The sequence below is a fragment of the Sinohyriopsis cumingii genome, chromosome 5, assembly GCF_028554795.1.
Source record: "Sinohyriopsis cumingii isolate HCF-2022 chromosome 5, ASM2855479v2, whole genome shotgun sequence".
In the NCBI taxonomy this organism is placed as follows: Eukaryota; Metazoa; Mollusca; class Bivalvia; order Unionida; family Unionidae; genus Sinohyriopsis; species Sinohyriopsis cumingii.
In genome coordinates this window covers 7,650,708-7,722,796 of record NC_142965.1, presented here as the reverse complement: position 1 = coordinate 7,722,796, position 72,089 = coordinate 7,650,708, and the positions used below count along the sequence as shown (strand labels likewise).

At 36.3% G+C, this 72,089-nt stretch overlaps 2 protein-coding genes across 2 annotated transcripts; both read right to left on the bottom strand.

Moving 5' to 3' along the window:
• Nucleotides 1–17,695: 17,695 nt before the first annotated feature.
• On the bottom strand, nucleotides 17,696–28,493 carry LOC149798589 (NFX1-type zinc finger-containing protein 1-like). Its single transcript, XM_089957407.1, has 2 exons — nucleotides 23,489–28,493; nucleotides 17,696–22,671 (listed from the first exon to the last, which is right to left on the bottom strand). The coding sequence occupies exons 1-2, from the start codon at nucleotides 28,491–28,493 to the stop codon at nucleotides 22,610–22,612; spliced, it is 5,067 nt and encodes a 1,688-aa protein (XP_089813533.1). The 3' UTR covers nucleotides 17,696–22,609.
• A 5-nt stretch (nucleotides 28,494–28,498) lies between these two features.
• On the bottom strand, nucleotides 28,499–35,950 carry LOC149798588 (uncharacterized). The gene is made up of 3 exons (XM_089957408.1): nucleotides 35,862–35,950; nucleotides 30,124–30,193; nucleotides 28,499–29,804 (listed from the first exon to the last, which is right to left on the bottom strand). Exons 2-3 carry the CDS (start codon nucleotides 30,180–30,182, stop codon nucleotides 28,505–28,507), a joined length of 1,359 nt encoding a protein of 452 aa, XP_089813534.1. The 5' UTR covers nucleotides 30,183–30,193; nucleotides 35,862–35,950; the 3' UTR covers nucleotides 28,499–28,504.
• Between the last annotated feature and the right edge of the window lie 36,139 nt (nucleotides 35,951–72,089).

Here is a 72,089-nt window from a genome sequence, read left to right as displayed (position 1 = left end):
ACAGGTTTCAAGGCAGTTGTTACAGTAACTTCATTATTTAACGCAACTATTACACTTGGTAATATTGCAGCCCATTCACGAGATCTAATACCTTTCTGAATTAATTCCTTCGCATATTGATATCCAAATAACCGCTAAGCAAGTGTTCGATTAAATCGTTCAACAATTGCCTAATCACGATGAACTGCAGTATGTCCTCGTGTTGCTTCATCAACGACGATACTGCACCAAGAATTCCTTGCCAGGATCAACCTGTAATAGTTGTGGCCATCACAAGGTCCTCGTTGACAAATTCGTTCAAAAGCAGAAGAAACTTCAGTTGCTGTTTTATTTGATAGTGGTTCTGCTTCATTATATCCATTTGCAACGTCAACGACAGTTAACGCGTATTTGTATTCTAATTGACGTTTTCCAATTTTAATAGTATCATGCGGTAAAAATAAAATATCTTGATGAACTTCATTAGGAGTGCTGACATCAAAATGTGTATGCTGAATATTTTGAAGTGGTGGAAGTTAAATTTGTCATATTGCCTGACGTGCTAACCATTTAGCAGCAACAGAACGTGTAACATTTGCTGCATCGGTGAGTTTAATAATAGCTGCTCTCCCTTTCCAATATCCTCTTGGGCTATAATAAATCGATTAAATCATTTCAATAATCGGTTGATTAATTACCGGCTCCAAATAATAATTTACTTGTCATTGCAGATCTTACCAGCCAATTAGCTAATGATTCTCTGAAAGATTTATTTTTTATAGAATTTAATGCACGAATCAACTTCACATCTGCAATATGTCGTTGTTGCAGATCATTACTTTTATAAGCTACATCATGAACATGACATGCTTTATCAATCGCGTTTATTAGATAATCTCCAGGTCTTGGTGGATCTCGCTCGTAAAGTTGAATATCGTGTCGGGTTGCAGGAGAAGCTTTCTACGCTTAGTACCAGGCTCACGTCTCGGACTCATTGACTTTCAGGAAGAAATGTCAACGTATTTTCGTTCCGACATGGACAATTTACGGCGTTGCCGTATAAAATTTCGACAACTGTTCACGAAACACGGAGGGATAGGTATTTTGAAAGACTATTGCCAAAGCGTGTTCCTTAGTTTACCTCCAACGATTCATGGGCGATATCACCCTGGCTGTCATCAGCCCTCAAACGACCATCTTTGTCAAACGTCAATACTCGGTCAAAGTCCTACGCTGGCTACATTACTTGTTCAACAAGGAAGACAACTGGATCCAGTACACCCGCACCGAAGGATGCGAAAAGAATATCGGAATATATTCGGTGGACTTAGAAAACCCCAAGATCGTGTACGTGTTTAACGGTTACTTATTTCACGGATGTGTGTTATCCGGAACGTGACACTAAAAATCGGTTTTTAGAACGAACCATGGAAGTCTTGTACCAGGCCTCTTGTCAGCGACGATTGAAGTTAGAATAGCAAGGATACCAAGTGGTGGAAATGTGGGAACACGAGAACGATCACCGTTTGAAAACCGATCCCGAGTTTAAACGCATCGTCGAAAGTTACAAGATGGTGGACCCACTCAACCTACTCAGAATGGCATTTTCGCGAACTACGTGGATGCATTATTGAAACTGAAACAGGAAGCCAATGGCTTTTTTCCAGGTGTCAGACTCCCGAAGACCTAAGCAATTCAAAGAGAAATACTGGGACCACATCGAGAGAAACGAAGGAAAGCGATCGTTTGACAAAGTGATGCTAAATTGCTTGTGGGGCAAAATGGCACATCGACCGTGTTTATCCAAGAGGGACTATTTGACAAAACCTTCCCGCTACATCCAGATGACTCACGACAAAACCAAATACAAGAACAACGGACCCCGCATTGGCCTCCCAATCCGAATTTGACCGAGATGTCCCAGTTACAACAATTGCAATCGTTGATGAATCGCAATGATTTGTTCGAAACAGACAAATCGCAAAAGTGTGGTCAACTCTTGCAACAACTGAAACTCTTTCACCAGAAAGCATTAGACGAGACAGCTCTAACCACTCTAAAAGATTGTAAGACCTTGATGAAAAGTTCATCACTATCACCACCACCACAAAATAACCAGCGGTCAAGACAGACGCAGCCCCACAAATCGCTGAGGAAGAAGATGTGCGAGAAGACTTTCAAACACCATCAGCAGCTCCCATTCCTAGTAAGATTGCAGCGTCGTTGTAGGCCCCTTCCCCACCCCCCTCCAAACGAGAAGAACTTAAACCTTGGGTTAAAAACATGATGTCCACTCCTTCTTCGACAAAAGTGAAAAAGAAAGAAGGAATCCAGAAGTGAACAAAGAAAAGAAGACTAAAGCCATTCCATTACCACCTCCACCGCCACCAATACCTTCGACATCTACTCCCAAGGCACATCGGACATATAAAGCCGTTTCCAAATCACCATCTCGACCAGTCCAAAGTAGCATCAGCAAAGAGTGGGTGACTTATTAAAAAATTGAGAAGGTATTAGCCAGCATTTTCTACGATCCATCCAATCCTGCAGGTTATGGTAGAGTTCATAAATTGCATCGTGCTGCCAAAACCCATCTGAAAAGTCTCAGTTTACCTCAAGTGCAACGATGGTTACAAGAACAAGCTACCTACACTTTATACAAACCCATTCGACGAAAATTTTCCAGAAGTCGGCCCCGAGTGGAGGGAATCAATTATCAATGGCAAGCCGATTTAGCCGATGTCTCTCATTTGTTTTGTGTCATCGACGTCTTTTCTAAATTTGCCTTGGTCGTGCCATTTACTTCCAAATCGAGTTAGCGCGAGCCTTCAAACTGGTGTTGAAACAAAGCGGTCGTCACCCTCTTCGATGGCAAACCGACAAATGCACCGAGTTTCTGAACCAAGCTTTCCAAAACGAATTACAGAAACGTGACATTAATTTTTTCACCACCGAGAGTCCCGAAACCAAACCAGCATCGTGGAACGTTTTCAGCGCACCTTGAAAGAACGCATGTGGAAACATTGTACGCATCAACACACTCGCAAGTACATCGACACTTGGTTCAAACGTTCAACCAGTCTTACCATCGGAGCATCGGACGCGCACCCCCCCCCCCAACAAGAAGTTACTCCCAACAACGAAGTGATCGTTTTATAGTTTAGAACGTACCCGACGGTGGCTGTCCCCAAGAAAAGTGGAGTTTTGGCAGCAGGTGTTTTGGATGGGCATTGATTGGCATAACCAAACGCATTTTCGACAAAGGTTACTTAACCAACTAAACCACCGAATTGTTTTGTGTCACTTGACGAGTGCGTGGTCGTCATCCTGATATCTATAAATTGGAAGACATGAAAGGGGAAGTGTTAAAAGGAAAGTTTTACTTGCCTGAGTTACTGGAAGCCGTAGTTTAGAACTGAAGGATCGCTTGTATTTGGACATGTGGTTACAAGAGAAGTATTTGCTGAACGGCATGGATATCCGCCTGAGACTGAATTGTAGCAGTGTCGCTTTCCATTTGATGGCTAATGCGGCCGAGTACAAAACCGTTATCAAAGAAGCCAGACTTTAGTGAGACGTGTAGAAGTGTTACCTAAACTGGGAAACGACATAAGTCACACTTTGAGCAGAACGACCGCCGAGTATGCTATACGACGCGTGGAAGTGAAAACTTTTACCATTCCCAGAGTACAGAAATCCATGATCAAATATCATCTGTTCAAAGGACAGTTAACCAAAGTTAGCCTTCAACGCAACCCACGAACAAAATGCTTTCAACGTTCAACACTTTGGCGAGTCCAAGATCGAAGTCAGTCGCAATGGCAAGACCTTGTGTACCAGATCTTTTGAGCCTAACTTTGGCAGAAGAATTACTTGAGATCGTACTTGTCCCTGTACCAAGCCAACAGACAGTTAGGAACCAACACCAGTCACGGCATTACGTACGAAGATTACGCAGGAGGCTATGCTTTGTGGGCTTTTGATTTCACTCCCTATAACATCCGGTTGGATTAGTGTTGAAATTCAGTTTCCAAACCGAGATCCTGATGTAACGGTGAACGTCATCCTGCATGTTGAATTTGATAATACGATAGCAATCAACAGTTTGAGAGAAGTCGTTCTAGACTATTAGAAACTATGGAAGACGGTAATCCCTCCTTGAAAGGTGGAAAATCAATGGAAATGGAATGGGAGGATACCGTGGAAGAATAACCCCAAGACAAAGACAAAAAGGACATAGTGACGAAGTCCAGATGGCCAGAACAAGAGCAACATTTAGTGTCCTGTTTGGCTAAACACCTGGCAGAAAAACATTACGGGATTGATCAAGAAATATTGCTATGGATGTCAACATGATCATCCCAGTAAAATTCAACACGATAAATGTCTGATGCTGAGTCAAGAAGAAAAATTGGACAAGTATGTGAACGACTTGGAGTCGCATCTCGGAAGAAGCCGTGTTGCATCATTGGTATAAAGACTTGCGTGATCATTCCTCTCCTCCACTGATGACTCTAGAGATCCATCACATCTTGGCTCAGAGTGCGGAGACGAAACGAAGAAACGGTCACTTGTCAGACATTTTCATTACCTGTGAAGAAAAACAAGAAAAAGAAAAAAAAAACACAAAAATGGATACCTGGGAACTTTATTACCTTTTAAACTACTGCTTCTTGGAATCCTGTCGTGTGTGCTATAGATGTACTTCCTCATCGCAAACCTCAAGACCATCAAGCTTATGTCATCAAACCATACGATAGTCATCTCCCAGGAACCGCCTGGGCAGCCGTCCACTTTCGTATAAAGGGTTGTGTGGAGTATTTTCATTAGTATGGATTGCCACCTCTGGAAAACGACATCATCCATCGACTTTATGAGAAGAAATGCCCAGACCACACGATTTAATAATGTGAAATTACAAGGCACAGATTCAATGGTGTGAGGACAGTATTGTGTGTATTGTCTTCATCAACGCAGTCTTGGATATTCTTTAGTGACTTATTTTGATCGTCACTCGTCTAGAAACCATGACAAAGTAGATCGATGGTTTTGTGACCATTATGATTATATTTGGTCGTTAGCTAGGAAACGTAGTGTAAATCAATGGCCCAATGACTTCCATCAGTGGAAGTCTAGCTTGACTGCACAACGATGTCAACCTTGTCAAAAATAGTTTGTTATTTGAACAAAAAATGTTTGTTTTATTGTTGATTGTTAGTTATTTAAATAAAAATGTTGTGTTTTGATACATACTCTTTGACTTCTCACTGTCCCTGGCCCTCACATCAAACTATCATAGCGTTCCGACTCTAAACATTGTAGAGATATTTTCTTTCGCGTCCGCGCTTTAACCAGTCTGATCATCCATTGCTGACACGTCCTTCTATGAAGATGTGCTCAAGACTAGCCAAGCTGGACGAAGGTTACGTCCTGTCAGGAAAAACCTGATACCTAAACCTGAAGAGATAGAGAATGTCAGAATGTTGAAATTGACTGAAGAACTGATTGAAGAGCTCTTCAGAGAGGAAATCTAGAAGGATAAAGAAGAATGGACGGAGATGTACAGATTTCAGAAGCAGAGAAAGCAGCAGCAGCAGGAACCAGACAGCGGTTTTGTCGACTGTCATGTAGACACAAAAGAGTTATTCTTCTATTTCCGAAGAAGCAGACCATATCCTGTGGGAAATCCTGCCGCCAGACTGGGACGCAATCTTAGTCGATAAAAGATTGCCATAAGTCTCCGTGCACAAAAAACAGCCCTTTTCAGAAAAGAGATATTAATTCAATTGCCAATGGTATGTTAGTAAGTTTAAAAAATAGAAATGTGTATATAAGCACTTCGTTTGTTCGAGTTTGTTAGAAGCATGTATCTCAAAGCACTTAGTTTCCGTAGCTTGTTAAATAGCCAGTGAGTTTTTGTTAGTATTTAGCATTTGTAAGTTTAAAAAACGTGAGTGAATATTTATTTTACCTCCACGCGCTCCATGTTTATTTGGGTAATGATATGGGCAGTGTAAGTTTTGGTGACAGAAGATGTTTTCCTACGCGTCCGTACTTGACAAATATAAAGGGAATCGCTCGTCAGTCGGGCAACCGATCGTTGACAAATCAACTAAAGAAGATGAGCAACAGAATTGCTAAATTGCTTGAACCACAAATGCACCTGGAGTATGCCATGCGCATCCTGGAAGAACTGGCTATGGAGGCCAGAGAAGAAAGTGAACGAATAGAGAAAGAGGAAGAGGAGAAACCGAAAAAAGAAGAAGAGGAAAAGAAAAGAGGGATTCTGCTTCACCTGATGCTAAGACCTGTGTGTGAGGTGAAGCCAACGGTCAGTACACCTCCACATGCAATAGCAGCTCTACCACCTACCACATCAGCTACAGACACGGCCACAGCGACAACAGACAAAACAGCTACTATCGCCAATACCGAGAGCCGTTATCCTCCAGACGGAAAACGGGGAAAATGAAATAAGAAGGCCACACCATCGACGAGTGTGGCATAGGAGAAGGGAACGAGTCTTCACTATCGCTCAAACAGAGGAGAGGGATAGTGAAGCCACTCAAGGCCCCGTCTGCGCTCCCAACCACAACTGCGGATTGGAACAACGATTGGAGTCGACGTTGTGTTTGTGGTACTCGGCCTGGGTGGTTCCAGCATTAAGAAAGGTGTATTTGGAATTTTAAAAACCAGCCCTTCTCAGGGCTACTCAAATCTCTAGAAAAGAGACTATTCAAGTAGCCAATTGATATGAGTGTGGAGTGTGTGATTATAAAAAATCATTCCTCTACTGATGTGATAGTGTGTGTGTGTGTGTGTGTGTGTGTGTGTGTGTTTTGTGTGTGTGTATGTGTGAGTGTGTGAGCTCGCGTACGTTTGTGTCGATAGTAGAGTGTTATTTTCCCTTCTTTCTGTTTGGATAGTAGAGTGTGTGGTTTTATGCGTTCGCGTACGTTGGTGTGGAAAGTATTGTGGTTTGTTTTTCTCCCTCCTTGTGTGGATAGTATATTTGTGGTTTGCTTTTTCTCCTCTTCCCGTGTGTAGATAGTATATTTGTGGTTTGTTTTTCTCCTTCCCGTTTGTGGATAGTATATATTTGGTTAGTTATTTTCTCCTTCCCGTGTGTAGATACTAGATTTTGATTTTTTGATAATATATAATAGTTTTACCTTTCTTTCTCAATGGATAGTAGATAATATGTGAAGTGAGTATAAGGGACGTTTTCCTTCACGTCCGTACTTCACAAATATAAAGTCAAAGCGTTCGTCGTTCGCGCCATCATTCATTTAGTACCTGGACACCGAACAGTGCAGACGTGGATTTTGCCGCTCTCAAGAAGTGGCAGATCCAAACAAAAGGTACAAGTTTGTTAATCCGACGTGCATGACTGCAACCTCCAAACCTACAACTTCAATCACAACAACAATAACAACATCTACAGGAATTCGCAGCCCGCCAAGCAGTATTGACCTGCAGAAGTGGCCCAGCAGCCCGCTATCTTGCCCGCCAAGCTGTTTCGACCAGCTGCCCGCCAAGCTGTTTCGACCTGCAGAAGAGGCCTAGCTGCCCGCCAAGCTGTTTCGACCTGCAGAAGAGGCCTAGCTGCCCGCCCCGCCGTGTCGTCCAGCAGATGAGGACTAGCAGCCCGCCTAGCGGAATCCATTAATACGTTTCACGCCATCTTTTTCGTCAAAATTAAGTCAGGGATTTAAAGGTAAATTAATTATTGGTATTAAACCTTCGGGTATATATCTATTTGTGCTGTTTGAAAATCGCTATTCTCTCTATTTTCTCATTCTTATTCATCTAACAATCACGTCATTACAAATATCTGCAATTTTCAATTATTAGTATATATGTTGATAGTACTGACCCCCATATAACTCAGTATTATACGCTTGCTACCTTAAATTGTCGAGAGTTACCAGATCGCAAATTAAGATGAACACCAACAGGTACGCAACTAGGAAAATTAACAACATGCTAAAGGAAATTAGTAAACTTAGTAACTCTATTGGAAGCAACTCAGCAAGCCCAGACATTTCTGGCAAGATTGGTGAAAAACAGAGAAAGCAATGGCACCAGTAACAGGTCCATTCCAAATGTTAGACTGGACAGGTCTCTCAACTTTCAAACTATTTTTGGGCATTTTACTTCTAGCCCCACTGCATGTTTAGTCATAGAGCGCCCGTTTGATGTTGTCTCGCACATACCGGGCGACGTCCTTCAAGTGCCGAACATGGGAGCCGTATCTGGGGACAATAAACATTTATAACTGAACGAAATGAACGAACTGTCCCAAATGCCCTCACCCATTGCATGTAGCCCAATATTGACACATCGGGCAGCATTGAAATACGCAACATCACCGACGGCTCTGCCTTCCCCGACCGGCCTGGAGGTGCTAAGTGAAACCTCAAATAAGAAAAAATCCATAAAAATCGGATTTGAGTACAATCACATGGCTACACTAACAGGATCGCCTAGCATAACAGAAGAGATTTGTTGTTGGGTTTTTTACCACAACAAACCGAACCCCTGAACGCCCATCCTACGTAGTTGAACCTCCTACACTTACCCCCATTCCACAACTAACTCATAACTACCACAATTGCTGCAACTACCCTCACCCACCAACCCAACTCCAAAATATCCACCCAAATGTTTGTCGCCACTTCCACCCTCACCAACCCAAAGCCACCACCTCCATCCATAAATCTCAACAGGATAACCCAATGGCAAGTGTTCCGAAAGTCACCACCACCAACAAAAAGAGAAAGAACACCAAACAGGGCAAAGTGTTTCAGACAGCACCATCCAAGAACCCGAATCACCAAAAAGCAAGAGAAGTTCTACATTCTAGCCAAACCCCAGGTCCTTCCAAGGAAAATACCTCATCAGACCTAGCAGATCCCAACATCTACGATCTACTCCCACATGCTATCCCTAGAAAAGAAAAAAGCAAGAGCACCAGAGGAAATAATGAACTCCAAAAAGGGCAAAACACCAATAAATGGAATATCAAAGGCAAAAAAAAAACAATCAAAGAAACCAGTAAGTCAGCAACAACAACCAATAAATCAACCAAGACCATTACCAAAGCCACAAAGAAAGCTACGGTAACCACACAGCCAACAGGAGGTAATGCAAATGCAAATGAAGGGACAACCCATCAAACCAAAATGAAAACCCACATAACAAGGGGAGAAAAAAAGGTAAAAAGTCAATATCACAACATTGAACTTACCTTATTTTTTACCAATAACAGCTCCAAACAACTGAACGTAAGTACAACTAGTATAGCATGCTGGAGCCTTTGAAATCATCAGACCCAAAGCCAACTACATAATAGTCAGATGCAGCACCGCAAGACAAGTGGCCAAATATATGGAACTTCAACAAATAGGACCAACTAAAGTGAGTGTAACAAGACACAAAGCGCTCCCCAAAAATACTCTAAACATGATACCGCAGGTCTGCACAAAGAATGAGAAAAAGGAGGAAAAACCTAATGCCACCTCAGAAATCAATATTCCACAAAAAGCAACGATTGATCATAAGTCAAACACAACTTATAAAAAGGTCATTACATTACATCAAACATTTAACCTGTTCAGCAATAATGACATAGCATTGGAACTAATAAACCAGGGAGCCGACATATCAAGAGTCTCCAGGTTTAAATCAAGCCAAGGACACCCGACCAACATAATCCTACTCGACTTCATTTCAACCCCACCACTACTAGTCTACTTTGATGGCCACTCTTACCCGCTACTAGAATACAACATCAAACCTCGATTCTGTAGCCATTGCAAATCACGGGGACATCAAGCCAGCAGCTGCAAAAACAAACAAAAAAAGATATGACACCTGCGGCGGAAACGACAGCAGCAAATGCACATACACTGGACAAAAATGTGCTAACTGCAACGGACCACATCACCCTATCTCCAAAGACTGCAATCACACCAAAGAGAAGACGCCATCATAAAACTGATGAAAGAAAAGCATTTGCCATACGCAAATGCCAAATCTGCTCTGTTATCGAATCTCCCAAAGCAGGAAAAGGAAAAGGAACCTAAACCACAAACACCTGCTATAATGGAGCCAAATTCGAAACAAAACCCAAAACCTATCCATACCCAAGCCCACTTACACACGATAAATCAGCTGACAACAAAAACCACCCTCCTGCCTTCCAACACAAACAAAAAACAAGTGGAATCCAAACCAAAACAAGTGATTCTAGATAATATTACCAATACCAAACCAACCAAATCAGATATTTCGAACTTCGTTCAGGAGGCCCGAAACCAAGTAAAATCTGAAATCACAAATCCACAATTACCAAGTAATACAAGTAGCAGAGAAACAAGCAATGCCGGTAACAAAAGTTCGCCCCCACATGAGGAATTCACACCTGATATAATTATCCATTACTTAAAAGACCTCATAGTATGGATCACCATGTTTTAATAAACTGAGAAATAATGTCTCTTAAAATATTTTAAAATACATTGCCATGTGAGCATAATTCCAAAAATACTCCAGTCATTGGCAACAACAGTCATATTACCTATTTTCTTTAATTGTTTCAGAAACGTCGTTGAAAGGTTTTTCTGAAGTTAATAATGAATGCGCAAAAAGTACTTTGCCGGGAGTTTTCTTGTAAATATAATGACTTCCTATGGAGCAGATAGGAAGAATAAGTAATTTAAATATGTTTCTAATTTCTGACAAATTTAATAGCAGATCAGCAACACTTGTCCAAACCTTCCAGAACTTCTTCTGTCAAATTTTGATTAATTTCCCGGCAAAGTACTTTTTGCGCATTCATTATTAACTTCAGAAAAACCTTTCAACGACGTTTCTGAAACAATTAAAGAAAATAGGTAATATGACTGTTGTTGCCAATGACTGGAGTATTTTTGGAATTATGCTCACATGGCAATGTATTTTAAAATATTTTAAGAGACATTATTTCTCAGGTTGATGAGTATAAATCGTTTAATATTTTTCTACGTTTAGAGTTAAGAAACAACGGTCATATTTGATATCGGATCAGCATCGTGTATACAATTATGAAAGCCTTCTATGCCAATAAATTGACTACTAAATTTGGTGAAAAATAGACCGGTGATTTTTGAAAATAAGTTGAAAACTGCAACTGTTAACAGACATACGCAGGAGCATACGATCAGCTAACTTGGCTTTACAGCCCAGCCAGAGACAAGTGAGCTAAAAGAAACAATAACCTCTACAACTACTATTATTACCGCCTGTGTTATTTTGATGGCTTGGTTTTGTAAATGACCATGCTTTGCATGTACAGTTATAATTACAGCTTCGTCATTTTGATGGCTTGGTATTCTAAATGACCACACTTTTCATGTAGAGCCATATGTGTTGCCTGATTTGAAACAGGGTTATTTTACACCTTTTATTGTTCCACCTCCATGACATCTAGTGCCCTTCAACCCGATGCCCTACCTCAACCGCTTTAGAACCATGATCCACGAGTCATTCTCACGTGATATCTAACGCCTCTCAATCGCAAACCCTACTTCAGCCGCCTTTTGGACCATAGTCCGTGGGTCTCACGCTAGCATATATTTAATGATATGCTGTAATATATTGTGTATTACTGTTATTACTACGTCAATAGATTGGTCTGTTATTACTACGTCAATAGATTGGTCTGGAAGAACGATGAGCACTCTTGTATGTTGTATGAGACAAGGAGGAAACCGATTATCTGAGGCGAAGCAGTCTCATATTTTGTCGAATATATATGGCTGGGCTTATGATCGTATCTAAAGTTAAATTTGGACAAACTGAATAAAAGTTTATCATTAGATGAATATGATAGGCTATATTGTATCATACTACTTGAACAGATTCTTAGCAGAATGCCAAAACGAAAACGGTATGCCCGTCTGTCAGCGGCATCTGCATTTGAACTGTAGGAAACACGTGCCATCACCGTTAATTGTTTAATCTTAGTGCAGGATAATTCCGTTTCACATCCTGGAATTCAAAAAGACGTTAAATAACCAACAACGAGGCTTTCATATTGTGCTGTATGTTGAAATTGTAGTGGACGTATTTCGCAGGAGTACAAACATTTTCTTCCCTGGAACATAACCTGACAAACTGCACTGTACTCTCCGTTTATGTGTAGGTGGCTGCACAAATTTAACTTTTTTTTTGATGATTATGTTTTTGCTCTGTGTTCAAAAAGATGGACCTAACATAAATTTCTCCAATCATAAATAAATATTACTTTGTTCAAAAATGTCAATCAAATACAAGCTAACATGCGGGCTACATTTGGTTTAATCTGAGTCCCAGTGACAATTCATTTGCCCCTTTAGAGTCTTGTTTTTTTTCCATATGGGAACAAGTAATTTCAAATATATAATGTCTACTTCCCTGACTTTCATTGATCAAGAATTGTGGAATGTTGCATCGGAGTTATTATTTGATTATATTCTAGCTTCGAAGTCTACACATTAGAGCTATTTGTTTTTTATCAATAACAAACAAACTATTGTGTTGTAACTAGTACAGTTCCTCTTCAAAGTTACATTCATAAGGATGATTTCTAACCTTGTGAGGATAATCTCACTGACTTTATAACCATTTCAGTCTTTTCTTGAGATCAAACTGTAGTGGAGTAAGAGATTGTGTATGCATATATAATTTTGATATTTTGAATAGAACGTTCAATGCAAGCGTTTGCCTAATTAGATTGTGTGTGTGAGTAACTATGTAGGTAAACAAGAGAACCTTTTTACCTTGCTGCAGACACTAATATATCTTTAACGAGAGAAAATGCACTAATGTGGTCAAGGTTTTATAGCCACCACCACTTCCATGCATTATTCATCTGTCACTCCATCCATTAGTCCGATAAATCAATTTCTCAAATCTGTGTTGATACTAATGGATGATATGTGGGTCTGATGTCACCTATTCATTTAAATGTGCAAAGCTGTGTACAGTTTAGACACATACAGGGAATTAGTAACAGCCATATCTAGCACGAAATTCGAATGGACACACGACAGAAGATTGTGCTATTCCACATGGATTTACAAATCATCAAACACAGGCTTTGCACCGGAAATATAATGTATATGCCCCAAAAATAACCCTTCAGCCGACGATAGCTCCTCAGCCTCGAGAAATACCGGTAAGTGTACAAAATTTACACTGATGTGTGCAGCCAAAATGGGCTGCAGAAGTTCGCATGATTTAATGGAATAGGTGATATCAGCCCCTAAACAATCAATCAATATCATCCCGGGTGAGGGGCTGATTTCTCGGCCTATCCATATATCCCTCCATCAGGCTATCTTTATATTATATTATATATATATATATATATATATATATATATATATATATATATATATATATATATATATCAGCCATATATTTTAAATCAAATTTAAAATCTATACTTAATGTCACATTGTTCTAAAGCACAGAGAAATGCATTGTACTATATTGAATATATTGTATACTTATAGTATTGAGTGTATTGTAGACTTGTAGTTCTGTCTGTTTTTCTTTCAAGTCTGAAAGCACCTGTCAACAGGTGGTAAATGAAGGTTGATTATGACAGGTAAAAAACAGAGATAGGGAATAAAAATTGAAGGGAATGGGAGCAAATTTGTATTCCATTCTTTCCGCCCTATATTTTTACTTAAAAGTAACTCGAATTAAACAGACAGAAGTATTTATAAATTTTCTTCAATAGTCGCACAAGCAATTAAAATTAGATGGAGATGTTTTTTTCAACGAATAAATACCATTATAAAAAATTTTGAATTGCATGGTCCCGTATGCATATATAATGAGTACTCGCTATATATTTCAATTCTGAGACTAAACTTGTATACCGTTATCAACGACTAGTACAGATCAATATAAACCATTATATACTCTGGTAGAACATTGATCCAGCTAGAAATAGCATGCGTCAGCAGGTGTGTTTTGGCAACGTGTACAGATATGAAATCTCATGAGCTTCTAAATACCCAGGGCTGCTCACGATCAAGCCGTGCTCATGGAGTCTCGAATCTTATATATATATATATATATATATATATATATATATATATATATATATATATATATATATATATATATATATATATATATATATAATAAACTGATTCATAAATGAGTTCTTCAATAGCATAGTTCTTCATGTCAGATTGATTATCTAGAAACATTTACATTTGCCAAGTCCCACACTGTAGGATGCAACGTTTACCAAGTTCAATAAACGTGTGTTTAACCCCCCACCCCTCTTCTATTTTCGATACATTAATTTTACAACTGACAGCTACACACCAATGACAGTCTGCATGCCGTACCTCGCTCAATTTGCGACTGCAAAACAGATTTTATCTCTTACTATGACGAGATACAGGTTTTATCACGTCTTGGTTGGATATATCTGACAACGTAGGTAAAACATTATCATCACCGTTGTGATATTCTTTCGTAATGCTACTTGTAGACCTATACACATGATTACATAATCGATAATGCAACCGGATGTAATGTCTGGACATGCGCAAATGGTGATTTAGTTGGATCTACAGTGACTAAGAAAATGCAGCGGCTTACAAACTTGGACGATCTTTCTTTAAAATAAAATTTCGAAACTTTATCAAGTTGCCCAAGTATTTCGAGATAAAACTTTTTGTCTCTTTTTGCAACAGCCTATAACAGCTCACCACATTTGTTTTTGTTATATTTCTTGTTATCCGGATTGGGTGTATGAGCACAATGTAACATCTTTAAGTTTATATAAACGTAATAAAGTATATTGAACCAAGGTATTTTATGCAACGACCAAAATGCATACTTATTATATGCTCGTTGCTTTCTCCGTTAACTTTACATTGTCAGAATGGTGCAGTATTTTTCTTCTTTTTTTCATACTGCACGACAAGTGTGTCTAAGAATAGTATATTATATTAATAATAACCTTGTCAACAAACAATGTACGATCATTTAGCACACGCTTTTGCCTTTGCTTAATTGGATTTGTTTTGTGGATGAACTAAACAAGCTGTTTCATCCATTTGAAAATATAGATGATAAAGTCAACGGTCGAGTTAACTGAGTCACAAGTGAAACTTGAAAACAAGCAAATGAATGAACGTGATATTCGCAATGTCAACAACAAACTTGAGAGATGCAGTAATTGAAACTACCATTATGATCATTTCAACAGTTACTTAGGAGAAATATTCGTACTTTTCGCAATTAGAATGGTTCAGACTATGGCCAGTGCCCTCTAGGTTCTATAAAAATAGCAGAGAACAGCATACTGAGGCCAAGAGCTATCGCACATCTATCAGAGACGTACCATTTTAGAAGTGAGCCGAAACACTAAAAACAAGACAAAAAATGAAATTAAGGTTTTGGTAGGAAACTACGAGCCTCAGAGCCAATAAGCCAAGGCGACGAAGTTTTTTCTATTTCCGTTGGCTAAGAGGAGTGTCACAAACAGCTGCTTTGCAATTTTCCCAGTTTAACAGTTTGGTACCCTGTTAAACTAGCAATAGAAGACACACATTGTCTGATACAGGTCATAGCTGGGCTCCCTCCAACAGTGAACATGCAAGTGAGAGGGCATAAACAAATGTCTTTTTTAGCGGGTGATAAGCATGGTAATAAATGTATGTTTAAATGTATGCATCTTGAATTTCCTTAAATGTACCTTGTTAGTTAGTTCCGCAAATTTGAAAGACATGACGCATGTCATGGAAAATCTGATACATACCGAAATGGTACTGAAATTTTTATTACATTTCTAATTGAAATCACATTCTCCTCACTGCATTAAATAAATCCAGCCCATCATAAGCAGAAAAGTAGAATTAAGTTGGATCAACCGTAAAGCAAAATCCATCCATTTAAAGACGAACTGGAAAGTTTTTTAACAATGCGCAGTCTATCAAAATATGACTTTAAATTTCAAATTTTAAGTAGATCAAAACAAGAATTCTTTTTTAAATCGATGTCGAACTTGTGCCAAAGTTCAAAGTTCGCTAGATAGCGCTATGTGCGCATTAATATTGTTACTGTGTATTGATGAATATAGGCTTTTGTGTATTTATTTTGAAATATAGCATAAATTTAATTACTTTCTTTTTGGTAGATTATTCCTTTTTGGTTGGAAAACGAAATGAGTATATAATTTTAAAAAAAGTTTAAAGTTTTTGTATTCTCGGAATAATACAGTAATCTCAAGGTCGTGCAGAATTACTCAGAAACAAAACCTCGTTCAGATTTTTCCATACAAATGCAGTAACCTATACATACATGCATGCATGCATGCATGCACCCATCCATCCATCTGAATAAAACATGCATACATACATGTATGCATGCATGCATACATACATACATACATACATACATATCTATAATTTTAAATAAATGATTATTGACAAATTCATTAAATACTAACATGTCGAATTTACTCAGATTTTAATAGATTATATTTATGTGACCACCTTCATTAGTGTAATGACGTCATGCCATGAAATCATAACAATTTGGCATAAACTTAGCGACGCCAAGCAACAACGTCTAATATGGAGAATATCTACAAAGTGTAAATTTTTTCATTAACATGTTAAAATTACATATTAATTTCTTCGGTAAACATTTCTTCAAGAGAATTTCCGAAATTTGTTTAAAATTAATAAGGATTTAGCGAGTTTAAAATTATCGGCTGCATTACCTACCTGGACGAGGGCACAGTTTAGTGTTATGTGTGATATTTACGCAGAACTGCATACTTGTTTTGTTGTTAGTCAGCGGAAAGAACGAGTTTGATATGGCATAGGGATGTCCAGGCGTTCCCCGACCCAAAAAAAAAACAAACACAAATGCGGTTTTTTATTTATTTCATACCCCGTACTTTCTAAAAATGTTTAGCTTTACTGTTTGAACGCAATCCAAAATCGAATTGGGATTTATAAAAGTTCAGTTCACTCCGTGTATATATATATATATATATATATATATATATATATATATATATATATATATATATATATATATATATATATATATATATATATATAAAGAAGACATCTAAGAAGCTTAAATATGGCTGTGTAATACAGAGATACGGACTGAACAACTGCGTCGTACACCAGATCAAGCATTTATGATAGACTGGGTATGTATACAAATCTTAAATAAAGCGCGGACCAGCCAATAATGTAGAATGTTATTGATGGCACAGTCGGGTCATGTAAAAACGGGGGATTTTGTGTAGTAAATAGTCACATATTGCGATTACAGACAGAAGAAGATGATTGTTTCATTTACATGCACGTTTTAGACGACCCGAGACAAAGAAAAGCGATTTATGGATTATAATGTATCACGTTTTATGAATAGTTAGCTTCTGCTAGTCATTCTCATTGTTTTAAGCAAGTCTTACTGGTCATTCAAACTTTTCAAGCAAGTCTTAGTGGTCATTCAAACTTTTCAAGCAAGTCTTAGTGGTCATTCAAACTTTTCAAGCAAGTCTTAGTGGTCATTCTAATTTTTTCACGCAAATCTTACTGGTCATTCAAATTTTTTCAAGCAAGTCTTACTGGTTATTCAAATTTTTCAAACAAGTCTTAGTGGTCATTCGAATTTTTTCAAGCAAGTCTTAGTGGTCATTCTAATTTTTTCAAGCAAGTCTTAGTGGTCATTCTAATTTTTTCAAGCAAGTCTCACTGGTCATTCAAATTTTTTCAAGCAAGTCTTACTGGTTATTCTAATTTTTTCAAGCAAGTCTTAGTGGTCATTCTAATTTTTTTAAGCAAGACTTACTGGTCATTCAAATTTTTTCAAGCAAGTTTTACTGGTCATTCAAATTTTTTCAAGCAAGCCTTACTGGTCATTCTAATTCTTTCAAGCAAATCTTAGTGATCATTCAAATTTTTTCAAGCAAGTCATACTGGTCATTCTAATTTTTTCAAGCAACTTACTGGTCATTCAAATTTTTCAAGCAAGTCTTAGTGGTCATTCTAATTTTTTCAAGTAAGTCTTACTGGTAATTCAAATTTTTCAAGCAAGTCATACTAGTCATTCTTATTTTTTCAAGCAAGTCTTAGTGGTAATTCTAATTGTTTCAAGCAACTCATACTGGTCATTCTATTTTTTTCAAGGAAGTCTTACTGGTCATTCAAATTTTTCAAGGAAGTCTTACTGGTCATTCTAATTCTTTCAAGCATATTATAAGTGATCTAATTATTATAAATACTGCGGAGGTCTGCAAGAAGGATCTGGACATCTCATTTAGGCAATCCTATTATAAGGTACCGAAATTCGAACAGCACATTAAACCTTTGCTTTGTTGATTTCCGATGGAGAAATATGAACAGCTAAGATCAAGTAGAAAATGGCGAACTAATTCTAGGAGAGAGGGGATTATATGTAAGGGGGGAGCAGTATTTCAAAGAAAACACAATTTGTTTTCCAATATAGGTTTTTGATAATTGAGACGAAAAACATGGATCTGATAAATTGTACTCAATGTCTGTTTTATAATATATCATATTTAAATAAATACTCCAAGATCGATTTCAGCGTTTGAATGCACATTTTTTACTTAATTATTTTCAACAATTGTCAGAAAGTGTTTTCTTCTCTTTTCAGTCCATTGATCATGGACATATTGACTTTAGGTGTAACATTAGTCATTTGAATTTTTAAATCTATTGATGAAGGCCATATTGACTTTAGGTGTAACATCATTTATTTCTAAACTTTTTAAATTCCAACGGGATCAAACCTCATTCCACAAACAGCCGCACATTATCTGCACAATAATATTTATATGACAGAGTTATTTGTTCCAGTGAAACTTTATACCCGCAAACTTATATTGGGCAAGTAATAAGTACGCCAACATTCGCTATATTCACACTACTGAACGCAATTATTCGTAAACAATGCATAATAAATTTATGTTAACGAGTTTGAGCATACACTGCTGTAATTGTCCATCAAGTTAAACAAAGACCCCAATTTCGTGGAACAGACTAATACAATATAAGACCCCCGAATTTATGTAACATACTGGTATAAAACACTCCTGTCAACCTGATACGAAATTTAGGAAAATTGTCCAGCAATATGACAGGACTATACCACCAGCAACGCTTAGCATATAACATTGCTCAACTCATTTTATAAAATTTATTTAACAGGAATATTTGTAAAAAATAGTATATTTTTTCGAAAAATATACATTATAAGTTTTGGTGTTTTCTAAACAGAGTTGCAGTACCCGTGTAGGGTTCATGTTAGTAATTTCGGATTTAAAAAGAATGTATGACCGAGACTAACTGATTCATTAATACATCATTTATATATCCATTCGTCAATTTGTTTATTTGTGCAATAGGAACATACGAAGATCCATATGTAAACAAACCATCGCATTATTTCAGTTAACGATTTCAAAACAAAAACAAACAGAAACCTATTGATTTAGATTTTGTAATGATTTGTAATGCAGCCAAAACGCTTACCCAAATGGATTGTTTCATCGCTTACTCAGATGGATTGTTTCATCGCCATATGTATATTGCTTCCAACATATTACTATACAAATCTCCTTTATCATGTTCAATGTAATCGTTCAGCTTTTTGCCGTCTTTAGTTCTCTCCCTTTGCAAGATCGTACAACAACACAAGTTTCAACGGAATAGGGGACGCAAATCCTACAATCTCAGCCTTCAATTGTCTCCTATCAGAGTGTGGTCTCCATGAGAAGAGTAAAAGAATGTATTAATTACACCTAATTGCATATTTATCCCACCTAAATAAGTAAATTTCAAAACTATTTATTTATTTTGTTCATCCCAAAAATTGATGATGATAAGAGAACATTATATGACAAACAATCTTGCTTTCAAATCATTTAGCATACAACTAAACGTTTGAACTTAACATTATAAAGTTGAATCAACCCAGTTGAACTTACATGATAAAATCTGAATCAACCCAGTTGGTCTTACTAAATCCTTATTATATAAAACCTAATCAAACATTGTTACCATAGTAATATTAATTATGTGATTTAACCTCTCTTCTACCTTTCCAAGAAATCTCCATTGCATGCATTATTACGTTTGTTTATTGATGTTAGAAATGGCTGAACTACTAGGCACTACTCTGATGGAAATGCATACATGGAATCAGAGTTAATATCAACTACTCCGCACATGAATAACAAATAAACTTTAGTCAATACATTATATATTTCATATGTTGCAGTGTAAATATTCCATGTTTGTTATTGAATAAACATTATACGATCAGTATCCATAATCACAGAGTTACAACAGTACGACTCTTGCAGTTTTCATTTTACAGTCCTTATTCAGTATTATACACGAAAAATGCACCAACTTAAAGCAGAAAAAATGCATAATGCGCCTGAGGCAAACATATCAGTAACTAATCATGAATAAGTACGAATTTTAAGGGGAAAAAAACTCTCATAAAACTCTTAAGTAAATGACACGAATTCAAATGCTTATAATTTTAAATTTATAAAAATAGTTTTAATACATTTTATCTCGATATGAAAGGAATGAAAACATCTGCTGAAAAATATGTGTTGTATCGAACAAGGCCTTTTTAATGTTTGTGTTATATCGAATATGGCCTTTTAAATGTCTGTGGGGTATCGAATATTGATTTTTAAATGTCTGTGCCGTATCGAATATCACCTTTCGAATGTCTGTCTTTTATCGAATATGACCTTTCAAATGTCTGTGTTTATCGAATATGGCCTCTTAAATATATCTAATGTATTGAACATGGCCATTTAAATGTCTGTGTTGTATCGAATATGACCTTTTGAATGTCTGTCTTGTCTCGAATATGGCCTCTTAAATATCTATAAATGTATTGAACATGGCCATTTAAATATCTGTGTTGTATCGAATATGACCTTTTGAATGTCTGTCTTGTATCGAAGATGACCTTTTAAATGTCTGTCTTATATCGAGTATGACCTTGTAAATGTCTGTATTGTATCGAATATGGCCCCTTAAATATCTATATTGTATCGAACAAGTCCTTTTTAATGTCTGTATTGTATGGAATATGACCTTTAAAATGTTTGTTGTATCGAATATGACCTTTGTAAATGCCTGTCTTGTATCGAATATGACCTTTGAATGTCTGTGTTTTATCAAATATGACCTTTTAAATGTCTGTCTTGTATCGAATATGACCGTTTAAAAATATCTATATTGTATCAAATATGGCCTTTTAATTGTTTGTGATGTATCCTATATGACCTTTTAAATGTCTGTGTTATATAGAATATGGACTTTTAAATATCTGCATTATATAGAATATGGACTCTTAAATATCTGTATTATATAGAATAGGGCCTTTTAAACACATGTATTGTATCGAATGTGGACTTTAAAATGTATGTATTGTATCAAATATGGACGTTTAAATGTCTGTGTTCTATTGAATATGGTCTTTGAAAATATCTGTATTGTATTCAATATGGACTTTTAGATGTCTTTATCGTATTGAATATGGCCTATTAAACGTATGTATTGTATACAATATGTCCTTTGAATTAAATGTATTGTATCAAATACGGCTTTTAAGGAAATCATTATTAAAAGCTACACAAAATTTTGAAAGATCAGATCTCCGTGAAAATACATTATGACAAGTAAAGACAAATCACATGTAGTAAATGTGATAATATATATCATTCCTATATACACAATTTATAACCTATAACTCACTGCTTTTAATCAACACTCCTGCATTTAACACACGGTACGCAAAATAAGGAAGTACTTCATTTTTTCATTTCACTCTGAAACGTACTTCCAGTTTTACAATCAGAAATTATATTCATGAGGATTGTATAGAATATATTCGATAAAGCGTATGGCTATACTAACTTAAATCACAAAAATATTCTTGAAAATATAGTATATACAAAGTGAAAAATCTCTCGATTCAACAAGAAAGAAAAATACTATTAAAAACCCTCTAGAACATCACTACTAAAATAATAATATATTTCTTTCAAGATCTTTCAAAAATATAACAATAAAATGTATTAACTAACTATATCCCATACTCGCGCATGCCTACTAAGGATCATCTACATATAAAAACAATGTTATTGCTTGAAAACTATTAACCTCATATTCACTTCAATTAGCATGGAAATGGATGCGATTTTAAATATTTGATACTTTGGAAGAAAGATAAAATTATGATGACATGTACGGAATGTGTATTACACAACGGTACGCTCAAAACGTTCAGGCGAGGCTGTCTTTCGCTTACGTCACCCTTTTCATCATCGTTAAAAGAGTTTATTCAGCAGCAAGGTCATTATAATAAAGGTCATTATTATAAAGGTCATTATCATCCAAACCCACTCCTTATCGATGGTTTTTGAGTGGTAACTGCAAATATCCTTAACACATCACAACACGACTGCATATGACATTTAGAACTTTCGTATGTCATGACAAATTTCCATAGCATATGGTCCATTCGGTGGAAAGTAATCAGATGGCAGGTTCTCTTACTGTGTTATACAACACGGGCAGGAGCCATTGATCAGTTCAACTTTGCGAAGTACGTGTCCTGAAAAATTAAAACTCGTATATTACTACAGGTATTTCAAAGACGAGTAACAGTCAAGAAAAAGCGTTTCGTGTAAACTCTTCATTACAATGTCCAACAGTATCGAGTATCCAATTTAGTCGGGTCGAATGATACAAATACAAGTCTTGATACTAACGAAGCATAATGTGTAACTGCTGCTGGTTACAATGGCAATTCATTTATTAGCCTCTAAGACAATGTAACTACTTCAATTTAGATAAGGACTTTCATCATAAAATGTTGACTTCCCAGACATCCATCTATCAATCAATCATTTCATTATTAATTAACTAGTTTGTTCATGACCTGTAAATTGAATTATCTGGGACCAGTGCATACTATGAATATTTGACGAAATGATTGAACAATGTTAAGAACCATATAAAAGTCTTTGGCACTGAATTACATGTCATATCCTCTACCTTTTTTATTAGAATATATATTTATCGGTTTCTATGAAAAAACTTTTTCCAAATCAACCATTTGTTTACTAACATTCTTTCGTCTCGTCCACACAAACGTTATCCTGGTAGCAACTTTCTTTGCAGCAAGAAGTCTTTCAAGATTCAACAGATTTGACACTAACAAACTACTAACCAGACATGAAAACATCATTGTCAGTGCTCAAAAACCTTCATGCAATCAAGGGTGGTAGGAATATTCTGAAGTTCGAATACAGACAGAATCATACGTATAAGAGACAAACGAATGGAAGGAGACACATGTATCCATTCCTGTGTTATGATAAATTATGACAGGGATATGGATATCTAGATATATGTATTATTCCCTTTACCTGCCGCACACGTTATCCATGTTCCCCTTGACCATTCTTTTCTGACATCCAAGATGGTATTGTGTATAATCAGTGGTTCATCGAAGAAAGAAGACGTTGACAGTCTGGCAATATTTTCAAAGCAACTTTCGGCCGCCATGCCATTGTTCCCAAGCCTTTCTCCAGAAAGAAGTAAGGTGCGAACGGATTCAACCACTTCGTGTTGATCACGTGTCAGTTGGGTGTCACCTTTTAGGCTTTCATGACTAAGTATGATCAATTTCAGCATCAACTGAAGTCTCCTGAGTTCATCTCTTATGTCTAGTTCATGTTGTGGCGTTAAAAAACATTTTTGTCTTGATATCCATTTTTTGAATGCGTCGACACTTTTAATGAAGGCCTCGCTTATCTGCCTTTCAAGATTTATTTTGGATCTCATCTTGAATAAGGACTCAAGCATCTCGATCTTAGAAATCAGGTCATCCTTGACAAGCTGATCTCTCCTATTGGGATCACATAATTTTGATTTTACCTCTCTTATTGTTTTGCAGATCGTTTTAAGTTCTCTTTGATATCGGACATTATTTATAATTGTCGTTCGGCAACAGGGACAAATTGGAAACCGAATTTCTGATAAATCTCCCTGCTGAATCTGTTTTTGCATCCATCGATCCATCGATGTTACCTCCACTACATCGCCACAATCAGAAAGTTGCACAAACTTGGACTTAGGGTTAGTTTCTGTTCCAAATCGGCGCTTGGTCACTTGGTTTTTGTTACATATTCTACAAAGAGTAGGGCAAGGCTCTCCGCAGATTCCAATGCATGTATGTCCACATTTCAAAAGTTTCAGGCAAGGCTCGTTGCATGGAGGACGGTCACATACTTCACTGCAGGTTTTCGTGCACTGGAAGTGTGGACATGACCAGGTGCATGGTTCTCTACAGGGTTCACAATATTCTGAGCAACCTTTCATGCAGGTTTTATGAGGACACTTTTGATCACACTTATTCTCACATGGTGGACAGTAAGAACATTGTATCGTACAGACATGTCCACAGATGAGGACTTCAACGTTGGGAACGGAACATTTATCATGGAATTTACCTTTACAACATTCAGTACAATCGCCAGAGCATTGATGTCCGGAAACAAGGCGGGTGTCACATTTTTCTTGACAATGAATAATTCCTGCTCTGTGGCATGGAACATCAGATCTATGACCGCAATCAAATTTCTTTTCAATCATAAAGTTACATTTCTGAGAAGACTGTTGCCCACATCTTACTCTTGATGTATGTCCACAATTAAATTTAACTTCAATCATATTGTGGCATTTCAATTTAGCCTCTGGAATGTTACACATGGTTTGCATAGTATGTCCACAACCTGGAACATTTTTGGTTACCTTCTGTTTACAATCTTGATCGTGGTCATGCTTATCACCGCATATGTTGTGACACATGTGACCACATATTAACGGACGTGTGCACTTTTCTCTACATACTATTTCCGACTTTGACTTACAACACTGACGATGTACTTTGTGGCCACATTGCAGAATCTCTTCCACTATCTCAAGGCAGCTTGTCGTGTGTATTTCCCCACAGGTTCTTTGGCATAAGTGTCCACAACTCAAACGTTCTTCACATGCCATCGGACATTTCAGACCAACGGGATTCTTCCTACATTCTACAGTGACAGTATGTTGGCAAATTGGAAGAGTGAGTGACACAGGAAATTTGCATTTAAAGTCGGCTGGATTTAAGTAGCACGGAATATATTGCTCATGGTTGCACTCTGGCATTTCTTTAGCAACTGTAACCATGCACTTACAGTCCTGGTAGCATGGCTTCTTGCAGCTGTGGCCTCTTTCGCAAAATCGCTCACAAGGCTTTTGACACTGGTACTTTTCATGATCTCTATCGTCGATATGACAGAGTCTTTTGCAAACATGTCCGCATTTTAACCGGGTTTTGCACACTTTCTTGCAACCACCTTCAGGACAGAATCTTTCAAAATCATGCGCATCAGCTGCTTTAAAGCCGTCATTTGGATGATTCTGACAATAAAGAGTTAGAACGTCTCCTAATCTTTTCTCTTTTTCGAGCATTTCGACAATATTCTTCCATAACTCTGAATGTCTAGCTAGGAAACTAAAATTTCCAATGACATAAAAGCCCTTCTTTGCTCTCGAAAGAGAAACACATATTCTATTGGAAATCTTTAAAAATCCTATTTTTCCTTCACGATTACTCCTGACCAACGAAAGCAAGATAATATCGTTCTCTTCTCCTTGATAATTATCCACAACAGTCACCTTCACCCCATCGAAATCTGATTTAGGCATCATGTTTCTCAAGCAGAAGAGCTGACCGGAATAGGTTGTGAGGACAGTTATTTGATTCGGCGAGTAGCCCTGTCGCAGCAGATATTTGCACAATGCAACTATATATCTGGCTTCATACTCATTGAGATGGCTTTTCTGATCGGCGTCGTCTAATTCTTCTTGAGTATGGTCAATAAAGAAAATGTCAGATCCAACTCCTCTGATGTGTTCATACTTTGTAACAGATTTGTGATCGCGTAGATTACGATAGATATGTCGTAGAAGCATCGATATTTCTGGTCGCATTCGATGTTGCTCCTCCAAACAATCACAATGGATTCCATTATTCACCATCCTCTCAAACAAAGAGATATCAAGCTTGTAATCCTTTGCTAGAGCATAAGTTGTTGGATCTGGGCGAAGCTGTTCGTGATCTCCAATCAGAATCAGATGTTGACAGTGTTCGCTGAGGGTTGTGATGACGTGGCTCTCCAAAACCTCCGCAGCCTCCTCTACAATAATTATTCTTGGCCCTATATTCTGGAGAACTGACTGATACCTTGCCGCACAAGTTGTGGTCATGCCAATGATTTGAGCATGCTGTAGGACGAACCGATCTTCTCTCATCTTGGCTTCCTTGTACACTTTCATAACGTCTTCATACACTTTTGCTTGCCTGACAAAATCTTCCTCCAGTGCATTTAGATAAAGTTGTCTCCAATATCTGTATAGGCACCACCTATCCTTATAATCTAGTTTCCAAACATTGACAACATTAACAACTTGCTCCTGTTCCATTACACTTGCATTGTGTATCTGTCGTTTTAAGTCCTCGTTTCGTCTTTTTCTTTCTGCTTTAGATATTTGCCAAACACCATTTTGATTTTGTTTTCTGTCTGTCTCTACAATTTGATTTGCATCTTCACCGCTTCTGAACGGTGGCTTTGGTCGTACGGTGCCAGTTCTGACACTTTCTTCGGTTATTTCCGTGCTCGATACTAAGAAAAAGTCTATATCGTCCCTCATCATACGATCTGCTTCTATAGCGTCTGCCACGTCGACTATATTCACGTACTCAACCTCTGAAACACGATCAGTACTGTCTTCAGCATCTTTCCCTCCGACATTTGCATAATCGTCCAAGTTATTCATATTCTGAAGCAAAGCAAAATTTTCATCGTTTATTGGCAGCAGATATCCACAGCCAAGCCATTCTTCAATAATCGAAGATTTCATTCCGTGCTGTGCAACCTCTTCAACCATGTATACATCGTTCCAAAGCATTTCTTCAAAACCGAAAATCAGAGAGTCATAAAGGTTATACATGTAGGGATGGAGCTCTACTTCTGTAAGAAGTCTCTGTTTGACTTGCTCTAGAGATTTAGCCTTTGCTTCCAATTTCGTCATATACAAGTTCAGTAATGCTCTTGCTCCTATGCGGGTGTCTCTTATTTCTTTCGGAACAAGTCGGTTCCTTCTGAATCTCTCTCTAAATTTGTCAAGATGGTGCTCCTCTAAAGCTTCGCTGGAACTACGACCTCCAACGCGGACAATGTCTCCCTTGAAAAATTTAAAAATGCCTTCCAAAAACTGGTCAAGCGCATGATTTGTATAACACACTATCAGCATCGGAGATCTAACAGTGCTTAATAGAGCATTGGAATTCTCGTCCCAAACATGCCTGTTATGGAGGAGAACTCTGACAATCTGTAGACCAATATACGTTTTCCCAGTGCCAGGTGGACCTTGTGTGATGGAAAATCTGCGAGTGAGAGCTGTCTGAATAGCCTTATATTGTGATCGGTCAAGACCCATATCGTCTGCAGACGGCCATTCTGAAAGAGACAGTACGTGTACGTTTCGAGGTGCTTTGCTACCTAATACATGCTGTTTAGTGGGTTGGTACTTTAAAATGGCCATCGTACGATCAAGCAAAGGCTGAAGGTCATAGACTGGAAAGTCTATACTGGAAAGGTAAATTGGTGGGTCAACATCTTTCTCGCAGTTAACCAAGTGCTTCTGGAAGGGTAGCCTAATGATATTTTGCAAACCAAATAGCACGTGTTTGTATGCTTCAAAGAATGCTACGGTTTCTGCCATCACAAAGGTTCGGGACGACATCTCCATGACGTCTTTAAAATCTGTCTGAAAAGATACAGACACCTTTCCGCGCCTGAGTTCCCGTGGATCCCTATCAGCTACAGTTGCAAATAGCATCGTCTCAAAGTCATCTGAAGATAAACAAAGGAAGGATCCATATAGCAGCCTCTTGCTGTGAGCCCATTCTACATGCTTTAGATGCGAAACGTTGAATTTAAGTCGATGATATATGCCATCTCTTCCTGGTGCTAGTTGCAGTATTTTCACATCGTAATACAGACGCAAATCCTGAAGTTTCTTCTTCTTCATATGAATTTTCTGTTTGTATTCGCGAATACCTTCTCGCAAAGGGCAGATGAAGTCTTCACGCAACAGCCTGTATTGAACATCCAGATAATGTTCAAGATCATTGTATCCCCCGTTTTCTTTATTCATACGAAAATATGGTGGTTTATCTGCTTTGATTTCCTCAAGTTGTGGATACATTTGAATCTCTCTAAAATTATCAGGCGGTTGTTCATTTTCATGCAGAAACGCACGGGAAACTCTATGAGTCGCTGATTTTGTGTTTCTTTTGCTGACCTGACTTTCTTTCATGGATTGTATTTCTACAATACCTTCTTTGACTTCCTGTAACGCTGTTTCATTGTTGACAGTAACAGAAGAGTATCTGCTATTCTTTGCAGAACTTCTAAAAGACCAAATATCAGATACATTGACGTTGGCGTTCTAGAAAAGAAAATGCGTGCTAGTCTAATGATTCTGTTCAGTACTGGTAAATGTTGGGACCAATTTATGGACTCCTGTGCAAGATATGTAGACAAGAATGGCACTACAGCTGACTCAAAAAAGGATGCATCTTTTAGAACAATTATTAAAGTGTAACCTGAATGTTGCGCACAACGTGAAGAAAGAGCTTTTTCTAGCAAAACTACAACATTTATGAGAAGTTCTTCATCGTGGCAGCTGAACTTTATCATCTTTTTCAGCAATGTCTTTTCCTTAGATAACACATTGCAAATTTGACTCGGGTTTTCTTCTAAAAGTGATCTGACCTTTTCGTTTATTTTAGTCAAGACTTCTTCGTTAGCATCCTCGAAGGTAGCTTCTCTGGTTGTTTTACGGTTTTCTACCGTCCTTTTAGGAGTTTTTCCTCTACTTTTGGATGGTTTGGCAGATGCCCTAGAAGCTTCATGACAATGGTTACTGGTATGATCTCCTGTAGATGCAGTTTGGTGACACTCACTGTGATCAATCAACGTTCCATTCATTTCACTTTCTTCGGGTTTCTCGTCTACCGCAGAGTCGTTCATCACAACTCTGTCAGTCATTTGCCCAGAACGGCGTCCTCTTCCACCTCGCCTCCTCCTTCTGATTAGTCCATCCTCTTGCTTTCTTTCCTGTGCAGCTAAATTTGCTTCAGAATTTGATTTCATCATGAACAACCAATCGTCATCTTCTGACGGCGCTTTCCTACTAAAATTGTAATCCATATCGTCTTTTGATTTGCGTGTCTTTTCACTAACAGATGCCTCCAAGTTTTCTGAAAAATGATTTCCTTTCCTTCGCTGACCTTCCCTGGTTTGTCTGATGCTCTGATATCCGCGCTGGAATTCTGTGACTCGGGTAGAATTATCAGTAACATTTCCTGATGCGCTGGCTTTGGACCTTGTACGCGCGCTAATACGGGGAGTTTCAGTTCTTCCTGTTTGACCGTAACTCAATCCTGTCAGATTCTGAGCAGAGTCTGATCTTGGTCTAGTACCTAATGCTCTTATAATTTGTCTTCCTTGTATAGTTGTAGAAGAACCACCCTTTCTCGTATCCTTTTTATGCCATCCAGTTCGCATGGTTATTGTTTTCCGGTTACTTCGAAAGCTTTCTTCTTCAATGGCTTCCTGGTAAGGTCTGAAATAGACATTTATGGTAAACATTTAAGAATATTTTCGTGGGTCTACGAAAAAAAAAAACATACCCGTTTCATACTCTGTGTTGAGAGGATAATATCCAGAAAGTCTCCAAAATTCAAATCAGGAAATAACAGAGAAGCTATTTTAATGCATGCCATCATCGAGCAACGGCGTATCTAAATCACAATTACAATAGCATATTGTAAATTTATTTGCAGTTTTCAAAACTTCGGTGTCAACTCAGTTGGACTTGAAAAGTTAACAAATAAACTTTAGTTGTCTACATCATGAATGAAAGTTGTGCTAATTACACTTACCCAGGCACTGACTGTGCTGAACGTTTATTATCTTTCGCCTCGTCTTCTGGGTCATCCATCTCCTCTGGTTCTGAGATTAAGAAAACATATAGTTTCTAATTAATTCTTTGGACTACTCTGTCGCACATGCTCCACCACCGCATCATCCTAAACCAAATTTAATAACAAGATAAACATATTACTTTGACTTACTTAATAAAATTAATAAAAATTAAAACATCAATCTACAAATTAAATATACATGCTAATTTGGTAACTTTACATGCACAAGTTTCAGAGAAAATAGCTAGATGTAAAAATAACAACCATTGGATTCTATAACGATGTTCACAATGTCTTCCCTTTCCATCGATAATAACCTACCAGATAAGCGTATCCTTCAAAATTAAATACTAATATTTAAACGTTTTTCAAAAATGACAATATATATACAACAGTGGGTTTTGGAAATGAGACACCTACGTCTTCTTCATGCTTCACGTGCGAATGAAAAGTCTGCACTTTTAAAGTGTTAAGCTAACTCGGTGATTTGTGCTTCTGGTGTCGTGAAAACATTAAGTCGCGTTCACTTAGTCGATGCTTGCAGATATACATTGCACATACAGTTTGACTTTTTTGTTGACCTCATCGAATCGATAGAACAACAAAACAAAACAAGAAACTATATAAAATGAAAGAAGCCATCCTATGCACTAATGTGCAAGTAATAGAATCTAATCCATGTTTGTAGACAGGACAGAGAAATATAATCACGATGGAATAAGATTTGTGCCTGGACGAGGCCTGCCGAATCCTTAACATCTCTTTTCTGCAATAGTTAGATCTCCCCCAGTCCATCCATATATATGTGGAGATGTTTTATTCCACATGGCTTTCTATAATTGTCAAACTGTGTTAGATTTATGTCTGATTTGACAACGCATACGTCCCGCCTGCCCGTTTGTCACAATATTCTGAAACCAAAAGTATATTACAAAAAATGGAGATCATACCAATCTTAGCTGGTGATCACGTTGGATATTCGTGTATTTTAAGGGGTGGGGTAAGTTGACTATATATAACAACTAGAAGAAATATTACATATTCTAGACCTTTACCAACAGCAGCAGCCGCGAAGAAGAAGCTGTACGCTTGGTTCCCATGCACAATGGGCAGAACACCGAAATCCATGTATTGATAAATATGAAAACAAAATCAGTGTTGAAAATTCTGTTTGCTAACTTAAAAATGTTAAGACTTCCAATTTTCCTACTCTTTCACATCTCGTTTACGATTCAATATGAAATATGTTCCAAATGATCAAGATTTCCGTGGTGAATTACGTTCTGGAAATCACTAAATGTTTATAGGAACTGACATTTTATCATTAAATGTTTGTTAGTACGTTTGATAAGTGAAAGAACAGTATTTAATACAAAAGAAAATGTGAAAATAGTATCAGTTATCTCAGTCTTTTCCATTTACATTGTCTACATTCAAGAAGTAGATGAATAGTGCACCAACTATTTTCAAATACACAGAAAAAAAAATTCTTTACACGCACACCAGAGAGAGAGAGAGAGAGAGAGATCTGTATGCGTAAAAAACACAACGAATTATTGTGCATTGTTTATTTTTAAAACAATATTTTCTATTCTAAGGGCTGCAAAAACAAAACCCCGCTAATCATTTGCGTGTATTTCTCTTGTATACGTATTTAGAAAGAAAGCCTTTACTCTGAAGAACTCTTATATAACGTCCTATTTAGAACGTATGCTCTCACCCTGAAGCTACAAGAAATGGCATTGTATGTGGAACTATTTGAAACTATGTCAGCAAGAATACCGGAGTTATAAATATCACTCGTGTTCCGGAAAGACAATTGGCAGTGGCCGTCGAGGAGAAAGGTCAAAGTGGTCAAAGTGGTCAAAGAAGTGTATATTGACCGAAGAATATTATTTGCATGTCATGTTGCATGACAAGGAAATAATGTTTGCAGCCAAGCAAGAGAGTGCTATAAACAAAATTTCAAATATTTTACATCTGGGAAGGAATGAAACTTCATTTTTGAAATTAGTGTTTATTACAGTCATGAAGGAACAAATAAAACAAGATAGACTCTAACTTGCCAATTAATGCTTCTTTTCCAACCCCAACCCAATCTCTCTCTCTCTCTCTCTCTCTCTCTCTCTCTCTCTCTCTCTCTCTCCGAGTTACTTCAATATAAGAAGTTTTAGAAAATAGTTTTCATTTCAAAAACTACATATGATTAACGTAATGTTCTGCTGAAAATGTTGCAAATGAAGTTTACTGTTTTAATTATAAGACAAAATGTGATATAGGACTGTGTTCGTAGAACACTGATTCCACAACACCTTGCCATAAAAAAACTGACTTAGTCAATGAACTTAACCAGGATGAAAAAGACGAACGAGCAGACGAACAAAGGTAACAATATATATATATATATATATATATATATATATATATATATATATATATATATATATATATATATATATATATATTGTTTTCTTTGATATGGCGGATCAATGCAAGATATTGTTTCCTACAAGTGAACAAGTACTGATGCACTTCAATTTCATTTTTCCTACAGAATGTAAGGTCAAATAATTAAGTGTTGGTCCTCTTAAACAATGTTCATCGGTTAAATAAGACTCACATTTTTGTCAGACTGAATAATCATTCTTAAATGTATTCGTGCCCTTCTCTACTTGCACAGAGTGATGAATGTAATAGTAATACATTGCATAATGCCACTTTTGTGGTGCACTTCTTTTCTACGTTAAAAAGTCGCTAAAAATCCTGATCAAAAATAAATATTAATGTAAAACTGACAGGCCTCGCGATCACCTTGCAGTCACAAGACAGTCACAGCAAAACATGTCATCTTTTGTATCTGTAACATATATGCCCAAATTGGAATACACTATATAAACACTAAACATGATTTTACGTTTTGAATTTTACATTCTAACGGGCTAATCACTGGCTGCTCGGCCTGGTGTCGGGATAATGTGACTGGGTGGGACATCATGCCACATGCCTGCGGCATGATGCCCCAGTGCTAGACATCAATATTAAATATCACACTGCAGACATCGTAGCGATATGACTGAAACATTGTTAAAGCTACGTTAAAAATCTAAATCACACATACACACACACACTGGCTGCTCGGTGTGGTTTTGCCTCATTAATATTCATGTATTATTTGAGTCAGAATGGGTATTATAACATTGCAGACAATCTCTCTCGATCTCGATGAACGAACAACAAGCAATTAATTAACTTCTTAAACCCGCACGCACACCTATCTACCTTCCTGCTTACCACCAGTTCCTGGCTACCAAACTACATACCCAGCTAACGTAATGCCTTGTCACTTATGTACCACCACACCATCATACCCACCCAACGTGATTCCTACGCACTTACTGACATGCCTAGCTACATACTTATCTATTCATATATGTAGATATATATCCATTTGGCTGAATAACATAGCTTAGATTACAGGATTCACAATAGTCAGGGCTTCTATGCAAACATAACACTGTCTTGGACAATAAGCACTCCTTTAGAAAAAACACAAGATATACTGAGTAACTTAAATTCATCTCCAAATTCATATCAGCCACGTTTGCAGCTCGTATTTTAAAGGGAAGAGACATTTCAGGACTATATATATATATATATATATATATATATATATATATATATATATATATATATATATATATATATATGTATATGTATATATATAGTATGTACGTTGTATCAATGATATACCACGAGATGTATACATTTTTCATTAGAAGGAAACGAGGTTTACCGAGTTTCCTTGTAATGAAAAATGTATACATCTCATAGTATATCACTGATACAACGTACATACTATATATATATTTTATTTATATGACTCACAAATACATATATTTGCCCTTTGAACGGAGTTTAAGATTGACTACAGGAAAATATGTATTGACCGAGTGGATGAACTCCTCACATCCCTGTCGAGTGTATCAGCTGCAAAATGTGGTTCTATGCCTTTTGTGCCTATTCATAATCACCTTTGCTTATTGATAAATTGATTGTTTTCTTTTCTGAGTTTCTATTTTTCTTCATGTTGATGAAATCAATGTAGTACACACTTATGATTTAAACATGAACTGTGTTTTTTTTATGAAGAAAGCAGGGCACTGCAAACACATGGTTAGCTATGCCATTCACATGAACGCTCAGCCATTCACGTACCGGCGTAAGGAAATTAATGTGAAACAGAAACTAAGCGAAATGATGAACTAACAAAAGGAAATTGAAATACCTTAATATATTGAATACATTTGATCTAAGTCATTATTCTGCTTTAATAACAGTACTACCGACCATAAAACTCTCTCTCTCTCTCTCTCTCTCTCTCTCTCTCTCTTTGGTCGGTTTGGACTTAACTTTTACCATCATAGTCCAGAGACATCGTGGGATGACACAAGCGAAAATCTTGTACGCTTGTAGTTTCATAGATTTTCGCCCGTATCTTGCTACGATGGTCGAGAGAGAGAGAGAGGGGGAAAGAGAGAGAGAGGGCGGCCTTTGGACATTTTCATATTTAGTTAGTAATAATCGAATTTTAGAACATTTTAAAAGGTTTAAGAAACAACAACAATAAAGCATTAACTACGTTACAGTATATGTGCCTCGTAACCGACAAATTTAACTTATAATGCCGACAGCCTATTGCTATTCGTACGTTAAAAATATGTCCGTAGGTTTCACGCGATTAATGATTATAGAGCCAGGCAGAAATTTGCAATAGGTTATCCATATTTGTGAGATTCTACATTAGGCCACTATTTTTGTGGATTTATAGCATCTAGGACAAATCTTATGTGATGAATTTTGTGATCGAATCTTCATGGTATTAAGCAGTGACGTCATTTCAACTTGGGGGAGGGGGCAAAACTTGATTAATGCAAATATCAACGCGCTGACTCAGGCTGAATAACACATTAGAGAGATAGTAATAGCAGGGACGTCATTTCAATTTTTTTCGGGGGGGGGGGGGCCAAAACTTGACGGGCTTGTTAATTTTCGTATATAGGCTACAGCAATTTTACAGAACATGCAAATTCGGGGCAGGGGACATTTGCCCCCCCCCCAGCCACCCACCCCAAATGACGTCCCTGGTATTAAGTTAAATAAATTATATATCCACTTGTATAAACGAGAAATTTAATATTATTGTATGTTTAATTATTTTATGTAATTAATTTAATTTTTAAAGAACACAGCTGCACATTAAAATTTGTGTCATGTTGTGGCAAGTAATGTGCTTTGTCTAATGACACGCAATGAATATATATATATATATATATATATATATATATATATATATATATATATATATATATATATATATATATATAACACATTTGCCACACCCAACCCCCAATCAATAAATTATATGTGTCTTTGCTTGTGGCACTGGTCCTGTTCACTGGTTTCGACATCCCACCGAAACCAGTCGTTTGATCGTCGACGTTAAATTTACATATCTGCTACAAAGAAAGTAAATATTTTAAGGCTACACTGTGTTGAAATATAACACATCCAAAATAAATAAAGAACGCAACTTACAACATAGGTTATGTAAGCAAATATATATTGCTTTCACAGTTTTAAATAACTGTCGACAGATATGTCTATAAAAGTCAAACATTGTCACTTTTCATACGTACCCTTTCTGCCGTTGGATCCAAATAAAAAATATGTCCTACAGCTAACTAATGATAAATTCCCGTCGGTTGTTGTTATAAGACCCAACCAGTTTTCATAGATCAGCTGATCCCATGAATCCCGTCTGACGGCTGTCTTTCTGTGATTGGCTGGGATAAAACTCCGTATTACATTTCCAGGAATCTCCGAACTTCTGGTTTTCGAAAAATGTATAAGAGTCCTACAAGTGATATGTTACGTCAACTCCTTGACCCCACTAAATTCTAGTGAAAATGTACTCGATAACAGATAATAGAGGGACTTATTGTTTTAATCCATATTTTAAGAGTTATGTGTCGAGTTGGCTTAAACGGTATTAATTTCAGACATAACCATAAAAAGTACATCATATTGCATATGCTTCTGGAAACATGAACATGTTTGTTATTTTTATAAAGACTACTTTTTTACATGTCATGTATTAGTTGCCTTGTACAACGACGCTATGCATACACTTAGATACACTAAGGTAATAGAAAATCCCGATTGCTTATCGTATTGCAAGGTTCATCATAACACTGGTAGATAAACCTTTTAAGTACGGCTATATAACAGGAAAACAGTTAAAATCATGCATTGTAATGATTTCAGACCAATGGTAGTACCTAGGTTATATTATGGCAAAATTTAATGCGTAAAAACCCATTATTTAATTAACTGCCACAATATTCAAAAATTTATATATAATTTGTTTCTAAGACTCTTCAAAAAAAAATTTAAAACAACCCATCATAACGTCCATGAGGGCACATGCTCAAATGTCTTCACACCACAATTGTCATCTAAATAAGAATATATGGACTAAATTGAGTTGTGGTCACTTATGTAATTGGTCAAATTGAGTTGTGGTCACTTATGTAATTGGTGAATATTTTCAGCTTCACAACTATTTGAGGAGTGCAGGCAAAACGAAGAGTATATTAAATCTTGATATGATATTCATACTTTAGGTTTGATTCTCGTCGTCTTTAAGAATTTCTAGAAAACAGAGACAACTTTCATGGTCAAACACTGTTTAGACAAGGCGTGTCGAGTCGCTTTTCTAAAAGTTAAACTTGTCGCGCGAGTAATTGATTTTACGTAACTAGGTTTGGATAATGTACGTAACTAGGTTTGGATACTGTACGTAACTAGGCTTGGATACTGTACGTAACTAGGTTTGGATACTGTACTAAGATTTCTTACTTTTCGATACATCTTGTCCAGCGATGAAATGATACTGTACTAAGTTGTCGAACCATGAAATGATACTGTACTGAGTATTCCTACTTTCGTTATATCTTATCGCGTGATGAAATGATAATGTACGAGGAATTTCTGCTTTCGTTACATCTTGTCGAGCGATGAAATGATACTGTACAATGAATTCCTACTTTCGTTACATCTTCTCGAAATGAAACTGTACCAGGAAGTTTTACTTTCGTTACATCTTGTCGAGTGTTGAAATGATACTGTACTAAGATTTCCTGCTTTCGTTACATCTTGTCGAGCGATGAAATGATACTGTGCAATGAATTCCTACTTTCGTTACATCTTCTCGAAATGAAACTGTACCAGGAAGTTTTACTTTCGTTACATCTTGTCGAGTGTTGAAATGATACTGTACTAAGATTTCCTACTTTCGTTGCATCTTGTCGAGCGATGAAATGATACTGTACAAAGAATTCCTATTTTCGTTACATCTTGTCTAGTGATGAAATGATACTGTACAAAGAATTCCTATTTTCGTTACATGTTGTCGAGTGTTGAAATGATACTGTACTAAGATTTCCTGCTTTCGTTACATCTTGTCGAGCGATGAAATGATACTGTGCAATGAATTCCTACTTTCGTTACATCTTCTCGAAATGAAACTGTACCAGGAAGTTTTACTTTCGTTACATCTTGTCGAGTGATGAAATGATACTGTACTAAGATTTCCTATTTTCGTTACATCTTGTCCAGTGATGAAATGATACTGTACAAAGAATTCCTATTTTCGTTACATCTTGTCGAGCGATGAAATGATACTGTACAATGAATTCCTACTTTTGTTTCATCTTCTCGAAATGAAACTGTACCAGGAAGTTCTACTTTCGTTACATCTTGTCGAGCGATGAAGGGCAAGCTCTATAGGAGATAAGTAAGAAGGAGTTGTCTCTCTTCAACTACATGGGAAATGCATGTGAGCTCTGACGAGTTTTGTATTTTACAGTAAACGAATCCTTCAAACTGCCATTTTCATTTCAAAAGTACGCAGTATGGGAGTACATTTGTTGGATCTAAAAAAAGCATGAGATAACCTAAGTGAGTTACTTCGAATTATTCATCCCCCATTTTATTCTGATTCCTACTACCAACAAACATGTGAATGTAAAGATAAAACTAACAAACAAGCGTTTGGGTTCTGCAATTAAATTCTTCCTTCACCCCACTTTACAACAGTCAATGTATGAAAATGTACATATTAACAATACAAAATCTTAACGGCATGGCAATATCCAATATTTTTCAGGTCCAGGGATCAATTTGCCTTCGGTACCGTCACATCTGTTTCGAACCCCTAATTGATGATTCTCTTTTCTCCTCCACATCACAATCAGACTCTGTATTAACAAGGTTTGCAGAGCATAATAGATCATAACAATTTGTCACTGTAAATGCAAAGTCACGTTTAAAAATGTATTTTCAATACTTTTTCTAAGCATAAAGACAAACTTACAAAATTGATTGAAATATTGTAATACTATCTTCTATCCATATTAATACAGATTCTCTGATGTTTGAATTTTGGATCTTGAATTAGAATTCAATATTTGTGCTGGCTTAGCATAGCATTTGCACACAGACTCACGGGTTACAACTGAATCGCTACTTCACATCCCTCATTATGCTTTAAATTTTGCATGAGTTTGAAATTCAAGCGTTCAAATAATATTCAATGAGTCTACTTTTATATTAAGCAAAGTTCTAGAAGCTCTGTTTCCTTGACCTGACCTGAGTTTCACCTTGCATTGTATAAATTTTAAACTTATTTTAATAATACGATCTTAAACTTGTACTGCCTACTGTTGACTACCTCAGTCTTGAAGCAGACATAATCGCAGACAAAATCGCAAAACCTCAACAATGCCATCGACCTCGGACGAACAACCAAGTATTCCAGTGGAAGGTCCTGATCATACACGGGATAGCAGGGCTGTGTAGCGAGCACATTACCACTGTACGTTTCAGTTTCCCTTACATGAAGAAACAAACGTTTGGTCAGCAGAATTTTCTACATTCTAGCAAGGGGTTTGTCAAAACTCGCTCACATAAAAAACACTTAAAAATTCAAAATGATTTTTTTTAGACAACTTTGAGCATCCACGTATGGGTATATTTCCAAACGATGTAACACGAGGACATATTCTCAAGCTTGACTAAGCGTCCCATTCATTAGAATGAATCCCCACCCATTCCCCAACCATTAAGATTAAAACGGATCAATCATAAGAAAGAGAGAGACATGAAAAAAGAGAGGAGTTTCCTATGATACTACCGCTCCTTCGAAGATCCCAACATTACTATTTTAACAGTAGAAACCAAACATTTCAGATTAAAAGAGTCAGAAAGAATGAGAGACGGACAACCGAACAGACAAATACGACAGACAGACATACGTTGAGTCTGACACGCATACGGACAGATACAGACTTGAATAATAAAGGGACAAATTTGAGTAAAGTTACGCACAAATGAACAAGGAGTACATATAAAATGAAATGCATTTTTAGCATATGAGAACTCAAAATAAAATGGAAAGTTCCACAATTACATACTTGTCTCTATAAGACAAACCGAAAAATTTTCACCAGAAATATAAAATAGACTATCGAATATACCCCTCCGCGAGCGCACACACACACACAAGGTCACTGAGCAAATTCGGAGAATGTAAAGTTCTGGATGATTAATGATCGGTTTAGTAGATTTAAAATACAACGTTACAGATGAGATAAACAATAAAACAATGTTAATACTAGGACACAACTCTCATCTATGATCTATTGTGTATTCAATACACGTCAGTAAGTTGTACATGTCTTCGGGTTAAACAGCAATCTAGTCGACACGTAATTGTTGGATTTTGTTTGGCATTATTTACAGAAATGAAGGTCATACGAGAATTTATTTCGTAGCCATTGCATTATTAGATTATATGCCCGGGTCTTAATGGAGATAGTTCCTGAACTATAACCATTGGATTGGCAGAATTATCCAGCATAGCAAAGTGCCTTTCTTGCTTCCAGTATATGAATTATCACGTAATGATGGAATGGTATACAGCCATTCAGTAATGATGGAGACATACATGACAGTCAAATTAGCACTTAGAAAATTCTAAATTTGTCTCCATTATGGTTATTCTTTTATTACTTACAAACTGTGCTCGAAACGTTATCACTAGATAGCTTTGAATTACTTTTAATTGATCCATACAGCCATTACATACATACAACATACATACATACACACACACACACACATACACAAACACACACATACATACATACATACATACATACATACATACATACATACATGCGTACGTACGTACGTACATACATACATACATACATACATATCCTTTTGCACTCATACATTAAGCGTGCTAATTGTTGATTAGTTAGATGGTGGACGACTCACAAATGCTCGCAGTTGGGTATGTGCTTACACATATTGAGTTGGTTGATAAATACAGGTATATGAATACGTATACAGCTAGACATCAAACCCAAATTCGGTATAACCATCGCTAACGATATTTAATGAAATCACACTTGATACGTATGTACTTTTTGCTACTTTATTCGGGTGTAATAATATTTGTAGATACAACCAAATAGCGTGTTACAAAATTTCAAGACTTACTTGTGCCTTTTAAGTAGTTCATTGGAGGTATTTTTCTAGCTGTTTAACATATAGAATTATAGTGATGAAATCCAGAAGTATGTGTTTTAGATGGTTTAATTACGAATATATACTCCAAATGTAATATCATCTATGGAGTAGACTGATTTCCATTTTTGGGGGCAATCGGCAGACTTAAAACATTAAATCCGTAAATAATACACACCGAATCTAACAATGCATTTAAATTATCCTTATACAAAAATCCGAAAATGTTATGAAAATGTCCAGTTAGCAAGACCAATACAGATTATTTTTTTAATACACACACACACACACACACACACACACATATATATATATATATATATATATATATATATATATATATATATATATATATATATATATATATATATATATATATATATATATATATATATTAAGGTCATGCCTCCAACAAGTGCAGGATGAAAATGAATGCCCAAACCATGACTTTTATTGATCTAGTTTCTTCATCGTTTCATTTCCCAAGCATTTTTTTGAGTTTATATCTAATATTTCTCTTAGTAAACTCAAACTTACATCCACTGACGGACAGAAAAATGTCCACAAGTAATAAACGTTTTTGCTGTTGTGAACACTGCTGTTTCCTTATATACAAAAAAAAAAAAAAACGTTGATTAGAATAAAAACGTTACTGATATATTAAAGCCGCATTCACTTTTAACAAACGTTATATCGTAATTCAAAGCAAAATGTATAAATCTGTTACCAGTTAGTAAAAACAGTGCAAATAAAATTATCCTTGTACTACGAGCAATTTACGATGTCGAAGCAACATCATTATTCGAGCGCAATACACTAACAAGTGTCAAAAACGAGGTTAACAATGGGGCACCTTATCTAATACCATAATCAGCGCTTAACCGCCCTGCGTCAGGCAAACGATTCATTTTGGTGACGATCGTGGGAATGTTCTTGCAACTTAGTGGAACACAATTTAATACGGCGCGTCCGAACGCCATTTAGCGCCACTAATCAGCAACCGAAATAAATATGAGATATTTTTTTACATGAAATTCGATAACTGCCAAACTTTGCCGTGCACGAATGATACGGGCATTTCTTAATGAGATTGCTTGTTACTGAAGAAGAGTAAGACTGATTAACGTGATCAAAACGGCAGCAGACTAAATTTATTTAATTTATCTCCAATACGTCGTTAAATAGTAATCAATGTTGAGTAAAGCTTTTGGAGAAGGCTTGGAAAACAAATCTGATATTTTCTATGTCAAAAATCATAAGCAACCAAACAACCTCACCAGTTCAAATGCTATAAAGCAATTAATAAAGAACAACAGGCGATATAAATTTTTCCAGTAGCCACCATTTGAGTCACGGAAGTAATGAGTTTAAGGTACAAGCAGAAAATGTTCTAGAACAAATTCCTCTCTTACTGCCCTCTGATTCTAGTTAAAAGGAAACAGCCTAATTTTGTTCGACCATGACAGTATACTGTATTTGTCCCATCAGTCAATGTCCTGAATGGTTGTATGGGAAGATTATCTGATTATATGAATAAACTTTTCATGATATGTGATCCCCCACTCATTATGGCACTTTGGTTATCATTATCAATGAGATGACGACCACGGTGCTATTGCCCGGATGGAGTAAAGGCTGGAATAACAAATACCTGAGCAGAGATATAGAACAGAACAACACAAGCCCCAGTATAAAATATATTGCGATTTAATCAATTACATAAATAAAATGAAGCTGAACATGACATTTGAATAATTCAGTTTCTCTTAGATATTACAAAATTTATGTGAAATTGAATCAGCCGTACTGCTATACCGACAGAACAAATTTCATCATATAATCGAGTGATTGATCGAACTCAAATTGCCCGCATGTTAGCCTCACCTGGTTGATTCCGCTCTTTACCAAATCATTGTTGGTGATAGGTCGGCGTTGACGTATTCTCTCTCTCTGTCTGTCTGTCTCTCTCTCTCTCTCTCTCTCTCTCTCTGTAGCCTCCTCGGGTCATTATCTATATTGGTTGTAGGTGTAGACGTAGCTCTTGTCCACTGTGCAGTACAGGTATGGAGCTATTTTCCCCTTCAAATAAAAATATAACGAGCAACCTAAATACGTGTCAAGTTTTTCTACTCCTGGGAAGAAAAAATATTTCTATTCTTTTTATGTCAGATATTGTCTATTGTAAATCGACTGAACTAAACTAATTATCAGAAAATTAATATCTTTTCTTGTCACTACTTGCATTTCTACTGGAAAATGACATAATTAGACCTATTCGATAACCATTACACCACGCATGGGTTATACATTACTAGCTGAACTGTCATTCGACACGCGTTCTTAATGTTAACATCATCGATTCTCAGTTGAAAAGAACTCCAACCTTAATTACACAAATGAATTAATGGACTTCACTCCTTGTACTAACAACTTTAATTTGCTAATCCATTGTAAAATCAGTTCTTAGCATACACGCTATGTATCATTTAAGAAAGATACATTAATTCCCACAATTTGTATCCTACAGTACACGATTTCTATTACATACAGGTCACTAAATCCGAACTCATAGATATAATACATGAGTCATATAATATTTGAAGCAAAACATGTAAATCCTTAGCTTTCGAACTCAAGTAAAAATTTATGAATGAATTTAAAATGAACAAATAATTACAAGCTTACATAAATGAACATATAGTATGTAATTTATACTAACCTTGTGCTTTACTGAGACTCATTTTTACTATTCTACTGAATCTCTCGCTTTCGTATCCTCAACTTTCCGATACACGTCCTCCGGACAATCTAACGAGAACTATTTGTTATTTCCTGGAGCTAAACACTGACTTGTCTTAGAAACTTAAACTGACTAATTTTGCGAGGCCAATTTCTTAAAACCTTGAATTTCTTCTGGCAACACACACACACACACACACACACACACACACTCGTTTAGCTTTGGCGATCAGGATTACTTTCTCTAACTGTCAAAAAATATAACACTCCCATCGGAGTCAGAATAATTCTCTCTAGACTGCCTTTAATAGGCATTCTGGAAAATATCATTCTATGATACCTGTTTCAAATGACTTTATTTCCCGAAATATTGCTCTGATTTGTCTCAACTCTGTCATTTTCCGCTATTGACCTTACCTTAATATTGGTCACTTCCATCTGTCTGACTGTTATCTGACGGGCTGTATTTAAAATTCAATTCATGCCCGAAATAGAGTTTATCCCATCCCTCGCAGTCAGCAAAGTATTGCGAGAATAGCTCACACGCTAAACTGAATGGCTACTTAACATGCTGACCACGACAGAACGTAACGCAAAAGCATCTACAAAGTTCTGGACTAGTTGGATTCCTATCAAAACTATCGATTCATGAAACCAATACAGTAGAAGAAAAAAAACGTTATAGGAAAAAAAATGAAAACGTGCAATTACAATTATTTTTGTTCCTTTGATATTGGTTAAGCATTTTTACTACTGAAGTCTTTCAAGACGTTATCAGCGAAATAGCTAATTACCGTAATCAGTATCAATTTTAAGCGCTGGAATGTTCTATTGTATATCTTATAGCAGATTGTGCCACAAGAAAGATCAAATTTCGAAACTTCTAACTTTAAAATGCATAATATCGAAGTTTGTTTGGTTCCCTGCTTGCTGGTCCATGTGATTTGTTGGCTAGATTGATGTCTGGTTGGCTGATTGGTTGGTTGACTAGATTGTCGTTCGGTTGGCGATTTGGTTGGATATTTGGTTTGTTGGTTTGTTGGTTTCTGGTTTGTATGTCTTCCTCTCTGGCTCCTTGCAAGGATGGAGGTGGTAGCTAAATGAAGGTCTGCTACGGTCCTATCTAGAATATTTGCAATATGTATACAAATCTTCTGATTTCTGAATCCGTAAATTTTCTGTCAAATCTATCACAATGCCACAACTGTTACGTTTAAGTTGTATTGGAACATATTGACATATTTTCGAACCAACTTTTAATAACTCACATGACACATATCCCAATCTCTTTCTAATTAAATATCACTTCTTCTTTTTAACAGTTGCTCAGACAAATAAACATGCTGACAAGAAATATATTTGATTATTTTAGAAATATTGGTCTATTATTTATAATTGCGTGCTCGTATTGTATCATCAGTTCTAAGTGCAATCCTTGCAACCTGACATGCAATCACTTCGATATGCAAACACCTCGATATGCGGTCACCTCGATATGCACACAATGAAGACATTGTCTACACCAGAGACTTCCAGCCTGTTTTGACTGGGGTCCGAAACCAGATGACCTGCTTAAGGTCACGGGCCTCGTCAGCATGAACAATTCCTTATAACTAATTATGCATATCAATAAAAAAAATGCATATTTTCACTTGGACTGTCTACATAGGAATTTGGCCGCATGCGACCCGAGGGTTGGACAGGCCTAGTCTAGAACCTCAACTTTCCTACTGACTGAACTTTGTTCAATTTTATTTTCTTCTGTGCAGATAAATTATGAAGCAGAACGTTAAACTATTTTCAGGACTTTAAGGGAATAAAAAGCTGATTTGAAGGAGCACAGACATAACGAAGTTTTGTAAACTTGTTTTATTTTGGTTGGAATAGTTTTTATGCGCCCAGTTTTTATGGCCTTAAATAATCAGGCACAGCACATTCTGTCTATATGGTTGTAATATATGTGCATGATGAAACCTTTGTGGTACTGGAAGATAGGTAGGCCATTGAAAGCCGATATGCTATACATGAAAAGACTTGACTGTGACCACGTCTCTTCTCGACATCAGGTAAAGTATGGCCTTACAACCAGACATACTTCGGCTTTACCTGATCCATAGTCTTCAATTTTATAACAGAATAATCACCATTCATCACCTCTGTGCCGGTTAAAATTACACTATATTAGATTGGATAAAATAAGATTAGATCAATTTATCTATCGAAGACGCCAAGGAAAGAACGAGACCTAATTTATATCTCAAAATTAAATAACGTATGTCAGCGAAGAGTTTCATCGCCTGAAACTGGAAACGGGCTTGGGCAATTTCGGAGCATTAGTCTGAGAGTCTGCTGTTCAGGTAAAGATACGATTCAGATCATTATTAACCTTAATGGACTGTGCCAACATTTTATTTGGCAATTACGATCCCATTACTGTACTGAGAGACTGGGTCGTCTTTGCTCTCTAGAGGCAAGTAGATTACACCTGACACAGGATGTTGTAAGTAAAAGAAAAACTAAAACTGACAGACAATCAGATACCAGCTTAGGTGCTAATAAAACGGTAATCAGTCTGGGTTTGTGTTCATATGCACTATGTAAAATATATACAATATGGTGTCATGACAGGGTGTCGTGTACTTTTTGAAACGAATCTAAATTCCAGTCTTTGTTTTATTTAAATGAATTCATAAAGTAAATTGAGAAGCTTCATTGCAACTAAATCGACACACTTTAAAGGAACTAGGAATAAGTTCGTGATGGTCGGCTCGGCAAAGAGTTAATGTATAATTTCAGAAAAGACTGTCAATATGTACGGCTTAACGTGAACTCAAAAACACATCTCGAACACGCAACATGGAATAATAGAGCTCATTATAAGATAGGTGGGGAACACATTACTTAAAACTATAATGATAATCTATACTTGTCTGATATTGTCTCATTATTAAAATAGCTTCACTTTTGCATGGTCAGCAACAATTGTGCATCTCGTGCAATGTAGTCACCGATATGTAGCTGCAGTATGTATATGCATATCACCTGTATATATTTGCACATTACTTACATGTACCTGCATATCACATATATACATATGCATATTGCTTATATGTATCTTCATATTTCTTGTATGTATCTGCATATTACTTACATGTATCTGAACATCACCTATATGTTTCTGCAAATTAATTATATGTATCTGCAGGTCACTTATATGTAGCTATGTATCACCTGTATGTATCTCCATGTCACCTGTATGTATCTTCACCTGTATGTATCGGCATATCACTGTATGTATATTCATATCACTTACACGTATCTGCATATGACCTGCATTTATCTGTATATATTATATTGTATGTATCTTCATATTAGTTATATGCATCTGTATATCACCTGTATGTATTGCCTCATTCTCATCCATGTAATTCATATTACAGTAAAGTCTCTGAAGTAAATTGATAGGCAATATTGAACCCAATGAACATTTGTATATAGAATAGCTATGAGAACACGATTAACATTGGTACTGTAGAAACATACCAAGAGACGAATCTGGACTAGTTGCAATGAGCGCAAGTACTGAAAGAGAACAGCAACAAGGTACGCAATTTTAGTTTCACGTAAGATTCTATTATTTGATTGTTTGTTTTATGCAAATGTGTTTGTTTTGACTAGGTCCCATATTATGAATCGTTTATTAAATTTCATGGAATGTGTTGATGTTAGAGTTATTATGGAATTTATGTTATTCAATTTCATGGAAGTGTCGATGCTATAATTGTTATGCAATTTACCTCCAAATTTTTCAGTTATTAGTTTATTGGTAGAATTGCGATCCAAACGTTCATATGTGTAGGATTTCATAGGGTTATATGAAATAACTTCCTTTGTTTGTTAGGACGATACAGACTATCATGAGTTAACGATAATTACTTAATTATATCTGATTTTGTAATGTTTGAATAATCTTGTAGGTTAACAATTGTTGTGAGTTACAATTTGTGAAATTACATGCAATAGTAATCGAACATGTAGTAGCATATGTAAAAGAATACAGAAATATTCGATAGACGCTCACGTGGTAATTTAAGACCTGTCGCTGGACGCGAGGTTAATGTCCTACCGTACTAAGTCAGAATTTACGCAATGTGTGGACAGCCAACATGCTCTGAGTAACGTGAGGGAATTGTATGTACCTCTAGAGAGTAGGGTTTATAGAAATTATGGGGTTATTTTGTCCTTTAAGGAACAGCTTTCTGAGAGAGAGACGGGAGAGAGACGGGACAGTCTGAAGACAGAAGTTCGAGGAAAAGAAAAACGACGTCAAAATACAAGGACCAGGAAGTCCATGAAGGGATATAGCATAGAGCTTAGGAACGATGAACTAGGATGACGTTGATATATTGTCAAGGAACGGAAGGTGATGTAATCAATCGTAGACATTGCGCTCTTTTCATCTCTCGTTATGATGATAATCTAACTTGAATTGGAATTGCCGTGATTAATTTTTCTAATTAAATTTGTTATTTTCTTGTCAAAGGGGGCTCGTATTGTTATATTTCTTCCCAGTATTCTCGCTGAGTTCTCTTTTAAAATTGTATTCTTCTTTCACTCCCGCCGGGCTAAAATATTGAGTGTGGTCATCCTCTAGATAATGCCAACCAAATCCAATTAGCCACCCCTCTTACTAAGTGGCGAGGTTACAAAAGAGATGAAGATGAAATGTAAGTATGCTCAATACATGTACAAAATATAATGTAAGTATGCTCAATACATGTACAAAATATAATGTAAGTATGCTCAATACATGTACAAAATATAATGTAAGTATCCTCAATACATATACGAAATATAATGTAAGTATGCTCAATACATGTACAAAATATAATGAAAGTATGCTCAATACATATAAAAAAAATAGCAAAATATTAAAGTAAAGTTGCAACATTCATCAAACGTATTTCGAAAAGAAAAGCTGGTGGTTCAAACATGACTACATATGTAACATCCTGCATTGAAACTAAATATTTAGAAGGAGAAATTAGAAACTTGGTATGCCGCAACACTAAACCAAACTGTACGGAAATAAATCAAATCATCCTTGATATCTCCTACCTAACACATCTCTCACGACTCCTTTTTCAAAACTGTTTGCTTGTTAATAGATTACCAACTTAACCAAACGTTTTGACTGACTGGTACTGTCCATACCGACATATATTAGTACAGCGAAAAGGAAGACAATGAAAATAGACCCATTACAATAATTCTGTCTTGCACTTTTAGACAGAAACAAAGTTGGATTAGAAGTGGCAAAATCTGTGAAAGAAGTTCTTTGCATTACTGGAGTAAAATCACTGCAAAATTCATACTGAGATAGGTTTTTTTTTTATAAAAGAATCTTATTTGTCATTTCCTGAACAATGAAAGTATGCTGCAAATATTGGAAGATGATTTTTGTTTGTGATTTCAAAGTGTTGTAAATGCATGAAATTATGTTTTATTATTTGTTGAAATTGCATATGACCCAATTACAGCTAATTAAGTACGCAATCATGACTTTTCAAGGTTAACATCAGTTTGTGAAACGGTCAAAAGATGAAATTTATAGGTCAGTGTTTATATCAGGTGATGTACATGATGATGATACAAACTTTCCCATTAGGCTTTGTTTCAGTTATCGGCAATATTTCTTGCGGGGTAAGGGGTATGCAGGTTTTCTACTGAAGACATGTATCGCATGAAAATACAGGTTTTCTACTGAAGATGTGTATCGCATGAAAATACTGGTTTTCTACTGCATATGTGTATCGCATGAAAATATAGCTTTTCTATTGCATATGTGTATCGCATGAAAATACAGGTTTTCTACTGCATGTGTGTATCGCATGAAAATATAGGTTTTCTACTGCATGTGTGTATCGCATGAAAATACAGGTTTTCTACTGCATATGTGTATCGCATGAAAATGCAGGTTTTCTACTGCATGTGTGTATCGCATGAAAATACAGGTTTTCTACTGCATATGTGTATCGCATGAAAATACAGGTTTTCTACTGCATGTGTGTATCGCATGAAAATACAGGTTTTCTACTGCATGTGTGTATCGCATGAAAATACAGGTTTTCTACTGCATGTGTGTATCGCATGAAAATACAGGTTTTCTACTGCATATGTATATCGTATGAAAATATAGGTCTTCTACTGCATGTGTGTATCGCATGAAAATACAGGTTTTCTACTGCATATGTATATCGGATGAAAATATAGGTTTTCTACTGCATGTGTGTATCGCATGAAAATACAGGTTTTCTGCTGCATATGTATATCGCATGAAAATATAGGTTTTCTACTGCATGTGTGTATCGCATGAAAATGCTGGTTTTCTACTGCATGTGTATCGCATCAAAATGCAGGTTTTCTACTGCATGTGTGTATCGCATGAAAATGCAGGTTTTCTACTGCATGTGTGTATCGCATGAAAATACAGGTTTTCTACTGCATATGTGTATCACATGAAAAGGCAGGTTTTCTACTGCATGTGTGTATCGCATGAAAATGCAGGTTTTCCACTGCATGTGTGTATCGCATGAAAATACAGGTTTTCTACTGCATATGTATATCGGATGAAAATATAGGTTTTCTACTGCATGTGTGTATCGCATGAAAATACAGGTTTTCTACTGCATATGTATATCGCATGAAAATATAGGTTTTCTACTGCATGTGTGTATCGCATGAAAATACAGTTTTTCTACTGCATATGTATATCGCATGAAAATATAGGTTTTCTACTGCATGTGTGTATCGCATGAAAATGCAGGTTTTCTACTGCAAGTGTGTATCGCATGAAAATGCAGGTTTTCTACTGCATGTGTGCATCGCATGAAAATACAGGTTTTCTACTGCATGTGTGTATCGCATGAAAATGCAGGTTTTCTACTGCATGTGTGTATCGCATGAAAATACAGGTTTTCTACTGCATGTGTGTATCGCATGAAAATACAGGTTTTCTACTGCATGTGTGTATCGCATGAAAATACAGGTTTTCTACTGCATGTGTGTATCGCATGAAAATACAGGTTTTCTACTGCATATGTGTATCGCATGAAAATGCAGGTTTTCTACTGCATGTGTGTATCGCATGAAAATGCAGGTTTTCTACAGCATGTGTGTATCGCATGAAAATGCAGGTTTTCTACTGCATGTGTGTATCGCATGAAAATGCAGGTTTTCTACTGCATGTGTGTATCGCATGAAAATACAGGTTTTCTACTGCATATGTGTATCGCATGAAAATGCAGGTTTTCTACTGCATGTGTGTATCGCATGAAAATACAGGTTTTCTACTGCATATGTGTATCGCATGAAAATACAGGTTTTCTACTGCATATGTATATCGTATGAAAATATAGGTTTTCTACTGCATGTGTGTATCGCATGAAAATACAGGTTTTCTACTGCATATGTATATCGCATGAAAATATAGGTTTTCTACTGCATGTGTGTATCGCATGAAAATACAGGTTTTCTACTGCATATGTATATCGCATGAAAATATAGGTTTTCTACTGCATGTGTGTATCGCATGAAAATGCAGGTTTTCTACAGCATGTGTGTATCGCATGAAAATGCAGGTTTTCTACTGCATGTGTGTATCGCATGAAAATGCAGGTTTTCTACTGCATGTGTGTATCGCATGAAAATACAGGTTTTCTACTGCATATGTGTATCACATGAAAATGCAGGTTTTCTACTGCATGTGTGTATCGCATGAAAATGCAGGTTTTCCACTGCATGTGTGTATCGCATGAAAATGCAGGTTTTCTACTGCATGTGTGTATCGCATGAAAATACAGGTTTTCTACTGCATATGTGTATCGCATGAAGATACAGGTTTTCTACTGCATGTGTGTATCGCATGAAAATACAGGTTTTCTACTGCATGTGTGTATCGCATGAAAATACAGGTTTTCTACTGCATGTGTGTATCGCATGAAAATACAGGTTTTCTACTGCATATGTGTATCGCATGAAATACAGGTTTTCTACTGCATATGTATATCGTATGAAAATATAGGTTTTCTACTGCATGTGTGTATCGCATGAAAATACAGGTTTTCTACTGCATATGTATATCGCATGAAAATATAGGTTTTCTACTGCATGTGTGTATCGCATGAAAATACAGGTTTTCTACTGCATATGTATATCGCATGAAAATATAGGTTTTCTACTGCATGTGTGTATCGCATGAAAATGCAGGTTTTCTACTGCATGTGTGTATCGCATGAAAATGCAGGTTTTCTACTGCATGTGTGCATCGCATGAAAATACAGGTTTTCTACTGCATGTGTGTATCGCATGAAAATACAGGTTTTCTACTGCATGTGTGTATCGCATGAAAATGCAGGTTTTCTACTGCATATGTGTATCGCATGAAAATGCAGGTTTTCTGCTGCATGTGTGTATCGCATGAAAATGCAGGTTTTCTACTGCATGTGTGTATCGCATGAAATACGGGTTTTCTACTGCATATGTGTATCGCATGAAAATACAGGTTTTCTACTGCATGTGTGTATCGCATGAAAATACAGGTTTTCTACTGCATATGTATATCACATGAACATATAGGTTTTCTACTGCATGTGTGTATCGCATGAAAATACAGGTTTTCTACTTCATGTGTGTATCGCATGAAAATACAAGTTTTCTACTGCATGTGTGTATCGCATGAAAATGCAGGTTTTCTACTGCATATGTGTATCGCATGAAAATACAGGTTTTCTACTGCATATGTGTATCGCATGAAAATGCAAGTTTTCTACTGCATGTGTGGATCGCATGAAAATATAGGTTTTCTACTGCATATGTGTATCGCATGAAAATGCAGGTTTTCTACTGCATGTGTGTATCGCATGAAAATACAGGTTTTCTACTGCATGTGTGTATCGCATGAAAATGCAGGTTTTCTACTGCATATGTGTATCGCATGAAAATGCAGGTTTTCTACTGCATGTGTGTATCGCATGAAAATATAGGTTTTCTACTGCATGTGTGTATCGCATGAAAATACAGGTTTTCTACTGCATGTGTGTATCGCATGAAAATATAGGTTTTCAACTGCATATGTGTATCGCATGAACGTATGTTTTCTACTTACGGTACGTATCGCTTGAAAATACATGGTTTCTACTACATGTGTGTATGCCATGAAAATGTATGTCTACTTACGATACGTATCGCATGAAAATACGGGTTTCCTAATGAGGACAGGTTTCTAAAGGATGCAGACAGACCTATACTTGCATTGTATTGGTTAAAATTGACAAGCAGGCGATTTCTTGACATCGGGTTCGGTACCATTTTATGAAGGAAAGTTATTTAAAATTAAGATTGGATCTGGATACGGCATGACTGAGATTTGGTCACGTACTTCAATGTACACATGCAAGATTTCTACAATGGCTATAGAGTATTTTTTACAAGTGTTATGTCTGATGGTTAAGTAAGCTCCGGGAGTATGTTTTAGACACGGGTCATTCGGATGTGATTCATGATGACAGGGGTTCTTCGAAACCTTTACATGCCTCAGTAATAGGGCGTAATAGTACTTGTTTCAAATATTGATAAGACAAAATGCAAAGCTTGATGCCTAGCATGTACTTTATCTCGCAAGTCACGAGTCAGTCCTTATTTTTAACAAAGAATTATGCAGTAAGTTATACTCATCATGGGCATTTGCTCACTAGGTCTGGCATTTTATCATTGTAATTTAAGAACTCGGGTATCTTATATTATTTTGTGGTTGTATTTATTACTGAATTGGGTTACTCACAACTGAATTCTTGGCAAAACGTTGAACAGAACAGATTATTTGGGCTGAAGGAGTGTAATGGGTAGATGCAAAGTTTGAAAATATTCTGCCAATACATTTTCGATGAATAATACAGATAATTAAAATGCTACGTTTAATAAAGATTGTGCCGTGTAGTCATCTTCGCTAGCCAAGGTTCCGATAACTCTGTGTATTGTAGATAGGGTTATTGGAACCTTGGCTAGCGAAGATGCCGAGTAGCAAGTGTAAAACTTAAGTAGCATCCTGCTGTGCGACCGTGTCATCTCTATGCAAATGACGTGTTTTGGTTTCGTCCATTTCTTCAGCTGCCGTTTGGATGTTCGAGGGTTATGTCTGTACAGACTGTTCGTTGCACAAACTTTCCATATATCTTAAAAGGTATAGAAAGCCAGCTATAAAGGCAATCATATTAACAGGATATCCAACAAATTAGAACAACTAATAACAGCTATGCCACTTCCGTTGGGGATATAGATTTATTTTCAACAAGCACGAAACTCCTCAACAATACTGTGCATGCGCACTAATTCACATTCAAAGAAGAAGATTGATGGAATTCCGATTGTTTTGAACCTTGGTACATGACCCATTCAGTATATGTAGGCTACACTATTAAATTTACAGCGTGTATGACCGTGAATTTTGTACAAGTCTGTAATGTTCAGGTGTGATTGTTACACATTGCAATATTAAATTAATGTAGGTGATTTGGCACGGAATTAAATCCATGGCACGTGGAAGGTTTTAGCACTTTAATCTGCTTGATGTGGGCTTGATTGGTTCTTAACAAGCGTCCATTTGATAACTGGAGGTGAGTTGGTTTCATTTATCAAAAATGCATAGAGTTAAAATGTTGCCGAAACAGCGTTTGTACTTGCTGAAATACGTATCATAAATTGAAACTTTGCAGAGATCGGTTTGTTAAGAGATGCAGGAAATATGCAGAATTTTCAACTCTGAATGAGACTGTGTTATAATAGAGGTTAGATAAACCTATATTCCGTTTGGATACATTAACAGCTTGGGGCGTGTTTTCGCTAGACGTTTCGTGTTTCATTAATGTCCAACACCGCAAAACAAGTCACTCTAAGTTTTTGCAAGAGGCAAAAGGTTCTTGTCTCTCAGGGTAGTAAGAAATACTTTCTTATAAAAATTGTTCAAGGGGCAGGTATTTAGAAGTCTTTGAGAGACACGGAAAAAAGGGTAAAACGACTGTTCTGAAAGTGGGAAGCAAGCGAATCTCAAAAGTACAATATACATGGTCTTAATGTCATACAATTTCGCTTTGATATGAGCCTGAAGATAATTGTTTGAGCTTATTTGCTTATATGTCATATGCATCATGTATGCTAGGGATTGATTAGTATAAAATTTGTAGGTTGTTATTGAAAATGGCTTGATGTTAGTAAATAATGTAGTTAAGAAAAGAAGTGAATTTGTTAATTCATTTATATAACTAAGATGCGAATTATCTTGACCTCTGAATCGGTTGCATTAGCCTTGGAGTAACGATGGGAACTGTACGGCTTTTTATTGTCGGCCGGATGGTGATTAATAGTTCACATGGTATGGGCTTAATTATTTATTAGGCGAGAACATATTATGTTATAAATCAGTTAGTCATGATAAATAGATCCGTTGCAGAACTACTTTAATTTCTCTGTACAATCTTATTCTTTCCCTAAAAAGAATAATTTCGTATACGTACATAAATACGACGTAAAGTTGTGACCAGAAACCTTATTAACAGTTAGTGTCTGTTTAAAGTTCAATATGGCTAACTCTGATGAGAGAGAGAGAGAGAGAGAGAGAGAGAGAGAGAGAAAGATAGACCTATTCATTCGGAAGGTTAGACTGACTAGAAGGTTTTCACGCTTATTGTGTTTATCAGGAAAATAACTTCCACGTCAGCACGTCAGAACATCGGATAGAACCATTCGATATTGAATAGTAAGAATCCCTGGCGGATTAAAAAATGCACACCTGAACCAAGAGCGAAGACCACTGAGAACAGAGTGTTGCTGTACAAGCTGACTCTAACCGGCTAGCTACGTTGATTATGGATGATGGGCAACAACCAGATCAGGTTAATCAGACATGCTGGACAATTAAGTTAGAATTGCTCACTTGATTTATGCTGAAAATTTGCCGTATCTAAGTAAACGGAAATGCTAATTGCGTTTTATAACTTTGATTTAATTTTATTTTCTTGCAGGTTTATTAAATTTATTAAATTGTTATATTCTATGTACGGGGGCTCGTGCTGTTCTAGTCATATCTCTGCTGAGATCTCTGTTCATTTCAGCCATCAATTTCATAGCTTTAATATTCGCTCCATCTGGGCTATAACAACCATGTCGATTATCCTTAGGACATCGATAAACAACCAATAAAAGTTTATACAAACAAACCACGTCGCCACAGACGGATATTCATTTGTTATATAGTTTCGTATATGTGTGAGAAAGAGTCCACCAAAGGAAGTATTATTCTGCGTAAAGAATACAAAAGCCTAAAACACACATCCGCAAACCGCTTCGGTGACCTAGTGATTAGAGTCCGCCTTGGATGCTGGAAGTCGCAGGTTTGAACCCAGGCCGAGTCATACCGAAGACTTACAAAAATGGTACTAACAGCTGACACGCTAGGTGCTCCGCATTATGAGGTTAGTGTTAGGACTGGTCGGCCTGGTGTCAGGATAATGTGACTGGATGGGACATGCTGCTACATGTCTGCGGGATGATGCCCCAGCGATAGACATCACTATAAAGTACCACACTGCAGATATCGTAGCAATATGACTGATAAAATTTAAAACTATGTTAAAAATCCAAGTCACACACACACACACACACACACACACACACACACACCTCCACAAACATTGAATCTAATAATGAAAAAACTCTAGCATACTAAACAAAATCCAAATTTGTAACCTTGAATGCTGTTTCGCGTGTTACATTAAGCAACGAAATACCCTAATTAACAGTGACCTAGATATAGGGAAAGTGATAAATTGGTGGTGAAGACGGTGCCTTGTAATGCCTGCATTGTCCATCAGGAACCAGACCATAATGATATCTAATATGTATTCCAGTGACGAATCACCGGAAAAGTGAACGAAATCATTGATATGTCTATTACACCTAGTACGATTATATACTTTACGCATGCGTTCAGAATTCAGGATCATCATAAACATGCATTAGATTGGCAAACAGAAATGGATCGGTTATTCCATTGAACATATACTATTTCAAGACACGAGCGAACCATGTCATGCCATTTGATATATGGAAGTTGTGAATTTTCTTTGTTATAGAGGAACGCTAACATAATATCTGAATTTCGTTAATCTGCTACTCCAGTCATTAGCTATACTTCCTGACCGACCTCCTCCAGTTAGGTTTTTGGAGTCACCCCACCCTCTCGCCACACACGTAAGTTATTATCGCGGATCCATGCCATTATTTATCTAACCTGGCTGATATCATAAACACCGACCTGTCAGTCGATACGAGGGAAGTCTTGATAGCTGCTAGTTTTCTTTTCTATTTTTTTTACGGCGAGGGTGCTTACCGAGTATAAATAGAAAGCTATATAATCTAAATCTCATTTGAGTGTTATTAAACATTACTATTGTCAAAAATTAAAATACACACATGTCGTGTAATAGACAGTTGCCGGTTTGTCTGAGACATTTGTTATGTATTGAAGAAGGAAACGAATGATGGTAGAAAAAAAAAAAGAAATCGAGATAGTAGTATGAATATGTACTTATCAGTTACTTGAATTAGAAGTACTAACCAGGATTGTGTATTGTACCAGTATATTTTCCTAGAAAGTAATAAATATTTCTTTGAACCAGCATGTACATGTATATAGGCGTTAGATATCATTGATTCCCATGAAACGCTCTAATACAGAGGTCCGAGGCTTTGAATATTAACATTATAACGAAGAATCCAAAGTCTAAGTACACAAAGTGAGGCCAGGGGCAGATTACGACATTACATGTTAAGGATCAAACCCCACTACCACAAGTACAACAAGCATCCATAAAGCTATTTATTATTAATCTGTTCCAATCAAATGATAAAGGAGAAGAGGGTAAAAAGCAACCTGGAGGAAAGGGTGGTTGTGCTCGCAAAGGTTATGGAAAGAATTGCAACAAGAGAGTATATTGGAGAAAAGAAAACGTAATGAAATCGTCATAAAGAAAGTGCTCCAGTCCGGACTAGAGAGAGTACGAAACACATAACAGGAAGACTTAAGAAAGGAGCTGGTAAAAATGGAAACATAAATGCAACACATTAAGATGGTAACTATTCGACTCTTTAAAGCATTCCCACGCCATCCCGTTTGTTTGTTCCCCCTCCTCCATCGATTTTAAAAACAAAAGGCTTCAAGGATATATAAAAAATGCACAGAACTTTGCCATTTCATTCGATGTTATGTGAATTCTAACCGGATTTTAGCCAAGGGGTCCCAACCACTGTCAACTTGTTCGCGTTTCGATTCAAGGAGGGTGGGGGTGGCGGGGGTGTATCTAGCAATTCGGTTGCCATATTTGCCTGCGCCAGTCTCTGTTTTCAAGCAGATGTGATGTAGTTCGCCGTCTTTAATAATCTCAATAATTCCGTAAATTTTAAAGTTACGTCTCTTTGAACAAATGTATACAAGAGTTCCTCTCATTTATTTGTTCGATTTGTTTTACAAATATTATAATTAGACATTGTAAATATTGGACGCAGACGACACAGCCATCCGAAATTACAAGTACACCAAGGGTTGTACAAACGAGATCAAGCAAGACGCAATCAAGACAGCCATTATTGTATGTAAGGTTCGTATTAACAGTAAAAATAATAATTTACCTTTCTTGCTCTAGTTCGATTAAAATTTAAGTTAAAAAGAGCGGCCATAATATTTAATAGTGTTAACAAACTTTAAGTTTAATCCAGCATAATGTGATATGCTAAATTTTGCTAACATGATAACTGGCTTTACGTCACAAATAGATCATTTATATTGGATAGAATAAAAACAAATAGATCATTTATATTGGATAGAATAAAAGCAAATAGAAAAGTTATAATGGATAGAATAAATAGAATAAAAGCAAATAGATCGTTTATATTGGATAGAATAAAAGCAAATGCTTTTAAATATGAAAAATTTGATAATTTGTTTTTAGAAAGAAAAAAGAAAGATTGGTATATGATGTTAAAAGAGTTGGAAAAGTGACCCTTTTATTGCCACAACACGCGTGAAATGAGGATTCCTAACATCCTTGTCGTGTCCACTATGATTAGTTGTTTACTATTTTCATTGCTTTGTATTATTATTCCTTTAGTATTTTCATTGCTTTGTATTATTATTCCTTTAGTGTTTTCATTGCTTTGTATTATTATTCCTTTAGTGTTTTCATTGCTTTGTATTATTATTCCTTTAGTGTTTTCATTGCTTTGTATTATTATTCCTTTAGTGTTTTCATTGCTTTGTATTATTATTCCTTTAGTGTTTTCATTGCTTTGTATTATTATTCCTTCAGTATTTCTATTGCTTTGTATTATTATTCCTTCAGTATTTCTATTGCTTTGTATTATTATTCCTTCAGTATTTCCATTGCTTTGTATTATTATTCCTTCAGTATTTCCATTGCTTTGTATTATTATTACTTTAATATTTCCATTGCTAGTATGATTATTTGTTTGGTATTTCCATTGTTTGTTTGATTATTATCATTCGTTTAGTATTTAAATTGCTTGCATGATTATTTGTTTCCTTGTTCAAATTTAGCATTTTCCCCCGCTTGTGAAGAAAAATTATATGATAATGCGGACATTACTGGTGGTTTTTTTTTTTTTTTTTGGAAGATTTAACTTCTGTTTTCTGAAAGACTATTTGCTTTTTGGTTCTGTATGCATTTATTGATGTATTGATGCCGGTGTTCAGTACACGATGGTCATCATGCTTTGAATTTAAAACCCTGGGACATATTTTCGTTGTACAAACCCAAGTAAACCAGACGTGCCGTAATTATTATTATTATTATTATTATTATTATTATTATTATTATGTTGTTGTTGTTGTTGTTGATAGTGAGTGTTCTAATTATTACCATAAGTTATTAATTCAATAACACAAAGACGGGGATTTATGGATTTATGGATTATAATGTATCAAGTCTTATGATTAGTTAGCTCCTGCTATTCATTCTAATTGTTTCAAGCAAGTCTTACTGGTCATTCTCATTTTTTCAAGCAAGTCTTATTGGTCATTCTCATTTTTTCAAGCAAGTCTTACTGGCCATTCAAATTTTTCAAACATATTATAAGCGATCTAATCATTATAAATACTGCTGAAGGATCTGGACATCTCATTTAGGCAATCCTATTATAAGGTACCGAAATTCGAACAGCACATTAAACCTTTGCTTTGTTGATTTCCGATGGAGAAATATGAACAGCTGAGCTCAAGTAGAAAATGGCGAATTAATTCTAGGAGAGAGGGGATTATATGTAAGGGGGGGAGCAGTATTTCAAAGAAAACACAATTTGTTTTCCAATATAGGTTTTCGATAATCGAGACGAAAAACCTGGATCTGATAACTTGTTCTCAATGTCTGTTTTATAATATATCATATTTAAATAAATACTCCAAGATCGCGCATCAGCGTTTGAATACACATTCTTTTCTTAATTATTTTCAACAATTGTCAGAAAGTGTTTTCTTCTCTTTTCAGTCAATAATTACTCTTGATGAAGTGATTATATTCCTGAGTAGAAAAGTTTGACATAGCTGTCAGATTTTGCTGAAGAGGTACTTCTTTTTCTTTACGTCCAATTATAAAATTGCGTTCTGTATGTTTCAAGCACGTTGTACTTTAACACTGTAAAGATTTACTTGTGGTTTTTGTTTAATGTTTTCACAAAAATCTTACATGTTCAATATTCAAATGTGCAAAGCCTCATTTGGATATAAATAATATTTTGATCTACTAATTCCACTGTAATCAATAAAGCGAGATAGTGAAATCCACGACTGTTATCGAATGTTTCGGGTGTAATTTTATAACTGGTTCGACCTTAAGTAGATCAAATGTAAACCAAATCATAAAGAAGTGATTGGTGCAGGAGAAATCTAATGAAAAGACTGACTCTGCCATACAGATACAATAAATGTAGAGAACAATCAGGTTACTAATTGCTGGCTTTTTGGGGTAGTTAAGAGAAGTAAGTGTTTCCAACTTAATTGAAAACTTCGCACATAAGACAACGAACCCGGTATATCCCCAATCGTTTATTCTGGACAATATTTCGTATTCCTATTAGTTCTACTTTAGATCTAAGCCACCATTGTTTTATTTCTAATAAGGTCAGAACATTTGTAATATTGATATGAAAGATGTAGATGTCATAGATTTCTCTGAACCATCAAGAGTAAGTGACATATTTCCAGCATATTAAGAAAGAACGTACGTTACATTAACTATATTTATTTCGAAAAAATCTTTAGTTTTCTTATTTGATGGGCTAAAATCTCTACATACCGGATAAAAATGTATGGGGAGAGAGGATCCCATATTGACAGCCTCTTTCGATGTTAAACTAATTGGAGACTTGACCATTAATAATTATACAAAAGATTTTTTCTGATAGAAACGATTTATTCAATTTGTTTCTTCAAAACTTAAATATTCATATATTTATCAGTAAATGGCCATGCAAATGATTCAAATACCTTTTCAACATAGATAAAAATACCTATTCCAGGCATTTTATGCTTAAATCATACAAGCTTCTTATATTCTGTCCAATGTATAGTCCTTTTAGAAACCTTATTGATCCTTATGTATGATTATGGGTAGCACAGTATTAACCCTGCATGCAATACATGCAGAAGCAATTTTTGTATGACACATTTAGAAATGAAATGGGTCTCCATTTTGAAATATGCTGGAAGATAATTCCCAGATTTCATAACTAGAGTTAACATCCCTCATTAGAAAATCTCCAATATCCTTCCAAAGGAGGCGCTTTTGGTAGAACATGTCAATATTAACATGCGTGCCGACTTAATGTTAAACTAGTCAAATTGGTTTCGAGAAGTTGAAAATAGCAATCCAAATGGACGACACGCGATCGACAGCTGAAGACGGACGACTTACGCTGGACTCAGTGCCAAACTATACGCAAACTTTGCCATAAGAATAGATAAACTCAAAAGAAATACTCGTTACCTATATTTACAAATAAAACTATTAATAATATTCGTTTTCGATGATATGAACTGTTTCACACCAAACAAAAACCAACATTTGTTATACTGTAAACGACTCATTGTGTCTAGCTTCAAAACTTTATTAGCAGAATCCAAGAGGTTTCAAGGATAACAAATTTATTCATCATAGAATAGAACACATAAAAAAATGATCACTGCATTCTCATTTCCTCCGTAATTATATCTATTTGCATCTCTGTTTTCATTTGTTGGCATTTTTTCAGGGTTTAATTTTGTATCAGAGACAAAGTCTAGACGTTTCATAAACGTGTATCATTCACTTTCGTTACAACTGCTTGGGACGATTGCCTGGAACACAAGAAATCCTGAATGATGCGGTGTTTGATTATTACTGAAATTAATATTTAGACCTGTTGTGTCATAAATTTAACACGAAATGTTTGAATTTTAATCTCAGCCAGTAATGACCATGCATGTAGACAATTACCGACTTCCTATAGGAGACAAAATGGGATTATTTACCTTGGGTTTCCAGCAGACCAATTACATGATGTCTTTATGGAGTTAATGTCGGCCACTGGCCCAAATTGTATTATACACGGGACATCAACAATCAAAAAGCACGTGAGGGAAATAAAAATTTACATTTACTCGTACTAAGATGGGCCGATAAAACAAATAGTAGCAAGCATGTGAAGGAGACAGAGAAAAACATAAAGAAATAATGAGCTATGTATTTGTTGTAATAAGTTATTTGTTATATCACACGAATCAAAGAGTACCTTTCAATAACTAAGTGCATATGTTTAAAAAATTATAGATTGAGTGCAATGCACGTTAGTATGTGCTTTGAAATACAGATAATAACTAATATTTTGAAGGGTTTACAAAACATATATTTAGGCAAATACAGTTTACGAAGCAATTTAAAAGCTTTATATTCGCAAACAAAATGGTATTCCATTTCAATAACACTTTTACAAGACAGACAGTATTTCGTAGTATGGAGTATGGTCGTATACACCCATATTGACCCTCACTTTCACATAACTTTACTTAAGCTTGCAATATAAGATACGCGATGTTTTCTATTATATCTAGATACGATTCTCGGTTAATTTTAACTTAATTAATTTGCAGACTCTTAATCTATCCAATTTAGTAATACATGTTGGTACGCCAATATCAGTACATCTTTTCATCAACAATGTCATAAATATTAGTTCACATAATGTACACCTTGTTTATATCAGGCCTGTCCAACAATATATAAAAAGATTATATATTTGATTTGACGAGCCCATATCTTGCAACTTGATGAATGCGACTATCGTATCATAGTTGAACATTAAAACGAATTCCTGGAAGTCTACTTTCAGCCGTTTTGAGCACTTTCAACCAATATTTTATTGGCATAATATATTATAGGCTGACTTAAGTCTGTTTCTCCCCGATCCTCTCGTAGAGGTGGAATTGCTGTCATCACAAAGAACTCCATGTTCAAAAGTCTTAACTATACCACAAAGCAGAACTGTTTACAATGGATTTTACAAAGCTTTAGTCCATATATACAGTAGTTTGCATGTGCTTTGTCAATATGAAACACAATTACTGAAGCCCCAAATTTCGTCTCCATAGGATAGAACAGGCAGGACTTAGTATCACAGGTTTATACATTGTGTCTGCTGATAATTTTCAAAACTTAATAGCAGCTTTCCATTGACTAAGAACGATGCTTTAGAAGCTTGCCCAAACAGGATTTGTTGGCATTTATACCAAACACCACGTAAAGCGAATGCCAGCCCGTGATATTTATAATACGAAGCCATTTTTAAGTTGTGATTCCCAAAATTACATTTCCAAAAATACCGAATTCTCATTTCAAGCTGGAGCACCGTGTGTCCGACTTGTCTAAAGCGCTCGCCTTTCCTCATCAGTGCCATCTCATCTTTGTCCCAGTAGGTTCGATTCTCCGGCTTGGCGAATGTGGGCTCGTGAGAAAGTTCGCCAGTAGCTTCCCGTGGCTCGGTTTTCTTCCCGGTGTTTTCCCGGGTTCTTTTTTGATCAGTTATACTGGCCGCAATGTGAAGCCTATCATGTGCTGAAAAATGGCATTAAACCTACAACAACAACATTTCAAGACTGTCTGCCTAAGATGCCAAACTCTCAATGACAAAATTTCGTCATCTACCTCTAAATGTTCAATTCCGTTTAGTTAAACAGTATCTGAGTGATTTAATATGGTCAGATCGTAGTATTATATTGGATTGTATGTCAGTGGTGGAGTATTTGTAGAACGGACGGATGATAACGTGAACATGGACTAGTCTTTCTAAGTGTGGGATATCTGCAATAAATATTGCAGTCTACACAAATGTTTTGAATAGTACTCCACAATAAAACAGCACTAATGTTATGTGTCCTTAAAACCATTTCTTCTTAATCCACGTAGCCACAATGCTCATCTCTAAAGCTATCATATGTGTTGGGAGGGGGGGGGGGAGGAAGGGAGGGAGGGAGAGAGAGAACGTAAGAGACTAGAACACTTTGTTTCAGAATCAGCATACATCAATGCTAGTGGAATTTAATTTCTTTCTGGATGAGATAACATCAAATACAAGTAGAAATTCTGCTCAAAGCATAGTTTAATTTAATTTTCTGCCACAGATATTGAAAAACCTTGCTGCGTCAGCTTTCTTGCACAAACCTCCGTACGCCATATGGACGGGTATAACTAGAAGCGATATAATTTAACTGAATCAAATTTAGGCAATTGCTTGATTTATAGGTTAGATTGAAATTACTAATGGAGTAAGAATATTTAAATGAAGATTTACTAGGATAATGTATTTAACTTTGTTACGGCTGAGCTCCGTAGAGATAACGATGCATTACGTAAATGGTTTGATAGTGCCTTAATAAAGGAACAAAAGAAATACAACACAGAACATGTTTACATCCACTTGTTTAAATCTTAAAGCACCCATGTTCGAGTTTGAAGTGCATATTACCATTTAACTTTATAATGAATTGAAACACATTGTTTACTTGGTTATTGCAATCCAATTTCGTTTACTTCCAAATTGCCATGGTTCCTAACTGGTTATAATATAAATTTTCTGATATTAGCAGCATGATAAATAAGCTTTCGAAATTATACCGCTGAATATCAAAACAAGAAAATTTGACACATTTACCAGTGTAATTAAAGTGCATCATGTATTGTGTACCATATTGATGTTTTAAACATTATTACTAGGACGAGTGTTGCCTCCCGTCCAAGTCGGTTATATCTTCCTTTGCGTCGTTTTCTTGCCTCAAGGGAAACTATTTTTTCTACATTCAAGTTGAAACCTCTGCGTGTTGTGTGATTGGATAGATACGGTGTTCTTGACTAAAACATAGATGGATTGTAAATGTGTGCTTTCTTGCTGACCAAAAAGGATGTAGTGTTGTGCTGGAAATTTATTGATAGATTGTACATGTGTGCTTTCTTGCTGACCAAAAAGGATGTAGTGTTGTGCTGGAAATTTATTGATAGATTGTACGTGTGTGCTTTCTTGCTGACCAAGAAGGATGTAGTAATGTGCTGGAAATTCATTGATAGATTGTACATGTGTACTTTCTTGCTGACCAAAAAGGATGTAGTGTTGTGCTGGAAATTCATTGATAACTGCAGATCAAGCATTTTCTTTTGCACTGGTGTTTACTTTAAAACTCCCGAGAATCAGCATTTTGAAATTCTTGGTTGTTCTAATAATGTAGGAGTAGAATTCTGAATAACAGATGTGATTTGATGGTGGTTCTGGCCGAGAAGATGTTTATTTTATTGATTATGATGGACATGAAAACCGTCTAAGCCATGTGCTCTCTCAGACTTTAATATGTTGTGGTGATAAAGATTCCTATTTACAGAGAGTATCCTGAGTTCACATCTTTTTGTAGTTTCATTATCGGCTGCCTTTGCTTTTCGGCTTTCTTGATGCAGTAGCGCATATACTGCTGGTCAAATTACTTTATGTATTAAGGCACGTGTCTTATAAATATTAGGCATCAACTATTGTAATAGTACTACAAATTGAGTCATGAACAATTTGAAGCAGGTGTCTTCACAAATAATAACAATAATAATAATAATAATAATAATAATGCTATTTAGTTTAAGAAGAGATGAAGTGTATTTTTTATCACAAAATTTGTTCACTTTACTTGTTTTCATCGGGACCGTTAGATAATTTCTAAATTTGATTTCCTAGTCAGTATCATAGGAAAACGTATGCAGAATAATCTTTCCGTAGACCTAATCAAAGTTCAAGCATGTGTTTCCAATGCATTAGTGGCACAGCAGAAAAGGGGTTTTGGTCGCAAGATGCCGACACATTTTGCTGTGATGAAAGCATATGGGATTACTGTGATGAAACCATATGGTACTAATGTGATGAATGTATCTGGGATTACTGAGATGAATGCATCAGATATTACTGTGATGATTGCATCTGATATTACTGTGATACATTCATCTGATATTACTGTGATGAACGCATCTGGGATTACTGTGATAAATGCATCTGGGATTACTGTGATAAATGCATCTGGGATTACTGTGATGAATGCATCTGCTATTACTGTGATGAATGCATCAGGTATTAATGTGATAAATGCATCTGATATTACTGTGATAAATGCATCTGGGATTACTGTGATAAATGCATCTGATATTACTGTGATGAATGCATCTGATATTACTGTGATGAACGTATCTGTGATTACTGTGATGAACGCATCTGACATTACTGTGATGAACGCATCTGATATTACTGTGATGAACGCATCTGACATTACTGTGATGAACGCATCTGATATTACTGTGATGAACGTATCTGATATTACTGTGATGAATGCATCTGATATTACTGTGATGAACGCATCTGGGATTAGTGTGATGCAGAGGCGTAGCTGGGGGGGGGGGGGGCGGGCAGGGTGGTACATATGTCCCCGGGCGCAAAGGTACAGGGGCGCCAAAATGAGGCTTACAACGTTACATTATAATAAGTGAACAAGGGTAATATTCAAAAATGTGATTAAACGGGGAGGGGGCTGGGGCGCCAATTTTATAGTTCGTCCCCGGGTGCAAAATATCATAGCTACGCCTCTGGTGTGATGAAAGCATCAGGGATTACTGTGATGAACGTATCTGATATTACTGTGATAAATGCATCTGGGATTACTGTCATGAATGCATCAGATATAACTGTGATAAATGCATCTGATATTAATGTGATAAATTCATCTGATACTACTGTGATAAATGCATCTGGGATTACTGTGATGAACGCATTTGATATTACTGTGATTAACGCATCTGATATTACTGTGATGAACGCATCTGATATTACTGTGATGAACGCATCTGATGTTACTGTGATGAGCGCATCTGATATTACTGTGATGAACGCATCTGATATTACTGTGATGAACGCATCTGATATTACTGTGATAAATGCATCTGATGTTACTGTGATGAAATCATCTGATATTACTGTGATGAACGCATCTGATATTACTGTGATAAATGCATCTGGGATTAGTATGATGAAAGCATCTGATATTACTGTGATGAACGCATGTGATATTACTGTGATGAATGCATCTGATATTAATGTGATGAACGCATCTCATATTACTGTGATAAATGCATCTGATATTACTGTGATGAACGCATCTGATATTACTGTGATGAACGCATCTGATATTACTGTGATAAATGCATCTGGGATTACTGTGATGAACGCATCTGATATTACTGTGATGAATGCATCTGATATTAGTGTGATGAAAGCATCTGATATTACTGTGATAAATGCATCTGATATTAATGTGATGAAAGCATCTGATATTACTGTAATTAACGCATCTGATATTACTGTGATGAACGCATCTGATATTACTGTGATAAATGCACCTGATGTTACTGTGATGAATGCATCTGATATTACTGTGATGAATGCATCTGATATTACTGTGATGAACGCATCTGGGATTAGTGTGATGAAAGCATCTGATATTACTGTGATGAACGCATCTGATATTACTGTGATGAACACATCTGATGTTACTGTGATGAATGCGTCTGATATTACTGTGATGAATGCATCTGATATTTGGCTCTCTGTGTGTGTGTGTGTGTGTGTGTGTGTGTGTGTGTGTGTGTGTGTGTGTGTTCAGGTTCAAAATAAATATGTATTTAGAGATAATTTACCTGCAGCAATGCCCTTGGCTCAATGACATCATAAGTGTCTTGTCTGAGACCTTTCCTTTATATCTGTATTGGAAGTAACCGCTAATTTTCAATTTGGTTTAATTTATATTTTCTTTCGCATAGGATGGAAAAATTTCAAAACTACAAGTTATTGCTGGTTGAAATGAAAGTATTTTATTAAATCGTTTACTTTTGTCTTTAAACACTAAATAAAATTTGTTTTCAAACATTCAAGAAATGTATACTTTATATTATGTACATAATGCTGTTTTGAAAGTAAATGAAATTCTCTATTCACGTCCTATAGAAAAGCACACACCACCTGCTGCCTTGAGATCACGTCCTATAAAAAAGCACACACAACCTGCTGCCCTGAGATCATCGCCTCGGTTGAGCAAAGTTATAACAGTGTTTCCCTTTACCCTCATTTGCGTTTCAGAGACATCCAAATTTGTAATTTGCCCCCCAGTTTTGATACCAAAGTTTGTTTTTTAATCAGTGTGACCCCCAGTTTTGACACGAAGGAGATTTTTGACTCTCAGTCTTGCACCCCAAGGGGATACACTGTTTAACAAAAACTGTTCGTATCACCCCAAATATTAACACAGGCAAGTATCTGAAGTACAATGAACGATACCCCACATATTAACACAGACAAGTATCTGAAGTACAATGAACGATATCCCACATATTAACACAGACAAGTATCTGAAGTAAAATGAACGATATCCCACATATTAATACAGGCAAGCATCTGAAGTAAAATGAACGATATCCCACATATTAACAAAGGCAAGCATCTGAACGACACCCCACATATTAACACAGGCAAATATCTGAAGTAAAATGAACGATATCCCACATATTAACACAGGCAAGAAACTGAAGTAAAATGAACGATATCCCACATATTAACACAGGCAAGCATCTGAAGTAAAATGAACGATATCCCACATATTAACACAGGCAAGTATCTGAAGTACAATGAACGATACCCCACATATTAACACAGGCAAGTATCTGAAGTACAATGAACGATACCCCACATATTAACACAGGCAAGTATCTGAAGTACAATGAACGATACCCCATATATTAACACAGGCAAGTATCTGAAGTACAATGAACGATACCCCACATATTAACACAGGCAAGCATCTGAAGTAAAATGAATGATATCCCACATATTAATACAGGCAAGCATCTGAAGTACAATGAACCATACCCCACATATTAGCACAGACAAGTATCTGAAGTATAATGAACGATACCCCACATATTAACACAGACAAACATCTGAAGTAAAATGAAAGATATCCCACATATTAACACAGGCAAGTATCTGAAGTACAATGAACGATACCCCACATATTAACACAGGCAAGTATCTGAAGTATAGTGAACGATACCCCACGTATTACCACAGACAAGCATCTGAAGTACAATGAACGATACCCCACATATTAACACAGACAAGCATCTGAAGTACAATGAACGATACCACACATATTAGCACAGGCAAGTATCTGAAGTACAATGAACGATACCCCACATATTAGCACAGGCAAGTATCTGAAGTACAATGAACGATACCCCACATATTAACACAGACAAGTATCTGAAGTACAATGAACGATACCCCATATATTAACACAGGCAAGTATCTGAAGTACAATGAACGATACCCCACATATTAACACAGGCAAGCATCTGAAGTACAATGAACGATATCCCACATATTAATACAGGCAAGCATCTGAAGTACAATGAACGATACCCCACATATTAACACAGGCAAGTATCTGAAGTATAGTGAACGATACCCCACATATTACCACAGACAAGCATCTGAAGTACAATGAACGATACCCCACATATTAACACAGACAAGCATCTTAAGTACAATGAACGATACCCCACATATTAACACAGACAAGTATCTGAAGTACAATGAACGATACCCCATATATTAACACAGGCAAGTATCTGAAGTACAATGAACGATACCCCACATATTAACACAGGCAAGCATCTGAAGTACAATGAACGATATCCCACATATTAATACAAGCAATCATCTGAAGTAAAATGAACGATATCCCACATATTAATACAGGCAAGCATCTGAAGTACAATGAACGATATCCCACATATTAACACAGGCAAGCATCTGAAGTAAAATGAACGATACCACACATATTAACACAGGCAAGTATCTGAAGTATAGTGAACGATACCCCACATATTACCACAGACAAGCATCTGAAGTATAGTGAACGATACCCCACATATTACCACAGACAAGCATCTGAAGTACAATGAACGATACCCCACATATTAACACAGACAAGCATCTGAAGTACAATGAACGATACCCCACATATTAACACAGACAAGCATCTGAAGTATAGTGAACGATACCCCACATATTACCACAGACAAGCATCTGAAGTATAGTGAACGATACCCCACATATTACCACAGACAAGCATCTGAAGTACAATGAACGATACCCCACATATTAACACAGACAAGCATCTGAAGTACAATGAACGATACCCCACATATTAACACAGACAAGCATCTGAAGTACAATGAACGATACCCCACATATTAACACAGGCAAGTATCTGAAGTAAAATGAATGATACCCCACATATTAACACAGACAAGCATTTGAAGTAAAATGAACGATATTCCACATATTAACACAGGCAAGCATCTGAAGTAAAATGAACGATATCCCACATATTAACACAGGCAAGTATCTGAAGTACAATGAACGATACCCCACATATTAGCACAGGCAAGTATCCGAAGTATAATGAACGATACCCCACATATTAACACAGGCAAGCATCTGAAGTAAAATGAACGATATCCCACATATTAACACAGACAAGTATCTGATGTACAATGAACGATACCCCACATATTAACACAGGCAAGTATCTGAAGTACAATGAGCGATACCCCACATATTAACACAGACAAGCATTTGAAGTAAAATGAACGATATCCCACATATTAACAGACAAGCATCTGAAGTACAATGAACGATACCCCACATATTAACACAGGCAAGTATCTGAAGCACAATGAACGATACCCTACGTATTAACACAGACAAGCATCTGAAGTACAATGTACGATACCCCACATAATAACACAGACAAGCATCTGAAGTACAATGAATGATACCCCACATATTAACACAGACAAGCATTTGAAATACAATGAACGATACCCCACATATTAACACAGACAAGTATCTGAAGTAAAATGAACGATACCCCACATATTAACACAGGCAAGTATCTGAAGTAAAATGAATGATACTATGGAGAAAGACTAACTGAGTGAAGGTTTCGTTATCCGTTACCTCGACTTCGTTTTAGAGTTACAGCTGGAATGAAGGTTTTGTTATCCGTTACCTCGACTTCGTTTTAGAGTTACAGCTGGAATGAAGGTTTCGTTATCCGTTACCTCGACTTCGTTTTAGAGTTACAGCTGGAATGAAGGTTTTGTTATCCGTTAACTCGACTTCGTTTTAGAGTTACAGCTGGAATGAAGGTTTCGTTATCCGTTACCTTGACTTCGTTTTAGAGTTACAGCTGGAATGTAGGTTACGTAGTTCGTTACCTCGACTTCGTTTTAGAGTTACAGCTGGAATGAAGGTTGGTTCGAATGATTCAGGATCTTTTGTCTAGACTTTGTTTTACGTTTACAGCTGGAATTCCAGTTTCTTTTGCATTTCATGTCTAGTCAGAAGATACTTGTTTTATCTAGGCTGGAATTCAGACAATTTTCGTACTCAATATGTACTATCGATGTCTCTAGTTAAAGTCTCATTTAGGGAGGTCGCGGGTTCGAACCCCCACCGAGTCATACCAAAAACTTATAAAAATGGTACTAACATCTGCTCGCTAGGCACTCAGCATTAAGAGGTTAGTCTTAGGACTGGTCGACCTCATGTCAGGATAATGTGACTGGGTGGGACATCATGCTACATGTCTGCGACATTATGCCCCAGTGCTAGGCATCACTATAAACTGCCACACTGTAAACATCGTAGTGAAATGACTGAAAAATTGTTAGAGCTACGTTAAAAATCCAAATCACACACAAATAATAACAAATATAGACGCGTTGCCCTCGTGA

What these genes read in the sequence shown, in the direction of transcription:
- LOC149798588 (XM_089957408.1), bottom strand. Translation starts at nt 30,182, where the DNA reads ATGGATGACCCAGAAGACGAGGCGAAAGATAATAAACGTTCAGCACAG. An exon ending in TCAGCACAGTCAGTGCCTGG is followed by an intron (nt 29,805 to 30,123) that starts GTAAGTGTAATT and finishes TGTCTATTTCAG; the next exon opens with ACCTTACCAGGAAGCCATTG.
- LOC149798589 (XM_089957407.1), bottom strand. Translation starts at nt 28,493, where the DNA reads ATGAAAGAAAGTCAGGTCAGCAAAAGAAACACAAAATCAGCGACTCAT. An exon ending in ATGGATAACGTGTGCGGCAG is followed by an intron (nt 22,672 to 23,488) that starts GTAAAGGGAATA and finishes TTAATTTTTCAG; the next exon opens with GACACGTACTTCGCAAAGTT.